Raw genomic sequence first — 72,089 nt, forward strand, 5'->3', positions numbered from 1 at the left:
TCGTAGTTTTGTGTATTTTGAAATTTGAAAGTAGAATTAAGCAGCAACTTGTTAAAGACATATAAATGTCATAAATATTAGTGATATATTGATGTATCGCCGACTTCTTATGATCCTCCAAAATAAAGAAAAATGATCAGTAATATTGCCCTCGGCAAATAAACTCATCACAGATACCAGGCTTAAAATTTTGTATGCCAAACGCGTTTCGTCAAAAAAAAAAGAATCATCAGTGACGCTGGAATAAAAAAAAATTAAAATGACTAAATAAAGTACGAAGTTGACAAATAAGAATCGATAATGCCATTAAAGTCCTAGTCACGTGTGTACTTTGAAATAAGCCTCTGTAAACCTTATACAACTTTTGGTGGAAACAAGAATAAAAACCACTTAAAAGTAATTATCAACGTAACTTCCAACACTAGTTTAAACTTGAAAACGTTTGTAATAATAATATTAAAACATTCCATACCGCAAACCAAGCTATAAAGGCCATGCCATAACAAAAACGTAAAACAATCCAAAAGAAAAAACATAGATTTATTAACAAAATTAATCGGGACTTGTAATGTATTCAAGGTCTATATAATATAAAAACAAGAAGATATGGTATGATTGCCTATGAGACAACTCTCCACAAGAGACCAAATAACACAGAAATTATATCAAGGTCTGTATGGAATTATGTCTCTGAAGTCAATAAAAGAGAGCAATTATGGATATCAGTGGTTTTATAAATAACAATAAGTAATGACTGCCGCCCTGTGCCCTTTTTAAGATGCCCTGCTCTTTTTCGCAAGTCCATGCCTTTAAATTGCCGTATTATTTTGATGAAATACTAGAATTCTATCTGTCTTCATGTTTCTGACAAGTTTATGACACTCAGCTAACTAACCTATACAGCAGGTGTTATAAGTTATGATCACAAGTAATCCGCTTATCGCCATCGGATGGGTCACTAATCCGCTAATCAATAAACCTCATAATTGACCATTAACATCATTTTTCCCAGTAATATCTGTCAGTAGGCATTTCAATTTCAATATTTCTCAAAAGACCACAATTTGCAGTTTGTTTATCCATAGACAATAATAGATGTTTTAGTAGGTTCGCCAATTGAACAAAATTATTTTCCCCCGGACAGTGTGCATTTTAATTTCAAAATTTCACAAACGATCACTGTTTGCAGCTCGTTTCGTCATACAAACGTATTTTCGTCACATTTTATATAACTTTTCATCAAAATCTTTCGATAATTTCGATCATGAAAATGAAACTTTATTCAAAATGTTCAAAAATATTTTCCCGAGTCAAGCAGGTGCTTTCTTTATCAGATCTGCGCATGCGTAAATGTATTCTTATAAATTTAATAGACGCTAAAACGTAAAATATGAAATCATTTAGAATCAAATTAAACGAGGGACAAAAATATATTTCTTACTGAGCAACTCAATTCAAAAATTGATAATTTCCAGCCTTTTTGTTAAACACGAACCAATCCGTAGATGAATCCGGATTCATGCTAAATCTATTATCCTCTTGTCACTTCCTGTTTTCATTTCGTTAAAAAATCAAAAGTAAATGTGATCTATTCTTGATGAATTTAAAATATTCAGTCATTTTTATCGTTCCAAGTTTATAAAAATGATTTCCAAATATTGATTTAAACGTTTTTAAAGGGATAATGATTATGCAGTGAAATAGTTGTTACAATTTCATTTATGCTGTGATTCCTGGTTTTAAAAAAAGAGGAACCAAAATTTTGTTGATCAGGAATGTCCCCTGAAAATAACTGAAGTGAAATTGTGAACTAGGTTTCCGGATTCTTGTTCTAATCTTCATATTTAAGTATCAGATCAGTCAAATCATGCAATAGCTGCCTACATTTGTAGCATGCCTAATAGGCATATGTATAGCTAGTAATATACGTCGTTGGTCCCTTACTGTTACCCAAAATAAGGTTAAATTTCATCTCGCCTAAAGATGACTGAAGCCCTCAAACTCCTAGCTGAAACTCCTGCTGTGTACATAATAAGAAACAATGTTTGACATGCCCGTTTTGAAATATCTATCAGCGGGCTAAAGTGCCCTTTTCATGATTGGCTCCCTGCCCTTTTGAAATCCTAGCTGGAACACTGGCAAATGCTAATGAAAATTCAGAATAAGATATAGCTTTTAAATCCAGTGACAAAGAAAAAAGTTTAACAAGTCAAACACGTGGTTCCATATTTACTTACGCAATCAGCATCCCCCTTTTTAAACGATTACAAAATAAGACGTAAAACAGAACATAATTTCATGCCAAATAACACGAATACAGCAAGTTATCGATAATATCGAATCACTTTACAAGTTTAAAAGTAAATACATGAATATTAGCTGCAACTTGATAATCTGAAGAAATTTTGTATCGTAATTCCGAATTCATTTCGTAGTTTACAATGAAATTTATACATCCAGTTTACATTCAGAATCGAAAGATGCATGTTGCATAGTATATATATAACTATGAAATTTGCAATTTAAAGCCATTAAAACCTTTTAAGTTGTAAACCTTTGCCCTCCAAATCCTTCTTCAACGTTTTACAAAACGGGTATGAAACTTCTTGTTGTTGATGCTGCAAATATTCCATACCGGTTCATGACCTCTGAATTCGACAGTAAAAAAAAGATCCCCCTGATTTTTAAGCCCTAAACCGTCACCAAAATAGCGATATGTCAGCCTGTTCACCATTTCTTACATGGAAATGGAGGAATGATATACTTTTTGTCATGGTGAAAGTTCCTTCATCGATAAATTCTCATCCATGGAGATCCCTGAACAATAATGAATTCCAGATGTTAGATTGTAGTTAATATAACAAATATCTAAAATTTTTACTGTTTAATATCAATGAAAGCAATAATATCTATCAGTTATCATTTTCATATTGAGTTTTTCGGAGTTCTCGGGGAATCGTTGTACCTGACAAATAGGTGCAGTTGGAAAAGCTTTTTTCAGAAGAACCCAAAATCTGTAACTGTTATCAAAATGAGTATTACCAGGGTTCTTGTTAAGGTGCATACATCTGTCCTTGACGCATGGTTTTCTGTCTGGAGGTGTCATTTCATAAACCCGTGCTTCTGGGGGATGGATGCATCCTGATAACACTAGCTGAATCCTGTTATCATCAGAATGATCCCTATCAAAAAGTAGCTGAAAACGTGCTTGTCAATATTTTTACTGGAGATTTACTTTTGTTTTTATTCATTGCTATGCATAATGATAGGCTGAAGAGAGTCAAAAATAATTATGATCACAAGATTGACTCACACTAACTGTATTAAGGCAGAGAAGATCGAAATCTGTTTGCATAAGCATGTTTATTTATTACCAGCAATGCATTTTGTGTAAATGTGTCAAAGAAGCCAAATAATTATTAAATGATTGCAACCCAATAAATGGACAATTAAATTACGAAACACATAAAAAATGGGTGATTAAGGGGATTAGAACTACAGTCAAACCTGTATTAAGCATTCCAATTCTGACATCACCCATGAGTTGGATTTGGGCAAATTGTTTTAGTGTTTTTAATTGGAAGAGTTATGGTTCTTGCGGCAGTAAAATAAAAAAGGTTGATTCGGCGCTGAAAATTTGAAGAAAACATTCAAAATATGTTAACATTTGTGGAAAAGTAAGTCTGTGATAGGGGTTTTAAATCGAAACAGAAAGGAATGGAACACGAGAAATTATTGCCTCCTATTCTTGATCTTGGTAGCAAACGGGTTCAGATTTTTATTTTGACTTCGATACTGAACACGTTATGACATATATGTTTTGTCATGATTATTTTGGTAGTTAAAATGACAATTGTTCAAAGTTGAAACATGCGAAAATTAGGAGACTGCTGACTGCTGTAGCCAAGTGACCACTGGAAAGAATTGAAATTATTTAGAGAAAACGTTTGAGAGGGTTTGAAAGTGGCAGTTAGAGGCAGGTGACTGCTGAATTGAGGTGACGGTTTTGGGCAGGTTTGACTGTAGTTCGACACAATTAGCAGGAAAACATGTTCAATAAGAAAAACAAAGAATTATACTGGCAATGGAGAACCATCTTTTTTTAAGGGTATACATGCATGTACAATGTATATGTATCTTTATAGAGACAAACATTGAATGTCCAATTCCTTACATTTCAGAAAATACATTGATTACTTTATAGATGAGGGTTCAGGTAAAGAATAAAATGAATAGGTCTTACAATATATAAGAATACGAAAAGGAAAAAAATTAAAGATTTGAGAATCATTTGAGAAAAATTAACTAAGAAAACTAGAAATACAACAATGATCAATCAAAGTATAATTGAGTTCTGAATAGACAATCCCTAATTAAGACTTTTATAGACATTTCAGAGGTGGATATCAACTGTTACATGTATGTATTGATATACATTTTGTCAATTGCAGAAAAAGACCCGAGTAGAAAATGAAAAATACCTCAGAGACCACCCAGAAGTAGAATGCTTATTATCAGGATTTCTTGGGTATGTTTGGATGAAGTTATGTTAACGATCTCACCTACTAAGCCACCTACATGTACAATGTACCTGTAATGTGTAATGGATTGGAAATTTTGAATGAAGTTGTGGATATATTTATGTTAACTGATTATTATCTTTTCATTTTCAGCACAATTTTGAAAAGAGAAAATTTCAAATAAATTTTTTTCAAAGGAATTCATTCAAAATTTACTGATGTATATTGAATTAAAATGAAAAATGCCCTTGTTACACATAGTTTGGCAATGAGTATCGATCTATAAGACCCTTATTTAGCACAAATATTATTGCAAATTGAAAAGTCACCATAAATATTCTTAAATTTGTCCTAAATACACTATAAGGTACAAGGAATTCTAAAAATAATACAAATTGCACATTTAAAGAGTTACCATGGCAACAAACCATGACAAAATTGTATATTTGATAAAATTGATTTTCCTTATTTTACATCAACTTTAAAATATATATTGGATTGGAAAAGTATGTGCGCACCCAAGAAACAACTTTAATAATTTTGGCAGTGTAAAATTGCATATCATCATAATTTAACATAAATGTAAGTTTTTCATCATCTTACATATTCATAAAATTATTGTTAAAATGACTAGCATGATTAAAAAGGCTATTATGTAAATCTGCATATATTGGACATTACAATAATACATGCAATAATAATCTGTAAGTAACATGAAACTGTACACTAAATCAAACCAATATACCGGTAAATATTTTCTATGTCTATATATTTGTATTTCAGAGAAGTATTAAAAGAAAGACCTGAAAACATTAGAGATTTTGCTGCAGGTGAGCAAAGTTGATTGTACATTTCGTATATTAAAATCAAACCACTTTTTGTTATTTATATGTTTAAAGTTATTGCTGGATGGTTGTTTTTTATAAAGTTATGTATACATATTATAATTTTTGTTGAGCCTATGACTTTTGTCGCAGAAAGCTCGACATAGGGATAGTGATCCAGCAGTGGCGGCAGCGGTGGCGGCGTTAGCTAAATTCTTAAAAGCTTTATATTTTAGGAGTTGAAAGACCTAGATACTTCATACTTTGTATATAGATGCCTTATGTTACTAAGTTTTCGTCTGTCACATGGCCATTGCCCTTGACCTCATTTTCATGGTTCAGTGACTACTTGAAAAAAAAGTTAAGATTTTTTGTAACGTTAATTTCTCTCTTTTTATGAGTAATAGGATATCTATATTTGGTATGTACGTACCTTGCTAGGTCCTCATGCCCGTCAGACAGTTTTCATTTGACCTTGACCTCATTTCATGGATCAGTGAACAAGGTCAAATTTTGGTTGTCAAGTCCATATCTCAGATACTATAAGCAATAGATCTTGTATATTTGGTGTATGGAAGGATTGTAAGGTATACATGTCCAACTGGCAAGTGTCATCTGACCTTGACTTCATTTTCATGGTTCAGTGGTTATAGTTTAGTTTTTGTGTTTTGGTCTGTTTTTCTTATACTGTATGCAATAGGTCTACTATATTTGGTGTATGGAATGATGGTAAGGTGAACATGTCCAACTGGCAGGTGTCATCTGACCTTGACCTCATTTTCATGGTTCAGTGGTCAAAGTTAAGTTTTTGAGTTTTGGTATTTTTTTTCTAATTCTATATGCAATTAGTCTACTCTATTTGGGGTATGGAAATATTTTATGATGTACATTTCAGTCTCGCATGTTTTATTTGACCTTGACCTCATTTTCACGGTTCATTGTTCAATTGTTAAGATTTTGTGTTTTGGTCTGTTTTTCTTAAACTACAAGCAATAGGTCAACTATATTTGTTGTATGGAAGGATTGTAAGCTGTACATGTCTAGCTGGCATGGTTCATCTGACCGTGACCTTATTTTCATGGTTCATTGGTCAATGTTTAGTTTTCTTGGTTAAGTCTGTTTCTTAGAAACTATAAGCAATAGGTCAACTATATTTAGTGTATTGAATGATTGTAAGGTGTACATGTATTTCTAGTTTGGTTTATATGACCTTGACCTCATTTTCTTAAATCATGTTAAGTTAATGTGATAGTTGTAGTAAAGCTTTATATTTAGGACTATCAACATAATATCAATGGTTAGTAAAGAAGGCGAGACATTTCAGCGTGTGCACTCTTGTGTTCATAACTTAATCATTTCTACCAAAACATCCCAAAAATGTGAAAAACCAAAAAAGAAACAATGTGAAGGCAAGATAGGGTGATTAAAAAGGGATTTTGCAGGGCAGACACACAATAACAAAAAGCTTGTATCTTTTTCATTGAAAATAGTACTTTAGAGTATAATGGCTATATTAATCTTCTGAAACTTTTCAAGTAATAATTTTGATTCATCCAAACCTTTCAACTTGTTATTATGTACGATGTCAGTTGTAAAATTTCTGAAAGTAAATCCAGGTAATTTGTTTAAGCCATTTAGCTTATGATACAGCTACATTGTTTAAGAGAATTGAGAGAAACACTATATTTATACTAACCCAATGTTTAGTCTAATTGACATCCTGTTTTGTTGTTACCCGATTCTTGCCATTTCTTGTAGATGTACCCTTAAAAGAGCTCAATTAAGATATAAGAAAAATTGAAAACAAGAGCACCTTTTTAAGTAGAAATTGTACAAATATTACATTAATATAGTGGTTTTTTTTTTATCCCCCCTGCCCAGTTGTTTTATCGTATTTTGGCAAAAAATTAATAAATGTGGCGATTAAAGATCATGATTGGTGAAAGAAATATAATGGTTCCATCTTATTACTTTTGTTTCAGGTTTCTCAGACTTTTTCAATGATTAGACAATACGAAAATTTCATCTTTAACTCGTCAAACGTTTTGATTTTGACAAAAAAGTCAATAATCAGCTGATTGCATATGATAGCAATCGGCAACAATTGACTAACTTAAAAAGGTGTTAATTATATTCTTTAATGAAAATGTGTGTTAATATGTGTCACATGTCCCCTAAAGAATTGTTTTTTACAATTGGATGAAATTAATTGTGTTGAATTGCATACTTCATGATCTTTTAAGTGGCCCAAATGTTTTAAGCATAGTTTTACATCTCAACTTTTCTTTTTAAAGATTGTTCTCCTCAAAAAACTGTGTTTGAAGAGATTGTTCAAAAGTAAGAAAATCTCAGGTCATATTCTATGTCCTTAAACTAGACAAGAAGAATCCAATAAACTGATTAATGATGAATCCTGGTAAAAGGTGGCGAAAATGAAATTGACCATGGGGAAACCCTATATGGTTGTTAATTATTTAAATGTCATTTTGCAGATTATTTTAATGTTATTTTGCAGATCATTTTTACAAATAAAGAATTACCAGGACAATTACAAAAAACTTTAGAGATTAGACAAGCTAGAATGAAGCATAATAGGATTTTACAGAAAATATAATGGAACTGCTGTTATGTCATATTTATTGTCATTGTGTATAATGTTGAATATTGTATAAAAGATTAAACTGTTTTAAGATATATAAAGAACTAAGTTTGTGTCTGTAAGGAATTACATATTAAAAATAATTAGTGCATTTGATGTGTAAAACCATGACTCATGAGGGGGGTCTGTTTTTCTCTCTAGTTTATGCTTGTTGCCTGGACCAATGATTAATATGTGATAAGTTTACTCCACAATCTGTAAGTGCTTATCCAAAGTCAGGAGCCTTTAATTCAGAGGTTGTTATTGTTTACTGTTTGTCATAATGTTTTTTCGTTCATTGTTTTGTCATAAATTAGGCTGGTTTTTTTATTTTGATTGTTTAAATTTTGTCATGTTATAGGTAACTATACTGTTTAGGTTTTGATCATTTTGAAGGCCATAAGGTTACCTATAGTTGCCTACATCTGTTACTATACTGTTTAGGTTTTGATCATTTTGAAGGCCATACGGTTACTTATAGTTGCCTACATCTGTCATGCGGATCTGGGTATAGAAAGCAGACTGCAGGTACATTTTTTGTCTCGCTGTGACGAAAGTTGCAATATGCAACACACAGGGATTCCTATCCAGAGGCAATTACATAAACTACATATGTATTTATATAAAGCTTTATTTCACCATGAAGAAGACATGAATGCTTCATATCTTGTGTGCAGATGATTTGTAGAACTAAGTTTCCGTCTGTCATATGTCCATTGTCCTTGACCTTATCTTCATGGTTCAGTGACTGCTCTTTTTTTTTTTTGTCATGTGAAATACTCACTTGGTAATAGAATATATATTTTGATACGCCCGTTTATTGGACGTATTATGGTATACCATTGTCCGTCCGTCTGTCAGTCCGTCGTCAACATGTCGGACAATAACTCAAAAACGCTTTTACCAATTTGCATGAAACATATGTGAATTGTTTATAACTATTGACGTGAGCTCCCTTTCGTTTTTTATGAATTTTAGATTTTAAGTGTCCAAGTAATGGGGGTTTTATTCATTAAAAAGGGTTTTTTCTTCCAGTTTTTGGACAAAAACTCTAAAACACATTCACCAATATGCAAGAAACTTTGTTGAATTGTTTATATCTTTTGACATGAGCTCCCTTTCGATTTTGATAAATTTTAAGATTTTACATGTCCGAGTTATGTGGTTTTATTTATTAAAAAAGGGTGATTTTCCAGTTTTCGGACAAAAACTCAAAAAACACTTCCACCAATTTGCAAGAAACTTTGGTGAATTGTTTATATCTATTGACATGAGCTCCCTTTCGATTTTTATAAATTTTCTGATTTTACATTTCCGAGTTATGTGGTTTTATTTATTAAAAAAGGGTGATTTTCGAGTTATGTGGTTTTATTTATTAAAAAAGGGTGATTTTCCAGTTTTCGGACAAAAACTCAATAAACACTTTCACCAATTTGCAAGAAACTTTGATGAATTGTTTATATCTATTGACATGAGCTCCCTTTTGATTTTCATAAATTTTAGATTTTACATTTCCGAGTTTTGGGGTTTTATTTATTATAAAAAGGGTGGTTTTCCAGTTTTCGGACAATAACTCAAAAAATGCTTTCAGCATTATTCATGAAACTGGTGAATTGCTTATATCTATTGACTTAAGCTCTCTTTTGATTATTATAAATTTTAGAGTTTACGTTTCCGAGTTATGGGAGTTAATTCATAAAAAAGGGCTGATTTTCCAGTTTTCGGACAATATCTTTAAAGTGCTTTCATGAAACTTTTGTTTATTGGTATATAGGATCCTTGCAAGATCTACATGTCCGTCAGACAACCTGAGAGTTCACCTGACCTCGACCTCATTTTATGGATCAGTGATCAAGATTAAGTTTTTGTGGTAAAGTCTATATCTCAGATACTATAAACAATAGGTCAACCATATTTGGTCTATGGAATGATTGTAAGTTGTACATATCCGACTGACAGGTTTCATCTTGACCTTGTACTTGTTTCGTTATTCATTAGACAATGTTATATTTTTGTGGTTTGCTCTTTTCTCGGACAATATAAGCAATTGGGCAGCCATATTTGGTGTATGGAAAGATTGCAAGGAGAACGCTTTTGTCTGGGAGGGTTCATCTGACCATGACCTCATTTTCAAGGATCTTTGGTCAATATTAAGTTTTCTTCGTTATGTCTATTTCTCAGATACTATTAACAATATTTCAACCATATTTGGTGTGTTAAATGATTGCATGGAGTACATAATGCCTGTCAGAGTTCGTATAAACTTGACCTCATTTTTATGGTTCAATAGTCAATGTTCAATTTTCGTAATCAGTAGGTCTGTTTATCATATACTTTAAGCAATAGGCTAACTTTAGTGTATGGTAGAATTGTAAAGTGTATATGCCTGTCTGGCAGGTTTTATCCGACTTTGACATCATTTTTATGGATAATTTATGTTAAATTAATGTTATACATATATTAAATCTTCATTGTACAGACTTTCAACATAAATCCAAGCATGATAAGTAAAGCAGTATTGCATCGTGTGCACTCTTGTGTTAATTTATATCCGTTCCAGATTTCTGAAAATTATGATGATCGATCAAAGTCCGTTTTCAGAGACAAAGAAGCTGTGAAATGTCTATCATCTCTTCACGATAAATATGTTGTTGTTCTTGCGGACAAAGCTTCAAATAATATTGTTTTTGTATGTAAATCGTACTTCTATGAGTGTCTTGTAAATGAATTAGGATAAATGAGCACTCCGATAATCCCATATACAAAAACATATCATTTGACAAGGATGAGATTTTGGCAAATCATAAGTCCTTCATGGTTTCAATGAACATTACATTCAACAGCAAATCTGAGGATTTACCCTGTTTGTATTGGATACCTAAGCTTCACAAAATTCCGTACAAACAACGGTACATTGCCAGTTCATCTGTATGTTCTACAAAGGAATTGTCCATTAGATTGACAAAAATTCTGTACGCAGTGAAAGAGGGTCTTCAGAAATACCACAATTCCCCATGTGAAATTGAAAAATCGTCTATGAGAAATAATCCACAATGCTTTTCAATATAAAAATGGTAGCATACGTTATAAATTTATTGCTTTGGATACCATACGGCATATTTTGTTAATAGTGAACAAAAAGGTAAAACATGCATGCTACACAGAGGAACAAGTGATCAGTATGCTTGATTTTCTCATTGATAACATCTTTGTTGAATTTTGAGGTAGACTTTTTCAGCAAGTTGTCGGCATTCCTATGGGAACGAACTGTGCGCCTCTCCTTGCCGACCTCTTCTTATTTTCATTATATGAATTTTTGACGGTTTAACCTATTATGCCTGTTTGTTTTGATCACACATTGTTGTCAATATATTGGAATTCAATGCGACTGTCATACAAGTGAGAGGTTTAGCTAGCTATAAAACCAGATTTAATCCACCATTTTCTACATAAGGAAATGACTGTACAAAGTCAGGAATGTGACAGTTGTTTTCCATTCGCTAGATGTGTTTGAGCTTTTGGTTTTGCCATTTTTTTAAGGACTTTTCCGTTTTGAATTTCCCTTGGAATTCGGTATTTTTGTTATTTTACTTTTTAGCACTTGTGGATACACACAGAAAAGCCCAAAAGAGAGCATTTTTTCGTTGCTTGCCTTTGCAATCATAATAATCAAATTTAAAACATCTCAACTATTTCTTTTCGTCTATTATTATTCCAGAAAACGTCAAAACTCATCATTTTCGTCTTTGTCTACGTTTTTTCAACGATCATCAGGACCAAATCACAAGCAAAGAACATCATTTCGCATATTAACCTTATCCCCCGTGATGTTAAATCATATACGAAGACATGTTTTACATATAACAGCTGCCAGGGTTTACACTGCTGGAACAGTTTTTATACATTTGGTTTCCGGACAATAACTTTAGTATAAGTAAATAGAAATCTATGAAATTTAAACACAAGGTTTATAACCACAAAAGGAAGGTTGGGATTGATTTTGGGGGTTATAGTCCTAACAGTTTAGGAATTAAGGGCCAAAAAGGGGTCCAAATAATCATTTTTCCAGTTTCCAGACAATAACTTGTGGAACGGTGTATGGATCTCTCTGAAATTATACCACAAGTTTCCATACCACAAAGGGATGATTAGGATTGGCTTTGGGGGGTAATGGCTCAAACCGTTTAGGAACTATTGGCAAAAAAGGGGGAAAACAAGGGTTTCCTTGTTAATGGACAATTACTTTTAAGTATAATGTTTTGTGTTTGGATTACCTCCCTAACACTGCTTTTAAATTATGTATAAAGAAATGTTGTATTGTCTTGAGGTGATTAGCTGTCAATTTATTTTTAGAAGTTACTATTAAAAATGCTGATTAAGGAATATTAATTTTAGACATGTTTTGTATGTTATTTTCTATTTTAAGACTTGTATGATGTATTTAAATGGGTAATTATGGTTGCAAACCCCATTGGAAATTTGAGATAATGACCATATCTTGAGGGAAAGAATTTTCTTTTGGAAAAGGGAGGGAGGGGGCATTTTTTTTCTCATTTTAGATTTCAGAAATTAAAAAGAAAATTTCTTCAAATATTATTTTTTTTTGCAAAAACAGGGGGGGGGGGGGGGGGGGGGGGTGAATTTTTTTTTTTTTTTTGGGGGGGCATCAATTTGCAACAGCATAGTGTATTGCATAAAAGCAAAGTATTGAATATAAATTCAAATCATATAACCAATTCTAAGTTCTTTGACTACAGTTATTCTGTGTCAGAAACCTATTAGGTGTCAAATATTTAATTACAATCCCAATTCAGACCTGTATCAAACGAGAATATTGTAATCCAAATTCAGACCCATATCAAGCGCGAATATTGTGTCCATTTTTGCCCCAACTGTTCAGGGTTGGACCTCTGCGGTCGTATCCAGCTGCGCTCGGCGAAGCAATTTATTAGCATCTATGGAGGAACGCTGCTAACCCAAAAGCAGTTTTATGTTAGAACTGGCATTGCCCACTCAAATGTCTTAAATTGTTCGCGTAGGTTTTAAGAGGCAGGTTTAACGATAATAAACCTTTATAACTATTGTAAACACTAATAGGGTAGATTTTTCAACATAATTGATGGATGTTGGACGAATTTTTGCGTTTAAAATTCAAAGAAATTGCTACGTTAAACTGCAAACATTTATTTACTGTTCCGACTGTATATATTTTTTGAAAAACCTCAACAAAGAACCAAAATAATAGAAATTAAAAGCAAATTGGACACATAAATCAAACTACCAGTAAATTTCTCTTTTTGATGATAATCAATTCATAAAGTATATGACCGCATATCAATTATATTGTAAATAAAAACAAATGAGACAGTTTTATTTAGGAAACGTTCTTTGAAGCTAATACAGAAGTTAACATTTAACATTTTTGTTAGGCATTCATCAACGTCAGCAAATTTTGAGTCATTTAATTGTTTGGGAATCTTTTGTAACGCCACGTCTCCTTGCATTCGAGCCTAGTACAAAACGCTTGAAAGAAAAGATGTAATCGTGGTTGTAATAAAAATCCAACACTGATATTGTCTGAACATATAAATTCAAGGATACCACAGTAAACCTATATAAACTCGCAAGTTGGCAATTTCCTGACCATCTACTTCTTTTATCATTAATTCAAAGTAAGTTATTTTCATTATTAGAATAACAAATTATAGAGTAAACAGTTTAGTGTAATGAAAAGAATAACACTTAAAATGTTATTTTTCGACACTCTCCGCAAAAATAGACTGTAGAAGGTTGAAGGTTGGCGCCTATGAAAACGTTTAAACCCGCTGCATTTGTTAGCACCTGTCTTAAGTCAGGAACCTGATGTTCAGTGGTTGTCGTTTGTTGATGTGGTTCATAAGTATTTCTCGTTTCTCGTTTTTTATATAGATTAGACCGTTGGTTTTCCTGTTTGAATGGTTTTGCACTAGTCATTTTTGGGGGCCATTTATAGCTTGATGTTCGGTATGAGCCAAGGCTCCGGTTGAAGGACGTTCTTTGACCTATGATGGTTTACTTTTACAAATTGTGACTTAGATGGAGAGTTGTCTCATTGGCACTCATACCACATCTTCTTATATCTATGTAAACCGTCCGAAAAGTGAAATCTAAAACAAACACAGAATACTAGAACTCCAATCAGCTACGAAGCAAAGAAACGATCTTTGAAACAGTAAGATGTGCGGTAAAAATGAAAACAACACGTTATAAATTTCATGCATCCGAAGCGCTTTTCTAAATTTACCTTCATCAGGAACGCTCAATGCCAAATGTTTGAAAGCCAAGGATGTATAAGAATCGAAACAGTTGAAGAGCTATATACGACTGAAAAGGGCATAAAATAGCCAAATCCATACAAGATTAACTCTGCCTGAGGTAGTTGAAACCTTATTTTCTAAATAATTTCAATATTTATAAACGGACATTTTTAGAAAGGTTTGTTATAAATCATGTCTGTACCGAAGTACGTTTAATTTGTAGGAATATTTGTTTTATCAAAAAATTACTTGCTTATTTCAAATATGCAATCATTTATTTAATGTTCGCGTTGATTGTGTTATTCCAGATCCACGATGAAGTTGCTGATTGTTGTGTTGTTTGTTGCAACCTTTATTACAGGTGAGTAATTTATCCGTATATATTCAGTTATGCAACAATACACAATTGATTGAGGATCTATTAATTCCTCTTTAATATTTTCTGATCCTAATTATGATAATGATAATCATTTTATTCATGATAAAGTATTATTATTATCACGCTACTTATATTTAATTTTCTATGATTTATACTTCAAATTACTTTTCTGACATTCACAGTTGGAAATCGTTATGTACATAAATGCATTCACGAAATTACATCTTTTTTCAACGTCCATACCTCATCCATATCAACAGCAACAACTGCATTCAAAATAATAACAGAAATCATGATAACCATCACTATCGCGGTCACTGCGAACACCTTCATTACCTCCTACCTGTCGTCTTCCTAAAAAATCCTGAAACGCTATCAAATGAAAATAACTCTTTGCAAATTTTTCGATTTATCTTCATCGCACACGCTACGCCAAAAATGTTTAAAAGCGAAGGAGGTAAAAATACACAAACAAGTTAGGAACGATATGACCAAACGGACTTAAAAAGAATATCCAAATTAACCTTAGGTCAAATTTACTTGATAGAGTTTCCAATAAATTTCTTAAAAGAGAAATGAGCTTAACTTCTGTATTTGCTAGTCAATCAAAGAATTAACGCTTTATTTAGATGAAGGTTCATATCAAATTATATTATAATGTACAATAGTTCATTCGACTTTCTTTTGTAAAAGTGTGAGGGGTTTCTACACATACCCTACTGGAGTATTATGATAAACTTTATTGTCTTAAAGTATATAAAATACGGCTTGCGATGAACAAAACACAAATGAAAAAAAAAAACCATATATACAACAAATATTTTAATAGTCAGTAAATCAAGAGTCTCTTGTTTTCAGTTCCATTGACCGTTTTAAAAAGGAACATAGGCTTTGTACCTGTTGAAAACTTGATGGATTCAATATATAATATACAATTGAAATTCAAAAAGTCAGTGTTTTAAGAGTCAATTTCATTAATTCAAGCGACTTTTCTTATATTTTTATTTCTTTCACAATGGAAAAAGAAATGAAATTCATCATCTATATCATTAGTAGAGCAAACATTACATAGTCTTAAGATTTCGAGGTACTTTTTTTTTAATATCAAAGACATATAATACAATACACCAATTTCTACATGAGGAAAATTTAATGTCTGTATGAAGTCAGGAATAAGACAGTTGTTTTCCGTTCGTTTGATGTGTTTGAGCTTTTAATTTTGTCATTTGATATTTTTGTTAATATACTTTTTTCATATAATGTATTATATTATGTCTGTTTATATCTACCCAATTCAAGTTACAAATTATAGTACTTCTGATTGGTTAACCAATTACACAACATATAACTCCACAGATAAGCAGATATGAGTATTTTGTTTCATTGGCTTACCAATCAAAATCATTATCTCCAGATTTAGATTTAAAGATATCCTCACGGCTTACAAAAAGGGAGAAGAGAGTTTAAACAAATTACAAAAAAGCATGAAAATTTTCATTTTATATATTTATCTAATTACTGGCCATACTGCATCTGGAATACAAATGAAAAAAAAAACTTTTGATGTACGCATATTCATATTACACACATAATTAAACTGTGAATATCCACCTTGGATCTGAAATTAATTCTCAAACTATCCTTCACTTTTTCATATAAAAGCATTTTTTCGTAACTTCGTTTGTTCATCGATCACACTAAACAACACTTCCTGACTCAAGAATGTCTCATATTCCGTTAAATTTTCTACGAATCTATAACTGGTCCTTTTTTTCTTGCTATGGAAAACGGATTATTACAGTTTTCTTGCACTTGACTAATTGTTTCGTAAAATAACCTTGTATCATTGCCTCAGAACACTATATTGTTGACAATGTATTAACTCTAACTGGGTGCGTATCTTTATCCAAAGGACTCTTAAAAACGAAATTCCACTCCTTTCAGATATAATATTCAAGGATACGATAAAAATCGTGAACTAACTATGAAATGGTGTTTAATATTCTTCGCCCTCAAAGGTCTCTGATGGAGCCCCACTGAAAAAGTCAAATAAAGATAATTAAAATGCATAAAAGCCGAATCAGTATTTTATACGATACCGTCCTGAACTTCATGAAACCAAACCAAACTTTATAAATATAAGAATCTTAACGTAAGTATGGTATTAATTCCGTGCTAACATTTTTATTCTATTGTCGTTTCTATATGAACGCAGACCTGGACGAAGACGCTTAGATTTTACCAAATGAGCCCTAACAGTACAAACATACATTATGCACTTTTGATTTTTACGACTTTTTAAACAAAAAATTCACTACAATAAAAACAAATAAAGGGAACAAAGCAATAATAAGACGTACCTTTATAGCCTTTGCTATATTTAGCTTTTCTTAAAAACAAGATGATGCGTTTTGAACTTTTCCAATATTCAAATCGTTGATGAAATCGACCCAGTGTGCATGCATAGTCTACCTCACTTTCATACTGGTTAATTCAAGCGATTGCCGCAGGCGATATCAAACCGCAAATTGAAATACTACCGCGGAAAAAAAACTAGTAAATCACGTGCTGAAAGTCATGTTGGATGAACGTTTTTCACATGTGATTACCACATGGCAAACGCATGGTTATGCGTGATACACGATATGAGGAACTAAATTGTACTCGATAGCACAGCTTTCTCGTGTAATTCAGTCCCTCATATCGTGTATCTACATAAAACCAACTGTTTGACATTTTGTAACTAGACCGTACCACATAAGCTAATCAGAGCGTTAAAAACCGACGTAGATACTGCGTACACAGAAATACAAATTACATACATAAGACAGATCATGCACAATACAGATAAACATATACATGTTATACATTTACATGTCAATAGATGCATGTCATACACAAGTTATTTAATACATATTAAAGAGTTCAAAATTAAGCACATATAATAAATGTATTAATAGATATAAGAAGATGTGCTAATGAGACAACTCTCCATCCAAGTCAAAATTTATATAAAAGTAAACCATTATAGGTCAAAGTACGGTCTTCAACACGGAGCCTTGGCTCACACCGAACAGCAAGCTATAAGTGGCCCCAATGTGACCTATCGAATAAGACTTATCACCGGGTTTGTACTTACATGAGCAACACGACCGGTCACAAATGTGGAGCAGGATCTGATCACTAGTACCCTTCCAGAGCACCCGAGATCACCCCGGTTCATGTTGACCCGTCTTTAGTTTTGTATATTGTGTTTTGTATAATATCTTTTGTTATTTTTCTTTTTTGCCATAGCGTTGTCGGTTTATTTTCGTCTTATGAGTTCGAATGTCTCTTTGGTATCTTTGCCTCTTTTCTATCTAAAGCACTAAAATAATGTATTCATTTATTAAGCTAAAGCACCAAAACATTATATGTACGCACTAAGCTAAACCAGTTAAAGAAATCTATTTGTCGTGTCTTAAGCTAAAGCTCTAAAACAGTATAAAAAGCTCAGATAATTGGAGCACACAAAACAATAAAATATTGATTCATGCATCTAGTAGATGAATAAACGACTAGAATATATGGCAAACACAGAAAAGAAAGAGGAAAACCATTAAAGCAACAAAAACAATTATTAAAGCAGTATCAACTCTACTCAACTCATTGCTGCCATAACTTCTTCCTCCTACTTTTATTCTAAAGTAAATCTGAACGAGCCTCAAGGGAGCAAAATGAGCACACCTAGTCGATAAACGAGTAGGACTTTCTGCAGTATCTTTGAAATAACTCATGAAAAAAATGCCTCCATTAACAAAAACATCCACACAACAAATACAGAAAGAAACTGATCCTGACAGTAACATGCCCTGCAGCAATGTCGATGCGCGGAAACATCCAGGCACCCTTAAAGAGTTTTCTTGAAACGATAAAACTTTAGGATTTCTAAACAAATATGAGAGACCTCACAGATGGCATATCCGTTCCAAATATTTTCCCAAAAGTTGAAAAATTCCATTTGAACTTTCTTAACCGCTACGTAGACATCAACGATTGACACGATAAGTCATAAATAACATATCAAGAAAGGAAATATACTTTTGGGTCCGGTTTCAAAAACAAAATGGTGGCTTACATTGACCGACATTTGCACAGGTACCACTCCACAGTTAGAAAAAGGTATTTAAAAGCACTTATAGGTCAATTTTTATGTAAATAGCATACCAAACCTTAGTTTAGAAACTCTCAAATAGGGTATAAATTTCTAACAGTAGTGGAACTTTAGATTTAATTCATGCCAAATTATAAAATCAAATCCTGCTAAAAATGTTTATTTGACTTATTCGCATGCAAAAGTATAAAGCGATATATTCTGAGCTTATTATATAAAGTGCAGTCTTTGGTTACAAGGGTGAAGCTAATGGAGTACAAATTTAAGACCGAACCATGACTTAGTGTCAAAAGAGGGACGAAAGATACCAGAGGAACAGTCAAAATGTTTACATTTGGTTGCTAAGGACAGTAAACAATAAAATTAACATGTATTGCCATCCCTTCAGAACTAAAATAAAATTTATCTTAAAAAGTGCATTTCTTTACTTTCTGATGTGCCATAAGGTAGCACTCCACAGTTAAAATATAAAATTAAAATTGAACCACAAAATGTTTAATCATCTACTATTCCTGGCTTTCTAATACATTAAGCCAACTGTTTATCATGTTTATGTCATACATGTGCATATGTATGTAATCAGTATTTTCCATAGATTTGATTTTCAAAAGAAAAAAATGGTGAAAAATAATTCCTTTTTTGTGTATCCATGGCAACATTCTAGATTCATTTACCATAAAATATTGCAAAAAAGGGACATAAAAATATCACATATTCCCCCAAAATTTGGTTTGAACTAGAATTTCAATGCATTTGGTTGATACTTTTTCTGAAACTGTTGACATTAATATACCAAATGATCAAATAAAAATTGGTAGTCTTTCGCCTCATTTTTTCGTAAAATTTGATCAAAAAATGGGAAAAACATTTCAATGATTTCCGGATCGATGTCTGGTATGGATATGAAAATACGGACTGTCATACAGAAGACAGCTATAATACATACATCACGCAATCTTGCTTGATGTTCCTTTAAACCCACTATGAAGGCTATATTATTCTTCAGCTATCCAAAAATGAATTTAATTTCACACTAGCTCTCATATTTGAAAAATCCACAGGGGCTAAAATGCGAAACTGCACACCCAACTTTGGATAGCTACCACAAAGGCAGTACCGATTGATGACGTCATGATGGTTACCCTCCCGAAAAATGCAATCTCAATTTTGTGCAGTTAGAGAATGCCTTCATGACAAGACTGGTGTCAGAGGCTTTTATATTATAATAATAATACTAATTATCAATATTATTATTATAATCATTATAATCATTATCATTGCTTTATATTAATCACTATTACTTATGTATACATGTTAACATATTGGGCAGAACAATTCTTTCAGTTTTGTAATATGACATTGAATCGTGCTTTCTTCTGACACTAAACGGAGTGTAATAAGGAAAAATTAGCTGATCTGTTTGGTATATCCCGATACGAATTGCGAAATTTCCATTGGCTATTTCTTTGGTCAATGATGGCTTTCAAATGTCACAACGGAAAAGTTTTCCTTCGTGACAATTAAGAAATGTTATTTTTCAATAATATACAAATTCTCACATTGCAACTTAAAGTCTTCTTTTAGTCAAATTTTATTATTGTAAAACGTACAAACCGCTTAATTTTGATGTACCGTGGACACCGGAAAAGGACATTTGCCGTGACCCTGTCCAGGTGCCAAAAAAAAAAGCCAAAGTCTTTCAGAATTTTTAATTCAACTGAAAGAAAAATGCAAACAACTCCAAAGATTTAGATATACCTTGATATCAACTCTCGTTAATAAGTTTTAATAATGATCATAAACTCACTAAAGGCTCTTTTGAAATTAAATAACTCGAGTTGATATCAAGCGATATCAAATTCTCACACGTCAGGAAACCTCCAAATAAACGTTTCTTGGTTCGAATATCAAAATACGGCAAAGTTATTCTTCAATATTTTAGAGAAAATGTTTCGAATGGTGCCATTCATTACACTTAAAATACATAGTAGAATTTCGTTATCTATCTAAGCTCCTGAAACGGAGCCATTAAATTTAATCCTCTTTGTTCATAATTTCATTAATTTTGAATTTGCCTAATTTACAGATTTCTTTTAACGATACGTTAAAACAATTTACTTTGACTATTACCATTCAACAGAAATTTAAGTAACGTTATACTATTAGTGCTTGCAAGTGCGTGATGATCGTGTTTCAATAGTAACATATTTTAAATTTGTTACATGCGTAGACTACTATCATTTTTTTAGTGCTTTTTTAGTTTGCTGATAATAGTTTGTAATTAAGAAAATTACTTCTAATAATGTAAAGACGTCTCAATAATAGTTAAAATAGTAGACACAATGAATAGGCGTTGATTTTGTCAGAAAGGTATTTTCCTCTCATGGTATCTTTTCATCAAACTAATGGTTATCCATTGTATCTCGAGTATTTATACATGTACCGTCGTATATGTACTTTTTATTACATCTAATGATGTGCTAATATGTGGCTCTATTGGTGTTTATTGGATCACGATTGAAATGATTGATATGTTGCGACACAGTTCTGTCCTTTGCTTGTTTTGAACTGTTTTTTTATACACTTTTGAAACTGATAATACTAGTAGTTTGCAACTGAAAGAGACTTAAAGCGCAACTTATAGTAATTCGTTAGTTTGTATAATGAGTATATTTGTTTTGTTTTTTTTTTAGGATTTCAGATCGTTGATTCGAGTCCTGCCCGTAATTCTTGTGGGCCATTTAACTGTTATTATTCTTTTGATTGCGGATTTGGTTATCCAGATTGCGTCAAAAACTGTAGGAAATACAAGGGATGTGCTACAGCAGAATGCATACAAAATTCATGGTGTTGCTGTAAGCAGTGTCCTTGAAAGTACAGAGAATAATTCTTGCATCACTAAAAGACATACGCCTGTTATGTTATGCGTTTTAATATTTTTATATTGATCATTTACATTTCAATAAGTTGCGATGCTCTTACAGACGAAAATACGCCTCTTGACAATAAGAAGGTCTTTCTGTTTATAAGGGTGTTAACACCTTGAACACTGCCATTTTGAAGATAATTGGTTAAAATACATCGGATTATCGTGCATATATAACATTTGAACATTCAGAAATTAAACAAAAGAAATCTTTTTGAAACAAAGCTGGTATTTAGAATTTCAAATGTTGTACCACCCAAGTTCTTTCTATTTAAACAACATTTGAAAGGAACTTACAAGAAACACATAGAAACTGTTATTTTTTTCTTATTTGAAAGTTTATTATACTGTTGTGACCTTGAACACTATCATTTTGAAGACAATTGGTTAAAATACATCGGAATATCATGCATATTAAACATTTGAACATTCAAAAATTAACAAAGAAATCTTTTTAAAACAAAGCTTGTATTTAGAATTCCAAATGTTGCACCACTCAAGTTCTTTCAGCTTAAAACACATTTGAGAGGAATTTACAAGAAACAAAAAGAAAATGTTATTTTTTTCTTATTTGAAAGTGATTTTCGTATAAACAAAACTGATGTTTATCACATTCAATGTACACAATTCAAGAGGGAGGAGGAAGGTACAGGAAACTTTAAATTTATTTGAAATATCATATTTTATGTCATAAATGTAGTTGATACCAATTTGATTACGTTTTGTAATATGTCAATATCTTTTAATCAAAAACATTTTGATTGATTGATAGATAGATGGCGTTTAACACAACTTTCAGCACTATGGGCTATTTCGTGGTGGTAAGTTTTTATTGGCGAAGGAAGCCAGAGTGATCGGAGATAACAATCGAACTTCGGCAGGGAAACTGACAATCCTACTACTGAGATCACTAGGCCGCCAAGGCCCCTCAAGCACAGTTTGAAAAACTACATTTTAAAGTCATACAGCTTTCTTAGTTAGGTATAAATCTGCTGGTCTAAGAATCCTTTGTCTGATCTAAAAATTGTAATCAATCATTTTCTCTGAATCAACTTATATAGTAATACATGTAATGGTTGTATTTATTTTGTCAATAATTGTTAAGTGGACAGAATATAACACTGTAACATACTGTTAAGAACGAACATGTTAATCTTAAAATTACGTTAACATACGTGATATTGTTTGGGTGGTACTGAAAGCAAGAAACAATTTGATTCCAATCATTTGATATAAGGCCTTCATGCAGGTCAGAGGCGAAGTCTCATAAACATTTTATTCATTCAAGTTTTGTGGATATGTTATGTATTTCCTAGGTGGCTTTGAATAAGAGAGGTGAAAAATACCAAAGGAACATTCAAACACAATTGGAAACATTTTCTCTTTAAAATTGAAGAATGTCTTTATTATATTTTGATATTAAAATCAAGAAACAGTTATAGAATATTTCAATTGTATTCTATTTCAAATGAGAGGTGAAAGATACCAAAGAGACATTCAAAAAGTCGAAAATAAACTGACAACCCCATGGCAAAAAAGAAAAAGATCATAAAAGACAACCAACAGTATACAAAACACAACATAGAAAACTAAAGACTGAGCAACACGAACCCCACCAAAAACCCGGAGGTGATCTCAGGTGCTCCGGATAGTAAACAGATCCTGCTCCACATGTGACACCGTCGTGTTGATCATGTAAGTACACATCAGGTGATAAATCTAATTCGGTAGGTCTCATTCGGGGGAAAGGAAGACGGGATTTTGGTTACGACGAACCAGATATTCCATAACGATCAACCAACTTGTGACGGCGTACGTAAAACTTTCGAAGGGATTTCAACTTTACCACTTGAAACTCTTGGTTTATTTGCTTCCTTGTGAGCAGCAACCCTCTATCAAGGAAATCATGATAGGAAACGCAAGCCCTGGGGTATCGTATCAAGTGGGAGATATATACTCCATATGCAGGCGCTGCTAGAATGTTGCTCCATAGAAATGGTAATTTCACAATTGGGAAGCAGAAATCATCTCTTTTGCCGTAAAGTTTTGTTCTCAACCGACCACCATTGTCAATTTCTAGATATAAGTCAAGATATGAGGCAGATTTAACTGCATCTGCTGTATTCCGTATTTCCAGTTCAATATTTGAATTATTTAGTGAGAAGACATCATCTATATAGCGGAAAGCGAAATAACCTTACATGAGATCAGATACAAAGATCAAAATTACTTTATTGACAAAAAAGGATCATCAAAATTGTTCATTAAAGAATACAAATAAATGTATCGTTGTCAGTTTTAATCCAGCTTTGTACAAATTTCTTGATTATTTTTCAAGTTTTACAAAAATTAGCTTGATGAATCATTTTTTTCCCCCCAGGAAGATATATGAAGTAGCGTTAATGAAATTTGTAAGTTTTATAAAATAAAAAATTAAAACATCAATCTAGCAATAAAAGACATGATAGAAAAGATGTATTCGTGGTTGTAATAAAAAGTCAGTAATGAATTGGTCTAAACATGGATTCAAGGTAACCAAACTGAACCTGTTTAAAGTCGCATGTTGGCACTTTTCTGGGCATTCTTTTTGTCATTTAATCAAAGTAAGTTATTTTCCTTTTTTGTATAACAAATTATAGAGTATACACAATTGAAAAAAAATAATGCTTTAAGTTAGACCTTTAAATCTCAGAATTTTGACAATCTTTGCAAGTGTAAACTGTAAACCGTCGGAAAAGGGACATAGAAAAAAAAATACATAGAAAACCATAACTTGGATCAGCAACGAATCATGAAATTTTTTTTAAAGTTAAAGTGCGTGCTTTATCTATTTGGTTGGAATATTCATTTGATCCAAAATTTTACTTGCTGTTTCAAATATATAACGGATTATTTAATTTTCGCCTCGGTCCTGTCATTCTAGATCAACGATGAAGTTGCTATTTGTTGTGTTGTTTGTCGCAACCTTTGTTACGGGTGAGTAATCATATATGTATCGATTAGTCTACGGAAAGGTATATATATATATATTTCCAAAAGACCAAAAAAGTAAAAAGTATATTTTAAAGTATATATTAGGTATGTTTTATAGGGGTCTAAATACAGCGCAAACAACATTTTCCAAAAGACCAAAAAAGTGAAAAAGTATATTTTAAGTATATATTATATATATATACAAGTCTAAATTGAAAACAACATCCAAACCTATGATTGCGTTGGATAAAAACCGCAACTTTTATACGTGTGTATGCAAAACAAATTTCTTGTTAGAGGAGTCTCAATACAGCACAAACAACATTTTCCAAAAGACCAAAAAGTGAAAAATATATTTTAACAAAACGCATTTGACTAACAGGTCGAACAACAGTTGTTCTTAAACCCTGCTGACTGCCATTTGCGTTTGCCAAATAAACGGATCACCGATGTAACAAATGGATCTTAATTATAAATTTAATACTTAACAGAATATATATATATATAAATATATATATACAACTCGTCTAAACATCAGCCCAACAATGTTAGACCTGTAAATTTGCTTTCGCAAATATTTATGTTCTTTCCTTTCCATAGACTACCGTATAGCGGGAAATTTTCGCGGGGTGTTTATTTTCGCTTATTTTGGCGGATGAAGGAAAATAACGAAACTAAATTCCTCAAAATTTATGCATACATTCGGTACTTTCTCATAGCTAAGGCGTTTTGTAAACGATCTATGCGTTTCCGGTCGACGAGTCAATAACTGTTTATGATAGTTTAAACAAAACAAATTCCAAAGTGCATTATTCACATATAATTTATGAAATTGCCGCATGTCAAGTGTTAATTAGTTAATTAGTGTCAAATAATATAAGAGTGTAGGGTACTCTGTCGGGTATTTACCCTTTTTAATTAGTGTCAAATTATGTGAGAGTTGCAAATTACTCGTAATAACTTTATAACCTAATTAGTACATCAAAGGTCAATTTCGTAACTAATCAACCGTAACATTTACAAGACGTTTTTACACTTGTGACAAATACCTAAGTACCGGTATTCTATTCATTAACTGTATCAAAATATAAACAATAGATAAGACGTCATGCAAGTAAAATAATCATTTAACTTTAACAATAGACACTTGTTTGTCTATTTTTACCAATTTTTAAATGTAACTATTTCCGATTCCACCAAAATATTTAATTGGGATTACAGAATCCGCCAAAATAAAAACCGCTAAATTTTTTCGTATAGTTTGTTGACCCTTAATCGCGAAATTTTACACCCGCTTAAATAACCCGCTATACGGTATCCAATTTAGCACAATTCGAGTACTGTAAACCGGGAATTTTACGCGCCGTCTTTATTTCGCGATTTTATACCATAATCTAAATTCGCGCCATTTTGAATTCGCGATTTCCATGTGACGTACATAAATATTTTCATAAATGATTTAGAAAGTGAACACCTTTACATGTTTTGTAAATCAAGTGATAAAATCACTCAGATATCTTTTGTTTTCGGTTCATTAATGTTAAAGGACATTAACAGTTGTGTCATGTTTGCTTGTAAAAACACATAGAAAATGAAAGGATATGGAGTAAATGTACATGGGACAAAAACGCACACAATACATTGAAAGCATAGAAAATTATCAATGACCAGGGCTTTTTTTCTGTTCTTCACTCTTACCATTACAGGATTAATGCTTATTAATCGATCTTTTGATTTGATTAATCTTTGTAGAAGATTCAACGAGGTAGTACTTTTAAAACTGATTGACCGGTGTCATTTACATATTTATATATATATTCATATGAATAGAGTTTCCGTGAAATTTTCGCGGTCCTTTTATTTTCTTGTTTCACTTCTTACCGCGAAAATAGCGAAAATAAAACTGCCGCGAAAATTTCCCTGTTTACAGTAATCTTTTAATTAGTCTATTGATAGTTCATTTTGACCGACTTCTTGTTTCACAGGTTTTTGTAAAACGGAGTTCATTATCGAAGTTTCATGTTTTGTAAAATTTACTCACTAGTATCATATTTGTTCAATTTGTGAAATAATTTTCCAGATCAATAGTTTATAAAATATATGTGATTTTAAAAGGCCCTTGAAGCCAGAATGAAAAGATGGTAACTCCTTGGTGTAAGTATGTTTATTAAGATAAAGAGATGTCTGCGTTTTTTACCAGGTAAAATGAAACAATAAATGTGCCTTTTACATGTTTTGTAAACATTTTTCAATTTCACAGTTAAAATTAAGGAAAACATATAGATAAATATGATCAAAAGATAGTCTAGCCGATAGACATTCAAAAAGCGAATAGCAATAATTCAGTTATAAGATTGCAGGTTTGGTTTTTTATATTTCAAAGTATAAATCAAAAACTTTATCAGAATAAAGATATTGGTGGCATATTTCCTTCAGGCATCACGTTTTTCAATTCATCATGAATTGAAAATCGTAAGAACGTAAAAAAACTGATCATCATCATCATCATCATCATCATCATCATCATCATCATCATCATCATCATCATCATCATCATCATCAAGTTGCTTGAATTTTCCTTCAAAAGGTACATAGTACTTTATATATATATATAAATGAAAGCGGTATTTTTGAAACCAAAATTTTTATAGCAAGATATGTAAAAAAAATTAACTACAGTAGTGTCCGGTAATTCCGCCCGTCCGATAGACCCGCCCACTCCCATTTACTTCCGTAATTGTCACTTCCGTGAGTAATTCGTCTGCTATTTTATTCATACTTCAACTTCAACTGTACTTATCATCACTGCATGACAAATTTTAAACAAAAAATCCTTTATTACGAAAATATCTAGTGATATATATAATACAGTTCCTAAAGCTAACCATAATCATATTATTGCTTACTAAACTTTTTTGGGTTATCTGGAATTCCTTTATAAGTGGTCTATTAATAAAGAGATAACCTTTTCCTTTCGTAAAATATATGATAAACTGGCCCTCAATACATATTTATTTCTCATGGGCGGATTTACCTGACACACACATTTCCGATAAAAACACGGATGATTCACTTGTTTTGTTGATTTTAAAATTCATTTCAGATATTTTTTGGGAAATGAGATAAACTACTCAAAAATGATTTGTCAGTGAATCGATTTATATTAAATTTGATACAATTTGTATATAATTAAGCAGAAATACATACGATCAAAGCCTTATGTGGTCGGATTTATCGGACTGCATCGTACAAACACTTTTTTTTAATTTGGGACACACAATCTTATTCCAAAATAGCCAGTGGCACTTTTTGTTTTTAATACCTTGATTACGATACAATGAAATCTTATCCTAGTGGTCATTCATGCATAGTTTCTTAGTACACGGGAAAAGTATGTGATATGAAAATTAGAAGACAAATTCAAGCGGTATAATTGGACGGGAAGTTGTAAGTATGTGCTAAACTTGTCACATGATCACTTGTGCTTTTATGTTATGAAAATACTCACATGATAAGAGCACGGCCAATTTCTCTTTTGATAATTGCTATGATTTCATTTATAATAACTAGTGTCTTTATTTTCCTACTGTATTATTATAATTACTACCGTTAATATATTAAATTTTCTAGGACCTCAAATTACTTTCCCGTCATTTAAGGTGAGAAATCGTAATGTATATAAATGCATTCGTGAAATTACGTCTTTTTTGTAAACTTAAAAAATGGAATCAGTAATTTGTATAAGAAATCACCGCCACTACCGCAACCACAGTTCTTACAACATCAGCCATTATTTCTTTCAAAGCAAAAGCAGAAATCACTAAAGCAATCAATACCGCCGCCACTGCCAACACTTTCATTACCTCCTCGATTCCTCCTTCTTTCTAAAAAATCATGAAAAGTCTAAAGAATGAAATGAACAAAATACTTTGATGCGTTACGACTCGAACAGATGATAATCGTAGTGAAGCAAACTCAGAAAAGAAATAGGGAAATTCTTAAAGAAACAGCCACACAAACTAAATTAGCATCAAGTCTCGAAACAACCATTTTCACAACCATTGCTACCACAACTTTCTGTTCCTCCTAACCATGAAGAAAACCTTTAAAAGTATCATTAGAGCAAAATGAGCACACTTAGTAGATATGTATGGGTAAAATATTCTGCAGTATCTTCGAAATAACTCACAAAACAAAACAAAGGCCTCCAAAACAGAAGCAACCACACAACACATACAAAAGTAACTGACATAGTTACTTTCCCCGAAGAATTGAAAATACGTGGCATATACTCAGAACTCTTTGAGAGTTAATCATACAACTAACGATACACCTCTAGGATTTCCAAAGATGTATAAAAGATCTCACAGATAGCACCCATACCCGGAATTTGAACATATGCGTTCCAAATGTTTTTATCTCTATCGATTTATGAGTTTCGAACAGCGGTATACTACTGTTGCCTTTATTTAACGCCATGTTGGATAACCTCGTAAAATAACAGAATGGACTCGAGACAGTTGTCATTATCATTATTACTAATGTAAACATGTGATCATGTAAGGGAGCAGAAATCTTTCAGTTTTATAGTTATACATTAAAATGTTTTTACTTCTGATATCTATTTTATTTATATTCATATGATGATTTTGTTTGATGAATTCCAATTTACGTCGTCAGCCAACACTTTTTCCAAACAAAAATTGATAAAAAAAAACACCGGTACAGTGAACGAATTCACTACTGGACGAAAAAACAACTGTCCATACCAGTAACAGTGGTTCTAAGACTGATAATGTTTGTTAAAGTTGTAACAGTTGTTAAATTTCACTGTTGCAGTTATTTTGTAACTGTCCCAACTTTAAAAGTGTTTGTCTATAACATAAATCGACTGCAACAACGCTAGAAATAACTGTCACAGTCATTAAAGGACTGATACAACTATTTCAAAGTTGTAACAGTTGATTTACAATTGTCCCAACTCGAAAAACGTTGTAACAGTCATAAATAAACTGATTAAACGCCTAAAAGGTTGTCACAGTCATAATAAGACTGCTGCAACCATTTGAAAATTGTAACAGTTATTTAATAACTGTCCCAACACGGAAAACGTTGAAACAGTCATAAATAAACTGTTTAAACGTTGAAAAGATTGTAACAGTAAATATATGATTGCTACAACCATTACATAGTCATAGCTAATTTATAAGTGCAATTTCACACAGGACGGTTTTATTCGCATTTAAAACTACTAACAGATAAATCGAAAAAGTGTACCCAATATATTTGTAACCAAATGTATCTTTACCGGTATTTACAATTGACAATTTTCAATATTATCTAAATAAAAACTTTTTTTATTTTTTTAAATTAGTTAGGTGTGAAATCATTCATGAATACAAGGTTGTCTTCAATACCCGTAGTTTTACGAATCACATTACTTCATAATAACGGTTAATATACATGATATACTGTAAACCTAGCGGGGAACTCCGAATATACACACTTGTCAAACTTATCCCCATATTAAACTGCTTAATTTTTTCCCGAGGGCTTATTTTACACACTTATTTTGAGCTTTTATTTGGGGCTACATTTTTTTTCTTGCAAAATTATAAATATTTCCGTTACGGTATTAACCATTTTGATTTCTATACATATAAAAAAAAATCAAAGCTATGATGAACATTTAACGCATCTTTTGCAGCTATGGAAAAACAAAAATACTCTTAAATCTATCTAAATTTAATTTATTTTACTATATTTCATTTTTGAATAATTCAATATTGACTGGACTTTGTACTGTATATTGTAACGAGTGGTCTATTTGAAGTTCAAATGTCCTTGATAAATAGCACTTCGGCATTCATTCATGATTGATTGAGGTAAAAATATTATCACTCGAGATCATTCATATTTTCGCCGGATTTTTTTCTCAACCAATTTACCAAAAGTATTTATGAATAGATGGACGTACTATACAAGACCGACAAGATAACTAGCGCCAGTGAAAGTTGAAATGTTCAAAACAAGAAAACTCGCATTGTTTCAGACAAGGAAATCAAATCTTCTTTTATTTATTCACATAACGGTTTAGAACTTGTTGTATTCTTTAGACTCTGGTCTTGTTAAATTCTAGAGACTGACGTCAGATTCTCTTTTGTGGTTTCAGTTGATCAGATGTCGCACTAACCATGCTAACGTTTATCCAAAATATTTTCCTATTTCCATTTTTTAAATTCAATTTATTTAATCATATAAATACTTGTATATATATTATTCAACCAGTAAAGAAAAACAATTTTACTAGATGTAATGGAAATTTTAAAATGGTCACATTTATAAATTAGGCAAATGGGTCCATTATTCTAATTATATTCATCTTCAATCAGTGATGAAAACAGTACATATGTATTACCAGCAGAACTTATTTGGGCACCCCTTAGAAAAAAAAATCATTGATTATTTAAATCATACATTTTTTTTACTCAGTTTAAAAGAAGGGTGGACTGAAAATAAGTATTCTGGCCCTGGTCTGAGTGGAAATATATAATCTGGCTGCCTATATGTTGGAAATTAATATTCTGACCTTATCAAATTTGCCAATTCAGTTGCTAACTTCTATGTCATTGGGTTTTCGGTGAAAAATTGTCTAATTTGTAAACAAGTACCACATCATTTTATTTATTAAATAATGATCTTATTAACAAAATTGCAGTTCTATTTAACATTGTTGTTTCGATATTTTAAGTAATTATGATTTCAGCCCTGTATCACCATCAATGATCACTTGTTCTCCAATGGATGAATCTGTCGTAAAGTTTTCACGTGTTTAGACATATAGATATATGTTGACCTCTAGATTGATATTTAGTTGTTGTTGGGTTGATGTCATATAGTAGCAGTTTACTCAATTTCACCAGTTTATTATCATATTTTTTAGTCTATTTGTCATGTTTGTATTAGATAGGCTTTTCACACCATGCTATATATATGTATAATGTACAATCATAGTCGATACATTAATTCTAATTGTACAGCCACAAAAAAATGTCCAATTCTCATCCCTTTCTTGAAACCACTTTTGTATATTTTTTTTTTCATTTCAGGTTGGTTTTTTTCTTTTGCTAGAAGTTTTAAAATCATAGCAAATTAAAACCCCCAAAATATGCTTCCACACATAAATATTATAATTAAATCATAACAAACCTGACAAACAGCTCACTACTAGTGCATAATACATGTATGCCTTTGTAATGCATATTGTGTATATTGAAAATGTTGCTAAACATCTTGGGATATATATTTAGAAGGCATTTATTCAAAAGCCGATAAAATGGATTTGTAGAAAAACATGAATAACATGAATAAGGGCAGAAGCCTGTTAATATTGGATCACCTATAAGTCTTTGGTAAACCATAATACATTTGTCATCACTCATGTTTCAAAGGGGTCTGTAAACATGATAAAATGGGAGGCATCAGAAATGATCATCCAGGAACAATTTTTTCAAATTCTAAACATGCTTAACTGTAATTTTGAGGCCCTATATAGCTTGCTGTTCGGTGTGAGCCAATGCTATGTGTTGAAGACTGTACTTTGACCTATAATGGTTTACTTTTTCAAAATTTTTTACTTGGATGGAAAGTTGTCTCATTGGCAATCATACCACATCTTCTTATAAAATTGAGAATGGAAATGGGGAATGTGTCAAAGAGACAACAACCCGACCATGGAGCAGACAAGATTTTTTATATCTATTAACTGACCCAATTTTATTGCCAACTGATTGTTTTTTGCTTTTGTATATACTGTAAATTCAAAAATTATTGCGTGCATTTATTATTGCGATTTTGACATTTTAGACTAAAATGCGATTTTAATTTTTGCGATATCGAGAAAAATCCTGTTTAACTCATATAGAAAATTTCAAAATGCGAGTTTTAATTATTGCGATTATAACCCGGTCGCATTTTTCGCAATACTAAAAACATCGCAATAATTTCTGAATTTACAGTAAATCAAACTTGGGTTTCTCATCTAAACTTGTTTACATTGTGTTACATCATCCAATATGGCTAGGCCTGTTATAGATTTTTCATTATCATGATTATGTGGTACTGATTTTGCTCATTGTTGAAGGATGTTTTGTTACTAACAATTACATCACTTGGTCTACCGTTGATGGTTGTCTCATTGAAAATCATACCACATCTCCTTATTCTGGTTATTGTACATTCATGACATTATACATTTTATACAAGACTATAATATTATCAAATGAATTATAACAATTGTTAATAGTTGTCCGACTTTTGTTAACAAAAAGCAGCTATAATCAACATGGAAGACATGATCAATGGTGATGTAACAAGAGTGACTGTGCACACGCTGAAATGTCATATCTGCTTTGCCTACATGTAAAATTGAATTCATGTTGAATGTAAAAAATGTAATACATGTATGAAGGTTTTACTACATGTACAAGTATCACATAAACTTTCCATTATCAATTACCTTTAAAAATGAAGTCATGGTCAAATTAACCATGCCAGACAGATGATGTACAACCTACAAACTGACATTCCATACCCAAAATTAAGTGGTTTATAGTATCTGTGAAATAGACTTAACATCCAAACCATGAAAATTAAACATTGCCCAATGATTATGAAACATGAAAATGAGGTCATGGTCAGATTTAAAACCTCCCAATCAAACTTGTACAACTTACGAAAATATCCAATACGCCAAAAATAGTGATCCTATACATGTCATGCATGTACATGTACATGTAGTTTATAGCATCTGAGAAACATTGGGGAAATAGACCAAACCACAAAAACTAAACATTGTTCAATGAACCATGACATTTTCATTGAGGTCAAAGTCTGATGCAAGTCTTGCAGTTAGATATATTCACCTTACAACCATTTCATACACCAAATATAGTTGACCTACCATTCCTACTGCTTTTAGTATCTGAGAAACAAACTTGACAAAGTAACTGAAATAACCTTATAAATCACTGATCCATGAAATGAAGTCAAGGTCAGGTTAACCTTGCCTGACAGACAACGAGACATGTAGACCTTTCATGATACCTATATATATATACCATATAAATTTATCCAATTACTCATTACACATGCTATACATGTACATGTAAGAGAGTATTTCACTGTATGACTGTTCAAACAGTAATATTTTTTTCAAACAGTCAGTGAACCATGAAAACAAGGTAAAGTGTAACGGACAAGTTACTAACAGAAACTTCATAACATAAAGAAGTATCCAGGTCTTTAAGCTTCTAAAATGTACCTAGTGAAGCTTTATACAAATAGGTTACGCTGTAGCCGCTGCCAGATTGTAATACCTATTTCTTGCATACTTCAACTTTTGTTGCAGGCGGGACAATAAAATTATACTTTGAAGTACATGGTTTATTTGTTTAATATGCTTAAAATAAAATTGAGAATGGAAATGGGGAATGTGTCAAAGAGACAACAACCCGACCATAGAGCAGACAACAGCCGAAGGCCACCAATGGGTCTTCAATGCAGGGAGAAACTCCCGCACCCGGAGGCGTCCTTCAGCTGGCCCCCAAACAAACATGTATACCAGTTCAGTGATAATGGACGTCATACTAAACTCCAAATTATACACAAGAAACTAAAATTAATTAGTGCATTTTGGCACTAATTTAGATTTTTATTTAATTCTAATTCAGACTTAAAGTACAGAAAGCAGTCATTTGACACTTAACAATTGTGACGGACTACGAGAGACCCTCATTGGTGGTTAAGGTCTTTTAACACACCCTGGTGCTAGTTAACAATTGTAAAGCCAACATAAACTTCAGATTCGATATACATGCACTGTTTTGTAAATTTCTCTGAAACTAGAAATTCACATTATCCAAATTGTTATTATATTAAAATGACTGATTATCCACTAAAGTACTCATGAACTCAGATATGATGCACTATTATTATTAATATTCACTGAAACTATGAATTTTCATTATTCCAAATGGCTATTTCAAATGAATAATTATCAAAGGTATTCATGGAATTCAGATACAATGTGTGATTGCACTATTAATATGCACTGAAACTATGAAATCTTGTTATTCCAATTTCATTATTGATATACCAAATGAATAATTATCATGATTATCCAAGTTATTTAGTCATCCAGTACTGTGGTCCTCCTTTAATACAATTTGTAAGTTTCCTATTTGTAAAATGCACAATTTTTTTCTTGTCCAATTTAATCCTAACATCACAAGTCATCATCATCATGGAATAATGCTGCAAGTGCTATTCATTATTTCCAAAAACAATAAATAACTAGCACAAAATAATGAATTAATCCACTGTTTCACAATTTGCAGCTATTAGAGTGACTCAGTGACATCTATATGCACTTCCTATGCATCAAAGTGCACATGTAGTAGGCTTCATATTCTAAGTGGGAATCATGCTCAAGCCAATATGAATCTACAAAAAAATATATACATTGAGACTAAAGTACAGTAAAATTTTAACTAACATAATACTATATACATTGTACGGTACTTAGAAGAAGTCAATTACAATAACTGTATTTACCTAGATGAAAACTAGCATTCCTCATTTGATTGACAAAAAACTTCTAGGACTTATACAATTATATTTTTAAGTCCCAATTTTAAACAAGAAGAATAAATCTTTTTAGGGGGTCTAAATTCTATATATGGTGTTGTCTTTTTTCCTACATTAATGATTTTGTGACTGTGTACTTTCATTGAAGGGTTACTGTCTTATTGAGGCTCACACCATACTTTATTTCATCAATTCTTTAAAGTCAGACATCATGGACATAGTTATTCCTCTCTAAAACACAACAGGTTATTGCTTTTGTTCATGTTAATATGAAATAGATTGATACTACAGAGAAAAGTTTAAAGAATGAAAAAAATAATTAAATAAATAAATGCACTGTTACTATATAGATGCTATTGACTTTCCCTTTGTCAAGTGCATATAATGAATAAACCTTTGTGATGTAAATGTAGAATCTTTGTCCTGAGGTTAATCAGGATAATATATATACTGTTCCAAGGCTTAACCCTCCCTGTTAATGTTTTAAATCCTTGAGTTTAATTTTACATCTTTTGTGTTACTGGTATACTTTTTACTTATTACAGCTTGCATTAAATAATGCTTTGCAGCTCAGACAACACTTTCTTTATTTTATTTTAGTTATTTACCCAATTTTATTTTGATAAATCAATACTCAGATAACTTTTAAAATTTGCATTTTTTTTGTATCCAAAATAATTTTATATCCTGCTATTTCATATTTTTCTTAAATTATAATTTATTTTGAAAAATTTATCAAAATTTTGAAGAGGACAATTATAATTTGTGAACATCATTATACAATCATCTTCAATATATACCCATCACAGTTTAAAATTCCTCCCCAAGGCAATAAACTATTGTGTGTCTTAATCTGTATATTAGCTATAGCATGTATATAAGAATTCCTGATTATCACCTATCCAGTGTTAACATCCTGATTATTACCTATTTTAACATTGTTTAATGTCACATTTGTTTGGTCATGAATTCATGTTCAGTAAATACATATATTTTAATTATTTATTTTGAATTTGAATAAAAGGTTTTTTTAAACTAAATTATTAAACATACAATGCAGTTAACACAGTAAATTTTATGACAACTTACTTGATAATACAATATCTATAAAAAATATTTTGAGCTTCATAAAATATTTTAAAAAAGTTTATACCTTGTTTAGATAAAAAAAAAATATGCTTACAGATAGATTTTTTTGTTATGTTTTCCCCACATAGTGAATGTTAAACATAAAATTATGTAGAAAAGGCAAAAAATCTGCAGTCAGATGTGAATGCACATGATGAAAGGAGATGTGGGATATAATTAAATATCAATGATGCATCAACCCAACAGTAAGGCAACAACAAAGTAACCAAAACACAATTTAACACACAAATTTGACTCATGAATAGAAAGTCCAGTCCTTTAATCATTTTAATGGTGGAATAAATAGAAGACCCTTGAATGTTACTACTAGACAACATTTATGGCATAAATGAATTTTGACTAACCATGCTAAAGGGCACAATTTATATAAAAATTTCATATGAAAATATATAGTTTAGGTTCAAAGTATTTACAAATGTATAGTGATTTAATATTCTATGTTAAATCTAAAAAGAATATAATTATGATGCTAACTTTGCTCTTTTAATATGTTTTTTATTTCTTTTTAACTTAAAACCATGTACATGTAGCAATTAACATGATGAAATATTTATAGATATTTTATTCATTGTAATTATTCATTTTGAGAAAAGATGCAACAACCTCCACAACCCTTGTTCAATATGAATCCTTAAGTACATGATGAAACATTTACTAATTGAATTAGCACATTTTGTTTAATCAACTGTTTAAGGTAGCACTACAGTCAGAATTTTCTGACTCCAACCAACAGTCTTTAAAGATTAATTTCTCCAAAACTACTCGATGGATTTTTAAAATCTTTAACTCATTTTAAAGCTGAAATATAACTCTTTCTAAATCTATAGATAAATTTATTTTTGGTATGATTAATCTCAAAATATAGCTCATTAATTGCCAAAAAAGTGGTCTTCCAACTTGGATGAAAATGGCACATTCAGGTCAAATGGTAGTAAAAATTTGTTTTCATCCCTTTAATCAACCATTCACAATCTACAAAACCGTGTCTCAGATTTTTGATATATGCCTCCAGTAATAAGATATATTATTTTTACTGCTGGATGCCAAACCTCATTTCACCTTTCATCTTTGGAGACCTATAAATTCACTTAGAAACAAATTATCCAAAAACTGGGACACGGTATTGTAGAAAATACTCCCTTCAATCACATATATTAAGGTCAAGCCAAAGGGGGTACCCATAAAGTTCTATTTTCATTTTTTCCTTACAATTCTCATGAAAAAATTGTTCTGAGAAATGACCTTAAAACTGAATTTCCTCTTAAGAACCCCTATAAATGCCACATATATACAAAAATTCCACTGGGAACACCCCAGGAGTGTTCTGACACCATTACTTTATCAATAGAACCACACACATTGTGTCTTTGATGCTCTAATGCTGTAAAATTTGCATTTTGTGTGCACTGTATAACACTAACTTGGCATTTGGCGGGAGTTTGACGTCACAGATTTGACCAACATCTGTGATGTAGTAATTAAATAAAGACAAAGCTCCGCCTCTGTCCAGACAGTCTAAGATAAGAGAATAACAGGATTGGCCAGCTGCATCATAATTAATATTTAACATCATTATTCTCACTATAAAGAATAATTTTCATTTGAATTTTAAAAAGAAATATAATATGACCATGATGACTGAAATTAGCTAAAATATTAAAATTAAAATACATGTCCATAAAAAGATCAAGACCATCCCCTTCTTGAAAATAGACTGTCCAACATGATTTATGAGTTTCATGGAATTAAAAAATTTCACATAAACTTAAAATTAGTTAAAATGCCTAAAATTATTTTTAAATGTAGAAGACCAAAGACGAGAAATTTATACAGGCAGTCAGAGGCTTTCAAAGATACTTTCACACCTTTTCCATAGTTTTTTTTCATTTTGGTAGATTTTTTCCTTTCAAATTTTTTCCTATTCATATCTTTTTCTTTTTCTCTGTTCTAAACTTCAATGTTTTATAAATTAGTTTTGTTGCAATGCAATGAGATATTTTTATCTTGTGGTCAGGGATTAACAGCTGGACACTGGTATCAACAGATGATTGACATATTAGCCCCTCCCAAATGCCTATATATTTAGATTAATTACATGTGCTTTTATTTACATAAGTTCATTATCAATTTACTCCCTGTTGTGATATGATAATGACCTTGGGATTTTTACAAACTGTGCAGAATAATACTTACTTCAAAATTATGTGATAAAAAAAATATCTTCAAAAAATCATTGTTAGACTGTAGTGCTACCTTAAATGGCAACTGTATGACTCTGTGCATGGTTTCAGGAACATTTATTTAATAATATTGTTTTATTTTGATGATTAATGTTATTTTGAACCATCTAATACATATTCACTTTCAATGCCTAATATATTATCAAATGTATTCATGTTTTGTTGTTCATGATTTGGGAAATATTTAGAAATTGAATGAAAATGCATACTTGCTAAATAAGTCACTAAAATTAATAATTTTCATAAAATTTTATGGTCATATCATATGTTTTCGTACACCGTCATATTAATTCATTTTGTACTACATGTATGCATGTTTTTTCAATGGAAATTGTGACGTCACAATGCATTCTTAATAGAATGAAAACTATCAGCCAATAAAGCAAAACCAGGGAAATACTTGTAATCCAGCTTTAGTAACACAATTATATGGATATGTACATGTAACTATTGGTTGGTTGTTGGTTATAAAAAGTCCAGTGACAAGTATCTCATGCAAATTTAAGACCAGAGAGTTAACAATACATTAACATACAATATGTACATGATGTATACATAGGTCCTGTAAAAGGCCATCCCACACAACAAAAGTTAGCCAATGCCCCACATGTTAGAGTTTAACAGTAAGACGAAAAAGATCAAGAGTAACATTTTTTTATTCCTTTGACCTTGTCACCCTTGGTGTGATGTATTCAAAGTAAATAATGGATTAAATGACATACACATGATAAAAGTTGGAGGGGGAATGGTGTCATACATGAATTTCAATGATGCACAACTTTTCCAAGCCCAAATCCTAACTTTGCCTTGGAACATGCAACTATGCACGAGTGTGGTGATATAGATCGTCGATTCATAGCCTGTCTGTAGTGTAGGAAGAACAAATGTGCACATTTTCCCTTCAAAATCTTGGATCCATGATTATTCGATAGACATGCTTTAAAATATTGTTCATTTCTACTCACCGATTGTAATTTCCAGCTCAGGTTATATTGTACATGTGGTCTAACATCTGTAGTTTCCTGTGTAAAATATAGTTTGCCGACCTGCAGGTCCAACTTGCCGACAAGAAAATAAAGAGGGTAAATCGTTCACGGTGAACAATTGTTTTCCGTTTTTAATGAAACTTGACAGATTTAATTAATTTTTTTTTATCATCGGAAATATCCCTCACGGGGAGTAATTCAAATTAAACTGTACAATATTGGTAACTTAGTCATATTCTTTAAATTTACTTCAGGTACACCGACGGTACATTTTCTATTCCTCAGAATTTATCAAAACTTTTTCAAATATAAGTTTGAATGAATTCATTAGCATCTTCTTCAATAATATTAAAACTCCATTTTTAAACGAAGGCTTCTGGTATGTAAAACCAGTTATGAACGAATCTGAATAGATAAATTAAAAAGTACAGATACCTAAAGGAAAGTCAAACGCACATGTCAAAAATGAACGGACAATGCTATGGCAATAAACGGAAAACGACAAAAGACAAACAACGATCGCAAAATAAATAAATAAAAAACAAAACAAGTCAACAACCGCACAATAGATAATAATAGTATAAATTATGGGCTATTTCACAACTATATAAAATCTTGAGAGCCGGGTGAAACGTAATTTCTTTTTTACACTGAGTTGCTTGCTACCGTGACGCTAAAATATTTGTCGACTGCAACAACCTATGAAATGTTTGTTTTAAACATTTAACGACTGTAGCAACCTTTTACAATTTGTAATAAACATTTTATGACTGTAACAACCTTTAAAAAGTTGTAACAAACATTTTACAACTGTCCCAACTCTAAAAACGTTGTAACAAACATTTTTTGACTACATCAACGTCTGAAAAGTTGACACAAACAAATTTCAACTGTCCCAACTATTAAAAGGTTGGGACAAACATTATACAACTGCCACAACTTTTGGAAAGACTGTAATAAATAGTATTTGACTGTGACAACCCCGTAAACCACTGCAACAGTCCTTAAATTACTGTTGATAACATTTTTTGATTTTCACAACCCATAAAAGTGTTGGGACAGACATTAATCAACTGTATCAGTTTCTTTGACAGTCATCTTCAGTCTTCCACAGACTAAGACAGTCGTACAACGACTGTTACTGGTATGGACAGTTGTTTTTTCGTCCAGTAGTGGAATAGGTCTAGTACCTTTGTATATGAAAAAAGGATGTTCGTATACTTTTAGTTGGTAGGCGCGAGGTTGAGACAATTTTAAAGTCAGAGTTGGGAGTAAAATTGTAGTTTCTCTAAGTCTAAGCATATGTTTGATTCAAAATATGTTTGAATATGTCTTATTTACCAAATGACGGATATATTCCTAAACATAATCAAAATAAATATTAGTACAATTATATTAATAGCGTTTGCCAGTGCGTATGATTTTGTTTTACTATTTTTCATGATTTAAATTTTATCGATTGTGTCATTTTGACTGAGTGTAGATTCGCATGGCTGCTGATGTATGCGTATCAAGAGAAGCATACACTGCTAACGCAAACGGTCAGGGTGCAATTCCCTCAGTTTTTGTTTGTTACCTTAATTTGTCTTCTAAATTGATAGATGAGCTTCGAACATCAGTCAACTACTTTTGCCATAATTCATATGCTACTGTCTGATGGTTTTTGTTAGAGCATCATTGATGAAAAATATGTGGTTTATTTTGTACTGTTAATTGTGTTCGCTGTTAATTGTTTTTATTTAAGGAAACAAAATATATTTGTGAAAAGACATCTCGACAAAATTTAATGGAAAACATAAAGGATAAGCCGTTAGAAAGGAACCATTCGTCCTAAGCGCTCAATATTATCTAGTTGTCGAACCAACGCTTATCCATTGTATCTCCCATTTTTATACATGAGTACTTTTTTCATCAGGTCTACTGTTTTATTTTCTTTTGCGTTGATAATTTGTTCTTTATCAGATCATATGTAAATGAGTTACATGGTGTGACACAATTATGATAATCACATAATACATATAATGAGCATTTATATTTTTTTTCTTCAGGATTTCAGAACGTTTATTCGAGTTTTGGCATTCGCCATTGCGGGCCATTCAACTGTTATTATTTTCTTGATTGCGGAATCGCTCCTCAAGATTGCGTCAACAACTGTAGGAGATTCAAGGGATTTTTACAGGAGAATGCATACAAAATTTATGGTGTTGCTGTAAGAAATGTCCTTGAAAGTACAGAAATTAGTTCTTTCGTCAATAAAAGACACATTCAACGCCTGTTATAAGTTTCAATCTTTACAGAAAAAGTGAAGAAAAAAATTAGTATCTTTGATTTACAAACGCATCGACTGCAATTCGTTTACAGACGAAAATACCTCTCTTGACAATAAGGTTTTTTCGTTGATAAGTGACTGAGGATTAGAAATATGGTCACTTTGGTCTTCTTTCTATCAGCAGTAAACCCTTATCACAGTGGGGCGTCCGTTTGGCTGTGCGGGATAAACAATAACGCTGACACGTCCGATCAGAATGAGGACGTTAAATTCGATGCCTTGTATAAAGTGCCATGCTGTCTGCATGTAAAAAAACCCTTATAAACAATTACGCTTTTAATTTATTCTCGTCATGAACATGCATGCAATATTTTGCACTGGACGTTAAGCAACCAAAAAATCAATCAATCATTTAAGTCATCTAACTGTGTCAACATACAGTAAAATATCAATATGAAGCAGGCCTTCTAGTTTTGGTAGTATCCTTTATTTCAAGTTCATCTAGATATATGAGATGTAAGCACTCATTCAAATGTTGATTATTGAGTGACAGGACATCAGCAATATATCTAAAAGTGAAATTAAAGAATTTTGCACGATGCACTTTTTTCTATAAAAGGTTTTGTATGAATTCTGCTTCATTTAAAAGCAAAAATAAGACGACCAGTAGGGTGCACATATGTACCATTGGAATACCGACTGTCTTTTTAAATATCAATCCACCAAACTCAACAAATATATATGTTGTTGATATTCAAATTTTGATTGTTGGAATTAGTGTGGTTCTTCACAAAGAATTTTTTCTTGACATAAATTAAGGCTACAGTTGTTTACCGTTGTTAAAAATATCGAGGTAATCAGATGAACTTCCCATGGACCGAGAACGGGTGCGTCGACAGGATAAACATCTCCTTGCGCTAAGCATGCATCATCCGCCATGCAAATCCACACAAAGATAAAATGCTATAATCGGGAATTGGACACAATAGATAAAACACGATTATACTGGTATTTAAAGATCTAAGACTGCGAGTGAGTTAGGACACCGGTACATTGTATCAGTCTAAAACGTTTGTGATGGTGACCATAAAACTGATGAAGTTTCGATTTCAATCGTTCTCCCTCAAAACTCGGTTTGAGCAGTTTATGGGTAACGAGCACATAAAACAAAGGATTTGCATGTACGATTCTATTTTTTTCTATTAAAAAGCCCTGGTAAATGAGTCGATGTAGTCGATCTTTCAATTTAGCATAGAGGATAGTAGTGTAGAGCGTTGTTCGGTTGACCGGGACTCCAAAATGTTGAATTATGGTATATTTTGACGCCCATCTCCACTCAGTTTCATGAACATCATCTATTCCATCCAACCAATAGTCCCCTTGAAAAATATTTTCGAAACAAATGCATTTACTATAATATACTTTATAGAGCTAATGTTATAAAGCATTATCACAAATTATCACAAATCAAAACATCTACTTACTCAAAGCAGTCACGAATAAGACTAGTTAGTATGGAGAACTAGATGAAAAAAAAACATAATTTTTGGTTGGAATACAACCAATACACATACAGCAGTATATATAAAGAGTCCGTAGAATTAAAATTTAGAAGCAAAATCAAAATTAAGCTTCCATACTCAGTAAAATTCCACTGTCAACCAATTACCACGTTTCCCCAGGTCTAATACTAATGGGAAAACGTGGTAATTGGTTGTCAGTGGAATTTTACTGAGTATAGAAGTTTAATTTGATATTGGTCCTAAATTTCAATTCTGTGGACTCGTTGTCTACATTTAATAGTGTACTGATAATATTTAAAAAATATAGATATGATCCGGGTACACCGACTTATCTTTAAATAAAACTTGTTTTCAAAGGTAACCAATTTAACACTGTTATTAGATCTTTGAATATTGATTTTGTTATCAATGATTTAAAACCCAACTAAATGTTATTGCCTTACACATTTGATCATTCACGGTCTCGCATTCTGTGAACACCTATAATTTGGCATAAAACAATATCATGTTTTTCTAAGAATGGAGGTTGGATTTGTGAGATAAAAAAACCAAAATCTATTACTATTGATATATGAATCAAGTTTTTTTTTCAGAAAGAGAAACAACAATATGTTAATTAATAATAAGGTTAGCATCTGATATTACTATTATTAACCATTTTATATGATATACATCCCTTTTATTAACAATGTTTACATTTAAAAGTGAATTCATATTAAGGTTTGATTAATTAATAACGATGTGAAAAGATATTGCAAGGTGTGAAAATGTTTTAAATTGGTCAAACAGTACTTGGTAATATTTTACGAACATTTAGAACCCTCGTATACGCCTCGGGCTTTGAATTATCATAAAACATGACACAGTATTGTCTAACCTATAAATAGAACATGACCAAGTATTTGTCTGACCAATTAAGAAGATATGCCTTTACCATGTCAGAAATATGGCAGAAGTTTTTAACTTGTTCCGTTGATTGATAGTGTTTGGTAAGTTTTTATGGACTTCCCCTTTTTTAATTTGCTTTGGAGTTTTGTATTTTTGTTAACTTTTATCATATTTTCGAGTGACATTACAAAACTATCCTTTCCCATTGTAATAATCAAACATTAATATTAGTTCACTTTAAGTGTTAAAATGGTTAATAAAAGGAATGTAAATCATATTTAATGGTAATTTCAACAGATAAATGAAATAGCACTGAAATAGTTGGACAAAAAGGATAAAAGATTCAAAATGGACTGCTGTGGCGTCAAGGTAGAATTTAATACTTATATTTCTCAAATTCCTTCATTTTAGAAAGCACACAATGTTATATAATCAGCTTTCATGAAATTTTATATTTGAAATGATGACACACCTTAATCAATAAATATTAAAACCGCGATCGTTTCAACATCAGACACTTTCTTTTTTGTGGATGAATGTGAAGCATTGCTTTTTTTCTCCGAAGTTTTCTGTGCTTTAAATATCAACAGTCATTGTTTCTTAAAAAAAACACTGACTCTAAGGTCTTGTATAAAAATTAGTTTAAATATCATTCTACCCACACTAGTGCCCCCTTCAAGTTTTGTTTTGTTTTTGTTCCATATATGTACCATTATACATAATATAACGTTTGCAGTCTTCAAAACTTAACGTTAAAAGTTTTTAAATAGTCGTCGTCCGTCGTCGTCGTTTTTTAACTTTTACAAAAATCTTCTCCTCTGAAACTACTGGGTCAAATCTAAGCAAATTTGGCCAAAATCTTTATTTTGGTATCTAGTTTTAAAAAATGTATCCGATGATCCCACCTGCCAAATAACATGGCTGACATGGCTAAAAATATTACATAGGGGTAAAATGCAAGTTTTATCTATCATCTTGAAAAACACTATGAAAAGAGAAAATCTGACAAGGGCAGAAATGTTCAGAATGTTGCGATCTACCTACTGTATATTACTTTAAAACTGTCAGACGACTTCTTATAGGAGTTATTGTCATTAAATGTCATATTTTATCGTTTTATTTTTTATTTTTGCCTATTATTTTGAAAACTATATTAGATATAGAGAAACTTTAATTTTGAAAAATGATCAGCAAGACAAGCTCTACAAATAAGTCAAAATGTCCGAAATCGTTTCCAATTTCAGAAAAATCAGACGGCCCATTTAGGAGTTATTGCCTTTGAAATGTCAATGTTTGAGGTTTTTGGCTATTTCCATAAATATTAAGAGTAGATAGATGAAGAGTATTGGTGCAAAAATGGTCAGCAGGACAAAACCTATCTTCCCTTGAAATCTCTGGGAAAATTTAAAGACTCTTTTAGGAGTCAATCGCCCTGAAATTGAAAATCTATTTCTCCTTGCACATTTTTTTCCAATAAGGCAACACGCCTAGATTTTCAGGTGAGCGATTCAGGCTCCTTTGAGTGAAATAAAATACAGTCTGGTCTTTATTGTGTTTTTGCAGTCTCCGTTTTATAATTGATTATTTGTTTCACTTTTGATTTGAATAAAACATATATTTTATTTCTGATTTGAGTTTTTCATTTCGAGTAAACTGGTATGTTTGTTCTAAAATTAAACAACTAAACATATTTGTTTGTTTTAATTTGAAAATTGTTTCACAAGAAGTGTTTAAATTGTTGCCGGTTGAAGAAAAACTTAATTTGCCAATTTGACAACTAGTACTTAAACACTGCCATAAGTGAAATCGTCAGTCACAAGGAAGGAATTAAGTCCGGTGCATTATCTACATGCTTTGTCAATTATATGATGTAGAGTCCATTATATTACAATGTTGACTGCTGTACCCTAATTTTTTACTTTTATACCTATTATGTTTGTTTGTTTTGCTCACACATTGTTGTCAATATAATTGAATTATATGCGACTGTCATACAAGTGAGAGGTTTTGCTAGCTATAAAACCAGGTTTAATCTACATAAGGAAATGCTTGTACAAAGTCAGGAATATGACAGTTGTTTTCTATTCGTTTGATGTGTTTGAGTGTTTGATTTGGCCATTTGATAGGGGACTTTCCGTTTTAAATTTTCCTTGGAGTTTGGTATTTTTGTTGTTTTACTTTTTATCCACAGATATATAAATTTTGTCTTTTTTATATATGAAATTAATGATACAAATACAACTTTTTAATATTGATGAGTATGCAATTGTTTATCTGTGTAATAATTTACATACTTTGTTTACTGGTACTGATAGATTTGAACATGTTATCTTCATCTTTATAAATTTATATATTATTAAGAAACCAAGGATTCAATTCCCGCAAGCAAAATTGACCTTAGATAGATTTGGCTATTACTTTTATGTACTTTTTGGTCATTAAGCTCTTCGACTATTCTTATGCATCCTTGGTTTTAAATATTCTGCTTTGATCTTTCCTGCTGAAGGTAAATCAAGGAAAGCATGAAATTTATAAATTGTTTCATACCTGCCAACTTTTCAAAATCTCCATGGGGTATTTAAGCGCAACAGGACCTAATACTCCTCTTAAATTGCCACAAGTGTTTTTAATCTACTACTATATTGATTGAATGAGTATTATGTGCCTGAATACCCTTTCAACTCATTTGAATGACTGTTTTGAGGTGTTCAGTTCATATAATACAAAATTTCAAAATTCAGGCCAACACCTCTCATGGGGATATCCTCAATCAATCGGGATAGTTGACAGGTTTGCTGTTGTTTTTATATTTTAGCAAATGATTTGTTGTTATTGTGTGTACTTTGTTTCTGAAATCATTGCTTCCTAAATTTTTTAAATCTATTTACAGTAAATAAAAACACAGTTAAAACATTTTACTAATGCATTTGTTTTTAATCCAATTTTTTTGAAATATATTTACTCAGCTTATTATATAAAAGCTTGTTTTCTGACTGTTGTTGTATGAAATTAACTCGAATGTCTAGCCGCCGATTTTTGTTATCTACAGTTTAAATACTGTGTACAATGAAATGATCTTTTATTTTGATATATTTGAAATCAATTGATTAAAAAATAAATGTGTAAGCATTGTTCATTTCAATATGAAAAAGAGACAAACGCGGAAACAATACTACCAGCTCTTCATATCTAGGATCTGCTTAACCTTATGGAGAACCTGATATCCCCCCGGTTTTATTGGGGTTCATGTACCTCATTCTTCAGTGTTCCATGTTGTATTTTGTTAAATATTGTTTATTGTTTGGTATTTTTCTGTTGTTGTCAGTACGTTGTCAGTTTATTTTCGACTTTTTAATCTGTTAAATTGACAGTGCATCATTCGAAGTGTGCAACATCAGCGTACTAATATCTGCCTTAGACTCTTTATTTGTGCAAAATAACGTTGTCAAAAACTTTACTTTTGTTTTTAAAAAGCACATTTTCCTAATACCGGATGTTGACTTGACAATTATAAAACATGGACCAGAGACGGATACGTAAAATCCGTGTACGTTAACAAAGCATGATTGAGTTTAAGTTGCTCTTTCCACGTTATTTCTTCAAGAAAATACTCGAAATGAACGTTAGATAAAAGTATCAATGATAATTTAAACATTTTTGAAGAATTGGGATGCATAATTAAATTTCCCACCTGCGCACATGCGCACTAGTTCAAACAACGTGGTTCTGAGATTTTTCATTTAAAACCTTTTTAAATTTTTCATCAAATCATATTTATAAACGTATTCTGATAATTTCAATCTTTTTGACTAAATTATTTAGATGCAGACCGCTGAAATGTAAGAAAAATAACTTTGAATAGACCGACTAAAAACGGTACAAATAAAGGCAACATTAGTATACCGCTGTTCGAAACTGATAAATCGATAGAGATAAAAATAAATCCGGGTTACAAACTAAAACTGAGGGAAACGCATCAAATATAAGAGGAGAACAACGACACAACAAAAACACAACATTAAAATGTTACACACAAAATAGTTAACCTGTCGCCTGAACAGGTAAATTTCAGCTGTCTGACAAATAATTTACTTTGATTAAAATGAGAAGGTATTAAATTTGGGTTTGTTTTGATAGTACTTATTCATCATGTCACTTTTATGACCGGAAATGTGTGGCTGATAAAAGGCAAACGGTCGCATAAACTTTTTAAATTATGTTAAAATGTATTGACCGTCTCTTACGAAAACGTTGAAAACTAAAAGTAGATGTCCGTTTCATGCGTTTCCCAGACGCACAATGTCCGGTAAATTTATAAATGTCCAAAATATATGACCATTTTGGAAGCCATGGTCTGAATGTCGCTTTGGTATCATTCGCCTCTCTTTTGTTCTCTTTTATCTTACAAACTTTTATTTGTTATTATGATGTGTTTTTTTTAAAACGCTTTTCTCACCAAAACTTCTATTTTTTGTCGTTAATAGAACTTTGTTATTGAAAAAATGATACATTTGAACTCCAAAAAGTTCTTCTTCAGCATGTGAGATATACTAAATGATTAAGTCAAAATGGTTCTTTCATTAATGATCGGACGATATTTCTATTATTTAATAGAAATAAGAAGATGTGGTATGAGTGCCAATGAGACAACTCTCCATCCAAGTTTCAATGTGTAAAGTAAACAATTATAGGGTAAAGTACGGCCTTCAACACGGAGCCTTGGCTCACACCGAACAGCAAGGTATAAAGGGCCCCAAAATGACTAGTGTAAACAAAATCAAACAGGAAAACTAACGGTCTAATCTATATAAAAAACGAGAAACGAGAAAAATTAAGAACCACTTCAACAATGCCTATTTCATATAAGAATTCCCATTACGTTGGAGAACTGCTTACAAGGAATCCATTGAAGCAAGGGTTGTTAAGGGTAGAGTTGAAGCCGTCCCTTTTAAGTTTAACTAGCGTCATCATTAATTGAATATATGTGTTACAAATGAACAAGTATATGTTCCACTCATCATAGCTACAATCCCGTCCCGCTTTTCTCGTTTACATCTAAGAAAGGCATAGAAATTTGAAGTTGAAAAATAAAAACTTTTAAGCTGATACATGTGATAACCGTAGCATTTTTGGTTAAGTTAGTCCAGATTAATATTATCAGAGACAGATGAATTTCGTTGTTTAAAAGTAAAGTATTTTACAAATATTATACAACGATTGTTCTTTGCTTTACGTTTATGAATATGAAGAAAGGAGTACATCTCAATAAGACGTCTCACTAAAATTTTAAATGCTTTGATAAAATTATATACGAGTCTAAATCAAATGTGAATGAACTCAACATAATTAGGCATAGAAAAAATACAATGACAAACAATGACGAGATTACTAATTCGAAAAGTTAATATCCTATTTTCTCAATCATAAAGAAAAAACAATTAATTAAGAAGTACACATTAAGCATATAAGTTTTAAATCTTTCATGTATCTGTACAATTAAAAAAGTAGACGTGTGCATCACATGGACGAAGAGTTGAAGGAATTACATAACTCTTTAAAACAAATTAGAGTGACAGTATGAACTTGAAAGTCGTTTTTTTTCAGCTGGGGAAATAAAAGAGGTTGAAAATAAAACGTATTCAGACCCCTACGTTATGCATTTTTGTTTCATCCGTACTGTAAAAATTTAATTTTCTCATACTGAGTTTCAATCGATTTTTTCAATTTCGGTAATATTTCAAGCAGACCTCGGTTTTTTTAACAACAAAACTTATACGATCTGTTGCTGGTTTTTTTTTTAAATTCCGGACATTTTTAATAATTCAGCTTTCGGAGGAAGTGTAAAATGACTGAAATATCCCAGAGAAAAATTGTATCGCTACTTTTTCTGGTAAAATGGTGGTTGAAAACAAGATTATTCCACATGTTGAAGGTATAAGAAGGTCAAATCACCTTATACCCAATTTGAGAGTAATTTACAAGAAACACATAAATACTGTTTTATTCGTTATTTATTTGTAAGTGATTTCTCACACAAACAAAACTGGTGTTTATCACACTCATCGTCATTCCATCGACCATGATCGCCAGTTCTTACTTCCAAACAATCTTCATTGTCATTTAAATTGTCTGGTTGGCCGGGATGCCAAAACGTTGGATCGATTATGCTATATGTCGATGCCCACCTCCAGTCAGATTCATGAACATCATCTATTCCATCCAACCAGAAGTCTCCTTACAAAATATTATGTGAAATATATTAAACACATTCGAAAATAATGCAATTACTACAATGTTATTCAGCGAAACTTATTGATGTTAAAGTGAAAATGTTAGTTGTACTAAGGTTTGTAATATTTTGCATCAAAGGACATCAATAATTAAAATGGAATAATTTGTATCTGAAAGACAATATGTAAAATTAATTCTAATAAAATTTTAGCTCTGGTTAAGAATGCCCTTCTCATTCACTTTCTGTATATTTACTAAAGTTTGCAAAAATAGGTCAAAATGACATTTTCGGGCCATCATTAGACATTTATCATTCAATTTTATTGAATCTAGGATACTGTAAATTTCAGTAAAGATTGAGATAATGAACCTGGTGTGTTAAATTCAGGGGAAACCTCTTTATAACAGTTTATATATTGCCTCAATATGCGAATGATTTGGACTATGTAGAGACTTCTTATGGTAGAATACCTAATATATGAATACACAATATATGTAATCTCACAATCGAACTCTTGTTTCCAATTTTTTTTTTACTTTGTGTCGTTGACAATCATTCGCCACGTTTCTCTTTGTTTATATGATCTATAAATTAGTTTGTAATCTAAAATCATTACCATGGTGTTAATATCAGTTAAGATGATACTGATAATTTTTGACTAAAATTGACAGTGTATGAATTATGTGATTGTACCAAAAACTATGTAAACAAATGTTGACTCTATGCATAATGAAAAACTTATCAAAAACAGTAACTTGGTCATAGCTCGATACATTTTTCGATTTCTTTGAACAAGACATGGCATATGGTACTCATCAAGTATACTAGGCTTATAATTTGGTGTGGAAAACGTACGTAAAGTCTGCATAAGACTCATCAGTGGCGCTTGAATCAAATCATCTTGAGGGCCAATCAAATACAATTTGAAAAGCTTAATCGGAATATGTATATATAAATCAGAAGTTGCCTACATTGTCATCATATTTTATGTAACAATTTCGTAGAATCGTAATTTCCGGTTATCGTATATTTTTTTTATTATTTTTCATGAAAAGATTGAAAGTGGTAGTTGATATTCTAAAATTATATTTTTGAACAATCTACAACCTTTTATATAAAAATACAGCAATTCAAATATGGAGTTTGTTTCATCAATGATAAAGAGTAAAATGAAAGCCCTATAATTTTTTTTTAAATTTAAATATAAAAGAAGTAAGATTAATTTCGTTTAGAAACATAATGTTCCGTTTTTTTTATATTTATCTTCTTTCAATTCATGATTGCATATTTCATACTTTTTAAAATTTTAACGTTGCACACGAACTATGCTTTGGTATCTCATTGGCACTCATACCACATCTTTTTATATCTATTAATTGCTTCAATATATGTTCCCTTTTCAGAATTTATTTTAACATACCAGCTGAGTGGTACTTTGAAAATTCATGAATTTCATCTTTTTCTTGTTTAGATTCCACTGTAGCAAGATGTCCTCCCACTGATCGACAGTAGTGCTGAAAGTTTTATACAGATATTTACAGGTAATATATAGAGATCTGGGGCTCTTTTCACAAAATATCTTACGACTAAAATTGATCGTAAGTTATACTGAAATGTTCATGACTTACGAGTATTTTCACTCGTAAGATTTTTTGTGAAATGAGTCGCAGGGGTATAACTTGACAAAAACCCTAAATACACCTAGTGGTCAATTTATATAGATTATAGGGTTTTCTGTATATTGATTTCGTTAAATACCAGTCGTGAACCTTTTTGGTGAGTGAACACAGCGTACAAGCTGTGTATATCTCTCTCATGCAAAGCTGTGGTTATTTGTCCGGACTTGGCTATACTTTAGGTCCTTTTTGGTTTGATGTGTACTTCAACATTTTAATTAGATTTGGATATTCAAATTTGCTTTATGCCTTATCAGATTCAGGCTATCTGGATTATATGTTTATTGTTTATTGTCTGTATGTACGTCTATTATTTTCTGAGGAGTGGGACGTTGGTGACATGTTTAGTCTGTTGTACTCTCCAATTTTTTTCGGTAATTCATGCCTTCTGACTGACTAACTTTAAACTACTTCTTTTAAACTGAGTTTTACTGTGCGTATTGCTATGTGTTTCTTTATTCTACATTGGCTAGAGGTATAGGGGGAGGGTTGAGATCTCACATAACATGTTTAACCCCGCCACATTTTTGCGCCTGTCCCAAGTCAGGAATCTCCGGCCTTTGTTAGTCTAGTATGTTTTTTTAATTTTAGTTCATTTATATGTTTTGGAGTTTAGTGTGACGTCCATTTTCACTGAACTAGCACACAATTTTAGTTAGAGGCCAGCTGAGGACCACTTCCGGGTGCGGGATTTTCTCGCTGCATTGAAGACCCATTGGTGGCCTTCGGCTTTTGTCCGCTCTTTGGTCGGGTTGTTGTCTCTTTGACATATTCCCCATTTCCATTCTCAATTTTATTTAAGAATTAGCACAGGTCAAAATTGCAATTAACTTCATTTGTTTTGTTCGATTTATAATGCCTGTTAAGACATCGCGCTTCACTATAAAATTGCATCAGTTTGAAATTATAACATATAACCTCAATTCATTCAAAACTTGACTACAGCCGGTATGTCTATACCAGCAAAATAAACCTACTGATGCTACTGTCCATGACAATTTTTCATGATGAAATAGGTAACATGAAGTATTACCTACTACCCAACCAACTGGACATTCTGAGTGTACAACATCTGAAATATAAGACCGTTAATTGAAAAAAGATAAACAATATCAAACCCTTATGACATTTTGTGGTGAAGAGTAAAATTAAAAGTTGAATTTCATAAAAAAAAGAACATTATATGCAAGTACATTCAAATATACAAAAAAATCACATACAATCACGGAAATGTAGGTCCGAGTTGACATACAATTTGGAAATTGTTGGTAATCAAGTCTCCCAATGTTATGATTGATCACCCCAGACGAGTCGTGTGTAGATGTTATATAAATAATTGTTATAATTGTGCCATCATTGACTTTTTCAACCATTGCGTTGACATGAAATGTCTTTGATGCGATTATTTTCGGTAAATAAACTATTCGTAGAATTTTTAAATCATTCGAAACGTTTTTCTGCATATATGGTCAAAGTCAGATTTGGCACAATTTTTTTTATATTTGATTGACCAAAAACTCATTAATTGTTTTTGCATCAGATTAGTGTGTTTACAAAAATGGGTCTAGCTAACTAAAATTATCAGCTGGTTCATGTATAGTGATGACTTTTTGGTTGACATGAATAGAAAACAAAAACAAAATTTGCACAATCAATGTGTATGAAGTTCCACATTTATTCATTACATAAGTCATGTACAACTCCTCAATCTAGCATTGCAGGTTATTAGGTGCATCATATACAATACTGCAGGTTAAAAAATGATGTCATTGATCAGAATGCAGAAAATCCCCTTTTCTGGTTTTAGACAATAAAAAATGCAAAAGGAGTCAAATTATTGATATAACAAAGTCATTATGTAATTTCTTATTTAAAATTCTAAATAAAAAATATGTTATGGGTGTAAAGTCGTGTCGATACTCATAAGAACAAAGTTGAAGACAAGGAAACCAAAAAAAAAAAAGTGAGACGATACCTAGGCGATAACAAAAAAAGTCAGAAAAAGACGAACAATACCATGACAAAAATAAAACAATAAGACAAAAGAGTCCACAAAACGTACACGTTGAGCAACACACACACCTACAAAAGACGGGAGGGTTAACTCAGTTGCTCCGGAATGGTAACCAGTTTCTGCTTTACTACTGAAATGTTGCTCATGCCTTATAAAAATCCGTTGAGAATTAGATATAAGAAGATGTGGTATGAGTGCCAATGAGACAACTCTCCATCCAAGTCAAAATTTATAAAAGTAAACCATTATATGTCACAGTAAGTCTCTTTGTGGTTACTACAAAGGGGACATAGTTTGGGGTCATCTGTGACACAGATATTCTATAAAGATCAACCAAATTGTGATGGCGGTCGTTAAAATCTAGGGAAATGACTTTAACTTGACCTTTAAGAACACTTTCAATACCTTATTTTTAAGCAACTGTTTCAACCCTCTGTCAATGAATTCCTGAGAGAAAACGCAAGGAAGCACAAACCTTGGAATAATTCAAATGATATTTCTAATCACAATATCCCGTACTCTTGATTTTAATCTACAAAATGTAGTATTAGAGAATTTTCAATCAAAATTATCAAGAAAATGCTTGGAGCTAAACAACCAATCCAATGTTACGTAACACCGGGAAAAGTTTTAATGATTTTAAATCATGGCTTAAAAAGATTAATGCGTTAACCTGAGATGCAGCATAGAACATATTAGCATAAAACATGGTTATGCTTATTTTTTAAAACTTGTATCACTTATACGTGATTAGTGATAATGTTGTAAACAACAGAAGGTTCTTTTGTCTGATTTTTAATTGTGTTATTTTGATCAAATTTAATTTCGCCGCATCATAACCCATGCGTTTTGATGCGACGTTAACATGAAGAACTGTCACTAAATTAATATCTAATGTTTTTTGGTAAAACCAGGTAAAAAAAATGCCCAGAGGTAATTGAAATTAAATTTACTTACAAATACACGTCAGTGCAAGAAGATATGTAAGAATCATTCTTTTAAATGTTGAGAGACGTCTGATCAAAATTGAGTGTTAACTAAATATATACCTTTAAATTATCTTTACATATTATGTAATTGAAAGATTTAATAAATGGGACGGTCGTACTATTGTGTGGTATTTAATTTTGGTGGAATAAGGAAAATCTATCTGGAAATATTATGCAATCTTCTATTTTGATTCTAATGTTCAAAATGCAAACAGATGAATTCTAAACTTAAAGATTTCTGCAGTGAAAGAAAGATGCTTTAAATTCGAGGATGATGTCAACAATTTCGATTTCCTATTAAAGCAATATGTATGCTTTACATATTATACAAGGCACCAAAAAGGGCTATAACTAACATAATTTTTATCATGATACTTTAAATCACCTGCATCAGAAGCTTGTAAATTGGTCTGAATAAATTTTCTGCATCATCAAGCTTGCTTGTTAATACTCGTCGGTACTACTCGACTTCTTTGTAGGATTCCCTTACTCATCATTATGACATAATTATACGCTAACAAATCCTTAATAAAAAGCATTATAAAATTTGATAGCTTCCTCAATTATATAATGTTTGAACTTATTATTCTTATAAAAAGGAAAAATATTAACACGTTACAACCTTTAATCACAATGGAACCAGCTATATCAAACAATGTTTGAATTGCAATCTTATAAAGGTGTTAAAGAAACTTATATTTTTTGTATTTTTCTGTTATTGGTGATTCTACGGTATGTCTTGTACAAATAGGTATAAATGAGAGTTCATTGATCGGTCTGAATTATATTGTGATTCATCGATTTGCCTAGAACATGTATGGATACAGTCACTTTTAACAACTCTAGTTATAAGTCAAAATAAAAGTTATTGTATTGTAATATTTATGTTTGTTCTTAAGGTCTTACTTCTTCCACTATTATTGTATTTGCCTAGATCATGTAAGGGTACAGTTACTTTTAAAAACTAAAGTTTATAGTCAAAACATAATAACACTAACTGTACCAAATTGTATTGCACCAGATGCATTTCGACAATTAATGTCTGATCAGTGGTGCTCGAATTCAAAATATTTAAAAATCAAAAACCTAATACAAACGTCAAATAGCTAATAACAACAAAAAGAATATAGTGTATATAATCAGACACGGAATCAGAGTTCTACATACTGGAGATATATTCTTTACTTTAAAATGTTTTTTCAAAATTTTATAACACTTACTTTCAAGCCAACGATATCGGTATTTACATGTCCAGTACAGAAGTACTGGCTACTGGTGAGTTTCTTTTCCTAAAATTAATCAATACCAAAGAAAAAAAACAAAAAAAAAAACGTATGATACTTTTTTTTATGATTTCGTAAGCTCGACACATGTTTCTGGACTAACCTCCAATCTGTCCGCTTGAGGCAATAGTTTTGGAAAGCTAAAATATTAAAAGTTTCATAGCATGAAAACGAAAAAGGTCTTAATATCTTATTTGATTTGAATAAGATTTTGAAATAATTAAAAGCTTTTGAATGGATCGGAAAGTAAAGAACGGGAATGTATATATTTTTGACAGAGTCCTTTGACATTGTAACATTACATGTCATGGCATGCATAAATAGTCCCAAAACGGCATCAAGAACTAAAATTAAAGGACTCAGATACAAGTTGGGTAGGAGCGAGAAATTAAGACTACAACTAGAAAAGGAAGGTATGTTGGACGGTATCATAAGATTTGATTATCAACATAGCATCAATAGGCCATCAATAGGACGAGAACCCAGCCATCAATAAACCCATCAAAGAGCTGTTGCGAAGGATTTTTAACTTACAGAGAAAATGACATTCTATCTACATGAGGCATCGTATCAAACATTCACAAAATGTCACAATTTTGTATCACAATGCAGGATAGGCCAACCAATTTGCATTTTTCTTTCGTATCACACCGTTCATTGTGATACGATGGATGGATGGCTGTTAAGTAGCAAATTAAATGCACATTAATGACGAGAACATGATAATGTGATATGAATATAAACCCAGCTTTGTACTATATATTTTATCGAATATGGTGTCAATGTCTGATCTTTGATTAGGGATTCCACAAAAAATAGATTGATTACCAAATCATGAGACATATGATCCAGATATTCAGGCTATCTGGACCATTCGTTGATTGTTTATTGTCTTTGTGTGTATTTCTATTATTTTCTGCGGAGTCAGACGTTGGTGATAAGTGTGGTCTGCTGTACTCTACAATATTTTGGGTAATTCCTGTTTTACAAATAACTTTAAGAAACAGTGCTGGCGCATGATCGAAATTGCAGTTTATTTGAAATAAAAAAACAAACAATATTAAATGCTTATAATATTTTGTTGCAAAGTGTAAAATTGAAAATAAATTCATTTAAAACAAAGATTATTATGTAAGTTCATTACAATATTCAAATATTCTGCAGTTGTGTTTAATCATGGAAGTTGTATACCGAATCGACACCACTTTTAGATTTTTTTGGTTTTCAAAGCTCTTCAATTCGTTATTGATTTAGTCATCCCAATGTTTTGATTTGATCATCCCAGATGAGTCGTGTGTAGAGCAACTCGTGGCTTGCATTATATAATTATAAGCATGGTACCTTCGTTGACTCTTGACTTTGATGCAGTCATTTTCTAAAAATCAACTAGAATTTTATAGTCGTTTTTTTCTTTTCCCAGGCATTGTTGGTCTCAGTCAGATCTGGCAGAATTTTTGAAAAGTTCAACTTATTGATTAATTTGGCCTTCCAACTATTTTGATTCAGTGCATTGGTACGGAAGCGTATTAGCGCCACACAACTTTTCTTTTAATATTTCTTCCTATGTATAACGCAAACCTTTGCGAAATAACGCAAACCTTTGCGTTATAACGCAAACATTTGCGATATAACGAAAACCTTTGCGTTATAACGCAAACCTTTGCGATATAAAGCAAACATTTGTTTTATCTTATTTCTTATTTAAGATTCAAAGGAAGCAACAGTTATTAATGGAGGAGGCTGCATATATTAAAATTTATCTTCTTTGTACTCATTGCAAAGTGAAATGCTTTACTATTTAACTGATAATGAGCAGGATAATAGATATAACAAGATGTGGTATGAGTGCCGATGAGAAAACTCTCCATCTAAGTCATAATTGGTAAAAGTAAACCATTATAGGTCAAAGTACGGTCTTCAACAGGGAGCATTGGCTCACACCGAACATCAAGCTATAAAGTGCCCCCAAAATGATATACATGATAATACATGTACATATATTACAATGAAAATTGAGTAAATTAAAGTTATACAGAAGAAAAAAAAAACAACCCTGCTAATATAGCTATAGCCGAATATAAATATATTTCCAAAATAAGCTCTCGTTTGAGGATTGTGTAAGGTTGGTTAACTACCCTTTTGCAATAAATGAATAAAATGAAGATGTTTTATTAATAAAATTATGTTCTCTCCATTTAAATTGCTACCAAGTTACCGCACTGGATTGAAAATTTCATGACTTTTTATCAAAGAATCTTTATCATATTCTGAGATTTTAAAAAACGATTTCTTACATCAAAATTTAAAAAAAAATTCTTTTCTTAATAATTCATTTTACAGCATAAAGATATTTTTTTCTATTTGACTTGACAGTTTTACAATTGTATGACATTATTTTTGCTCTTATCTATTTAATCAAAATTTTGAAAATGTTGACCTTTCAAATAAAATATGCCTATAACATTTCTATTTTCTTGTTAAATTATATACTTTTCGGATTCCTATGCATATTTATTATAATGAATTTGCCTTGTATTTATGGTTCTTTTCCTAACTAAATCACAACAGAAATTTAATGACAGACGGATATATATACAAAACTTAATGAATAATTGAAATCAAGATGTTTGCGTTATAACGCAAAGGTTTGCGTTATTTCGCAAAGGTTTGCGTTATTTCACAAATGTTTGCGTTATAACGCAAAGGTTTGAGTTATTTCGCAAAGGTTTGCGTTATAACGCAAAGGTTTGCGTTATAACGCAAAGGTTTGCGTTATTTCGCAAAGGTTTGCGTTATATCGCAAAGGTTTGCGTTATTTCGCAAAGGTTTGCGTTATAACGCAAAGGTTTGCGTTATTTCGCAAAGGTTTGCGTTATAACGCAAAGGTTTGCGTTATAACGCAAAGGTTTGCGTTATTTCGCAAAGGTTTGCGTTATATCGCAAAGATAGGAAGAAAATTATAAAAAAAAATTGTGTGGCGCTAATACGCTTCCGTATATTGGATGAGTCTTGTCCATACAAAACAATATCTAGCTAACAATAACTATCAGCCTGGTTTGTGTATTTTGATGACTTTTTTGTTGACATGAATAGAAAAAAATAACTTCTGCGTTACAAGTATCTGTGAAGGTCTATATTTATTCATTACATTAGTCACGTAGATCTATAGTCTAGCATTGCAGGTTACTGTGTGTATCATATACAATACTGTAGATCTAAGTTCAAAAATTATGACATGATCAGAATACAGATAATATTTTTTCTGGCTTTCAGAATTTAAGATAAGAATTGCATGATGACTTTGTAATATTGATGAATTTTCGACTTCTGCATTCATGATGATTGCCTAATCATAAATGCAAAAGTAGAAAATGCATCGGAAATATCTAATCACCGCTTCAGAGAAAATAACGTGCATATCAAATTAAAAGTTTGAATTTATTAAAAAAAATAAAACAATCATGTCAATTCTTTTATGAAAAATATTGGCAAAGTTTACAAAACGTTTTACAAAACAAGAAGACAAAATATGTAAAGAACTGAGCACTAAAATAGAAAATTGATTCATTTATAGTTTACTAGCTACCTTTAAAACCAGGTTTAATCAAACATTTTCTACATAAGAAAATGCCTGTACCAAGTCAGGAATATGACAGTTGTTTTCCATTCGTTTGATGTGTTAGAGCTTTTGATTTTGCCAATTGTTAAGGGACTTTCCGTCTTTTCCTTGGAGTTCGGTATTTTTGTTGTTTTACTTTTTACCCTTTTGTTGTACTAAAACAACAAATTAAGTATGCTCCATTTTAAAAAAATTGCATAGAAATGTTACAAATGCAATATTGCAGAAAAGTGGGTTAAAACAAACCACAACCAATTTATGTAGTTTCTGTAATGAAGCTCAGGAAACTATATGCATTTTTTGGGAATGTACTCGAGTTAGAAATTTATGTATAGAAATTGTCAGCACTTTTTCAACATAAATGTATTTGACTTATATATTAGATGCAAAACAATATTGCTTTTTGGTAAGAGACGTGGGATGAATTTATTCGCTGTCAAGGTTAAGTGTTACATTTATACATGTCGTTAAAATGCTTCATTACCAGCTCTCACATGTGCGATAAATATGATTTAAAAAAAATATCTAACTTTATTTACAGATCACCAAAAGCAAGAGAAAAATTTGAGAGTAAATGGAAATAAAGAGCTACGCCATGAGGCCATGCTACGCTCCTCGCCCTTTTAGTTTTTGTGATTTTGCAACGAATAAAGATCCATAACTCCGCAATGTCATATCAGAAATTTATATATATATATATAAAAAACAAAACAAAAAATTAAAACTGCATAAATTGTTTTTGAGTTATTTTCCGAAAACTGGAAATTATCCCCTTTCTTATGAATAAAAAAATGCATTAAAGTAGGTATTCAACATTTTAGCTTTATACTGCTATAAAAAAAAATTTAATAGTTATAGTATAGATGATGTTTATATCTTTTTATCTCAATTTTTGATCTTTTAGATAAAATAAAATTGCAAAACAATTGGTGAAAGAAAGACGTACAACAGCATGACCAAAAGAAAACGTACAGGAAAACAGTTCACAAAACGTAAACGTTGAGCAAAACACATCCCTGCGAAAACCGAGAGGAGAACTATGGTGCTCTGGCAGGGTAAATATTCCTACTCCACTTCATTTATGTTCCTCATGCCTTATACAAATCTGTTTATAAGTCTCTTTGTGGTTAGGACAAAGGGGGCATAATTTGGAGTCATCTATGACACAGTTATTTTTAAAGAGCTTCCAAATCGTGATGGTTGTCGTAAACATTTTGAGAAATGATTGGACTTAACCACTAAGAAAACTTGATTCAATAGCAAGTGAGAGGTTTAGCTAGCTATACAACCAGGTTTAAAGCACCATTTTCTTCGGAAAAAGCCTGTACCAAGTCGAGAATATGACAGTTGTTTTTCACTTGTTCCGTTGATTGATAGAGTTTGATTTTGTCAGTTTTTATGGACTTCCTCTTTTTGAATTTTCCTTGGAGTTCCGTATTTTTGTTATACTTTTTCTACTTGAAAACAACTGTTACAACTTTCTATCAATCAATTACTGAGAGAAAACCTTGGAATATTTTTGATGATATTCTAAATGCTACATATTGTACTCTAGTATTGAACATAGTTTTAGGGAATGTTTTAATTTACGGGAAAAAGCATGGAGTAAACAAACCGATGCCAAGGTACATAGTATTGTGCCAAATATCAGGAAACAGTTTAATGATTTGAATGTTGCAAAGATCAATGTGTTAATATTTGATATTGCATTGGACATACAGTAGCATAAGTCATGGAAATCCTTATTTTTTACCAGTGTCATTTATACGTGACCAGTGATATTGTTTGGAAAAATATTTCATCTATATATAATTATATATGAAATTTTTTCTTTTATAAAACTGTTTATTTTGAAAAGTTGTTTTCGCCACAACATAGCTAATGTGTGCTGACGCGGCATTAACCTTGACCACCGTCGATCGATCTATAGTTTTATTCAGTCAGGTGAAGAAAAAAATGTCCGGTTTAATTTAATATATATACCTTATCTTCGTTTCATAATATGCAAATGGCTGTTTTCCTGATAGGTGGAACGGTCGTAACATTGTGTGATGTTTAGCACTGCCTTTTCTTTAAACCTTTGATTAATTGTATTCAGATAAAACATTTCACCATACCAGAATAAATGTTATGAAGTCGTTATCAGAATGAAATACAACAATAAAGAACTTTTCTTAGAACAGCCGTCATATTTGAGGGGTAAAATATCAAAAATAAAAAAAAACAAAAACAAAAACAACCTTAAAGACAGAAAACAGCAACCAAATAATTCGGTTCGAATGGTCTTTTGTCAATGGTTGTTGAACCGATGTTTAAATCACCCGAAGACAGTCCTCTAGTGACAATTGGCTAAGAAGACTTCATCAATCTTAAGTTCATAAAAATGCGATCAGATAGAAATAAAATTGAAATCTTGGTCCTTTTTGCTGTAGGGGAATTCATAGATACACAGTCACATACGGAGGGAATGTGAACTTTAAATGTGTGCCTCCATTTGCAAAAACGTCATTCTTTCTGTAAATTAACGTTTCCTTACAACTTTTTAAGGGGTCCATAGGTGGTGCGTTTCAAGGCAAAATGTAATTCCCTATCTACCATCTCCTTATTTTCTAGAGGCAATCCAAATTTCCAACCCTTTAGTTAGATCTAGTTTGCAGTGCTTATCTATTAGATTCATTGCTCATATGGTATCGTCCTGAATATGCATAAATTACTTGTCACTGGACGTTATGCAAACGACGATCATTTTAAAAAGAGTTTGAAAAAGATAGACACTAATAAGTTTTAAGTTTAGTCTCCTTTTGAAAACTTTAACATGCACACATTTACATCTTAAAGCTTTTAATCTGTATAGTCACCTGTTTTTATTGTACAATTGCAGGCATAATGGTTTTTAACCTTAACATTGAGGAACTAACGTTACAAAAGAGAGGCGAAAGATACCAAAGGGACATTCAAACTCATAAGTTGAAAATAAACTAACAACGTCATGGCTAAGAAAGAAAAAGACCAACAGACAAACAATAGTACACAAAACACAACATAGTCGTGTTGCTCATGTTGCGTTGTGATAGGATAAATAAATTAGATTGACAACTAACTTTGAAAGATAAAGACACTAAGATATGGCATGTGACTATGATTGCGCATTGAGAACATGTAGGTGTTAGATTTTTAAGATTTGACACTGTATAACCTGGTAATAGTTTACTGGCTCCTATAATCATTTATACAATACAATTATGTCGCTGCTTTCAATTGGACTTTTATTCGTATATTTTAGTAAGTTTATATTACATTGAAAAATAACAGTCTATCCTTTTTTATTTAATTCATTTTGACCTTTTTATTGCGCTTTTTATCTCATCTTGCCTAAAAGGCCATGATAGCTTTTGCCATCATTTGCGTCCGTCGTCTGTAAACTTTAAATTCTTCTCATCAAAAACTGATATAAGAATTGAAACCAAAGTGTGTCAGCTTCATCTATAGTATGTCTCCTATGAAATTTATAATTTTTGTCTTTCTAATATTGCAACCGTGGCTAACATAGAACATAGGGGTTAAACAGCAGTTGACACCAATATCTCGAAAAAATAATAGCAATTAGAGAAAAATCAACAGGATGAAAATGGTAAGCACAACAAGCTCTATCTTACCTGGATTTTTTTTCAAAAATATGTTGACCTGTTTCGAAGTTGTTACCAATTGGTAGACCCTATATTGCGTTATTGTCCCTGAAATGCTATTTTTGTTTACCAATTTGCACAGTTTTTGACATCTTCTCTAGCCAAGGGTTACGATTCAGTCCCAACCCTTGGCTAGCGAAGATGAGTTTTTGACTGTGTTATCATTAAAAGTATAGGAGCTTGGTTTAAAATGTTTATTGCAAAAAATAGTTTAGAACGACAATATGTATGTACCATGAAAATCGGATAGAAATGCAACTTCCTGTTTTGGAGTTATTGCTGCTGACATATTGTTTTTCCTCACCAATTTTCACTGTTTTTTTTTGCTGTTATCGTGACAACTATAGGAGCTAGGGTAAAATGTGAACTTAAAAAATTATCAACCCGACAAAATCGATCTACCGGGAAAAGAATCTGTCAACCTGTTTTTGGAGATGAGATATTCCCGTTGAAATATCCAGTTTTTCCCATTTTCGGTTTTGCTGATATCTCTTATAACTATAGGAGCTAGGTTTCAAGTGTAAATTGCAATAGTGATCAGCATGTCAATAACAATTTGCTCTGAAAATTTCAGAAAATCTGACAATCTGTTGTTGTTGCTTCTCAGATGTTGAAGTTTTTTTCTGTTTTTTGTTGTTGCTGCAGTTATGGCTGTTTTCCCAAAAACTATAGGAGCTAAATAAAACATCCTAATTGAAAAATGTTAAGCAATAAAATGAATAACTAGTTTGTGAATATAAAAGATCTTGTGAGCAGACTTGCAGTTTTTTACCAGATGAGCGACACAGTCACAGGTGGGCTCTTGTTTCCTTTTTAAAATATCTAAAAGAGAGGCAATGGACATCAAAGGGACATTCAACCTTACCTAAGTTAAAATAATAATCTTTAAGCTTAGGATCCTGTTGAAAACTTTAAAATGAATGCACACAATTACATCTTAAAGCTTATAATCTGTATAGTCACCTGATTTTTTACTGTAAAGTAGCAGACATGATTGTTTTAAACCTTAACAATGAAGATGGCGTAATAATAATAACGTAATAACACATTACCTGAGATGAGGACGTTAGTTTTGATTTATGATTTTAGCTTCAAAAGAGACATCTCTTTACAACAATTAAGTGTCTATATCACTCGTTGTTAGGACATGCATTGATATAATTTTAAGATTAATAAAATGCATTTCTTCATTTCAAGGGTACAGTCTGAATTAAAGTTATGTGAATTCTAATATTTTCTATTTAGATTGTATAAGTGCTGATTGTCCACCTGGCTGGATTGTGGGAACAACTAGTAATTCATGTTACCTTTTCAATCAAAAATCTTTAAACTGGCTTTATGCATCGGTAAGGTTAAACTGTAGATACAAACAAAAAGTGTGACAAATTTTAGAAAAAAATTCAAAAACTGTTCATATATAATTCTATCCATGTATTGCAAAATTATTTTTAGCTTGATCATCTTGTTATCATCCCCGATTGACAAAACACGTTAATGCATCGTTTCTAGTTAGAAATTCGGGAATATCATGTGCTGTTTGCATAGCTGGTTTTTATATATCATTTAGTTTTACAACATGCAATACAAAATTCATTAAGATCATTGGCAGTAATTTGTATTTCAAGTGTTGGTGTATATGCATTTAAATTTTCTTTTGTTTCCTATTCTGACATCGGACTCGGACTTCTCTTCAACTGAGTTTTACTGTGCGTACTGTTGTGCGTTTGTTTTTTCTACATTGGCTAGAGGTATAGGGGGAGGGTTGAGATCTCAAAAAACATGTTTAACCCCGCCGCATTTTTGCGCCTGTCCCAAGTCAGGAGCCTCTGGCCTTTGTTAGTCTTGTATCATTTTTAATTTTAGTTTCTTGTGTATAATTTGGAGTTTAGTATGACGTCCATTATCACTGAACTAGTATACATATTTGTTTAGGGGCCAGCTGAAGGACGCCTCCGGGTGCGGGAGTTTCTCGCTGCATTGAAGACCCATTGGTGGTCTTCGGCTGTTGTCTGCTCTATGGTCGGGTTGTTGTCTCTTTGACACATTCCCCATTTCCATTCTCAATTTTATTTAAAGTCAGCTGATAATTTGTATTTCTAGTGTTAGTGTATATGCATTTATAGTCAGATGATAATTTGTATTTCAAGTGTTGGTGTATATGCATATTATATGCCTACTTATTTTCTGAGTGATTATTCTAGCCTGATGATTACTCAAAAACTTTGCTATATATATGGGTTTTAAGGATACAAATTAATCAATTTTGATAAACAACGTCCGTCGATGCAAATTTTTACACATGACGTAATACATTCTCTTTCGTCACGACTAAGAAGTATTATAGAATATCTATACGCAGAAAAGCAGATAATCTGTTTGTCGTTCTTCACTGGTCTTTTATCCTTCCCTTAGACAGTTTTACGCTTGGCAAAAGTAAGCTTGATAACGTCTCCCCACACATTATGACTTCGCTGATAACTTTTCCTCAGATATTGTGACGTCGCTGAAAATGTCTATTCACGTCCCAATATCGTGATACGAGAATGACGGAACGACCAAGCAGGGTGATATAGGCGAAAGGAAGGTCGATGAAAAACGCATTTTACACGAGTAGCATGCTATGAAAAAATATCACAAAAAACAAACGATCAAAACAAATTTTAGGAAATAGCCATGATATGGAAATAAATAAAATCATTTTGATAGTCTGGAAATATTTAAAATTGTAGAATTTGTTTTGTGTGTATAAAACGAATTCCTTAATATAAAAATTCCAGTAGATTTAAACAACTTACTGCTTTATTTTACCAAGTGAGTGAAACAAATTTACTAGTTTTGAAAGTTTTTCTTCTTTCTGTGGTCGGAGTTTCTCTCTGGCCATGGTACTAAGTCTTTCTCTAACAATAAAAACTGGTGCCATGATGTAGCCAAGAGTTCTGAAAGTGGCGTCAAATACAACCAATTCGTAATATTATTATTTTATTACGACTAGTACAAATCTGCATCATTTCAATACCCGATTCACTTACTATATTTTTTAGTTTCTATATCATGTAAAAACACCTTCTGAATTCAAATATTTGGAAAAAGTAGAAATTGGTTTGTGTTTGATATAGTCAAATCATATGCTAATAAGTTCAACACCTTTTGAAAGATTTCAAGCATTTTTCTTCACAACAAGACATTATTTATAAAAGGATCGTTGTAATCTTATTTTTTTTTATTTAGCAAATTGAACATACTGCATTACCTGTTTGTCTGATTATAAACGGATCTAAATAAATGAGAGTCATACTTTTTATTATATTTCTGAAAACCCAGAAAACAAAATGATATTTTTGAGAAAAAAAAAAAAGGTAAAAGCTACATTTTGGCCAAGTATAAGAAAATTCAAAGGTTTTTAACAGTAGTATTATTGAAATGAAAATAACACCTACATAAGACGTCACCTGTGGAACAGAACTACTTACCCTTCCTGAGGAAATGAGATCATTAACGATTTTTGATGAGGTTCATGCTGCAAAATCTTGAGTTTTCTGGACTCTTGTTGATCTCTCTGCATTTTTATTTTACAATATTGTTGGTGTACTTCTGTCTTTTTTCGACTTATCTTATAGTTGTTGCTGGATTGGTTCCTTTTCCCTTTTTAACTCTATATCTAGCTGTGTATAGTGTAAAATAAGTATTAAAATGTGTCACAACAGTATTCTATATTGCAATGACTTTAATAAACAAATAAATGGTTACAGGCAACTGTTATTGACAATTTTAAGATTATTTTGATTTATTTATAAAGGATTTTATGCTGATTTATGTGTTTTTTTTCGATTTTACGCCAAATATGCAATACTCAAGGAAATATTTGCTTGAGCATTTAACCATACGCCTACAAATTAGTATTCTTCGACCTGTTTGTTTTATTGCAACAAACTTTGTGATTCAAAGTGGACTCCATAATATACCTGAATATAAATTGTTGTTAAAATCGATGCAAATCATAATTGGTAATTTCTAAAGAAAACCTAAGTTTTTACCACATTTTCACATGACGCAAATTTGAAATCCTCGGAATCAATTATCATTTAACATTGAAATTTTACCCCAAAAGATATTTCTCAAAATTTAAGTACTTTTAACCAAAAAAGTACATGTATGACTTTTCACAAAATTGTTCCCCCCTTTTTTTTTATTAAAAAAAAATCGACGAGGATCTTCCTTTTATAGATATTAATGATATACATAAACATTATAGATACCAGATTAGGCATTCTTGACTTATAATAACGACATAAAAATGTGTTGACGGACGGATATACACACTTTAGGGCACCACGGACTAGTCGACATGGTCTTATTAAAAATAACCCAGACCTAAGGCATTGAACAATCATTGCCTAGCAGTTTATTCCCTGACAAAAAGTCAACCGGAGAAAGTCATGGAAGTCCAGTCTTTTCCTGTACCGATTAAATTTTCATTTAAAATTGCAAAATGATTTGAACACTTTCAAAAATTAGTTCAATGACAAATAAGCGACACCGTATCTTTCATGATTCTTTTCACGGTCTCAAAATCAGTGGTACAGATCTTTCACGAACATAGAAATAACATTCATACAAATATTCCAATTTTGACCCACTTTCTGATTAAGCTACTTCAAAATAATTTTGAGAGCCATTTGAAACATCATAATAGAACGACATTGTTCACAGAATAGTGATTAAGTCATTCATATAATATAAAAAAAAACATTTTGTTTACATTTTTTATGTTATTGAAATGTTGAAGAGCAATCTTCCTTTTTTATTTTTTTTAAACGGTGATATTTTTATCTCTAATTATCTAAGATACCTCTCATAATGTTGAACCATTTTGACAGACAGTTTTATTTTTTATTCAAAATTTGTCCTTTAATAAAATTCAATAAATTAGAGTATTTATTGACCTTGCATGTGTCTTCTGGATAAGATTTTACTAGCGAGTAGTTAAATAAAATTTTATTTACAATGCCATAGGTTGCAATAAGATAATGAATCACTTATGTTATTACAGAACCCTTCTATTGATTTAAATAAACAAATAATCAACAAAAGAAAGACAACAAATATTTGAATCTATCTATAAATTAAAGAAAAAAGAAATGTCTAATACTGAGCCACAAAAATGCTACATATCCATTATACAACTTTTCCTTCTTACTTTCATAGTAGATTAGTAAGTTATGCATCAGTACAGCTTATTTAGATTAAGGCGACAGTAGTGTACCGATGTTCAGATTTCGTAAATCGATTAGGAAGAAACGAATCATCGTAACAAACAGAAATTGGGGGAATCCCATGAACTGCTTTAAAATGTGTCACATCAGCATTGTATGTTTCAATGACTTTGATAAATGAAAGAATGGTTACAAGCAACTATTGTTGACTTGTGTTTTTTTTTAGAATAGAAGATTCAAAAGTAACACCATTTAACGTATTTTCAACACTACTGTCGGTCAGAGGGGGCACATTTAGCCAGGGTAGAAACTGAAGAAGAAAAGAATTTTATCAAGAAAGAAATGGACGTTTTGCCAGGTATTGGAATTTTAGTTTAATAAAATACTCTGTTTTGGTGTAATGTTCAAAGCAGTGAAAAGACGATTTAATTTTGCAACCAATCAAAGTCAACGAAAAGCCATTACAGTAAAGGGTTAGCAACATCAGCTGAGTATTCATGTCATCAAATATATAATACATTTCTTACTTTGCGAGTAGAAAATCTAATTCTGACGAAAGATAGTCTGAATCCAACATTTTAAGTTGGCTCTTTAAGTATTGATTTTATTATTATGGCACCCTCAACGGAGTTGGGGTGACATATTGTTATTCTACGTTTCTTTTTATTTTTTTTATTATTATTTTTATTATTATTTTTTTCCACACTTTTTGTCAACTCTGGTTCTCGGAATTGAATAGACATAAGGTGTTAGAACTATAAAATAATGTTAACCATCATGTGAAGATTTGGAATTTGGGGTTGGCACTTTCAAGATGGCCGCCGTTACAATGAAAACAGCAAAAATGTCAAAAAAATTAAAATGCTCAAAAATTATCGAAACTTCACACAAATATTGACTGGCTTATGCAGATATGACAATTGACTTTGGAATTTCCAAAATGGCCGCTGTTACTATGGAAACCAGCAAAATTTTCAAAATTTTCAAAATGTTCCAAACTTAAAGAAACTTTACAAAAATGTTTATTTGCATGTGTGGATGCGCTCTTTGACTTTGGCTGCCGTTACCCTGACAATGGGGGAAGGGTGCCATCCGTTATTGCTGGCAATTACAAATCTAGTTATGATTACCATTAGTAGAACTTTATAACTCCCTCCGGCAAAGTTGACCTTAGACGGATTTTGGCTATTTCATGTTCTTTTTGGTCATTTAGCTCTTCAAATGTTTCGGTTCTTATACATTTTTGACTTTCAAATATTCGGTTTTGAGCGTTCCTGATGAAGGTAAATCCAGAAAAGCGCTTCAGACGCATGAAATTTATAACGTGTCGTTTTCATTCGTATTGATAAGTCTTTAGTTTTCTATGTTGTGTTTTGTGATTATTGTTTGTCTCTGGGTCTTTTTCTTTTTTAGCCATGACGTTGTCCGTTTATTTTCGACTTATGAGTTTGAATGTACCTTTGGTATCTTTCGCCTCTCTTTTATGAAACTATCATGTAGTATTCTTACTTTCTTTTCTTTTCTACACTAACTATAAAAGTGAATACACAGTTTGTTTTTGTAATCAAATTTTCACGGCAATATTTAACAGATTTATGTCGTTTAATATTAAACAAGATCAAGAATAATATATTAATGTATCAAAAAAACTCATGCAGGTCAATATTGGTTAGATGGTGTAGACGATGTTCACGAGGCGGATTGGCGATGGTCGTCAACTTTCAGCAAGATTGAATCGTCATTTTGGTATCCTGGAGAACCGAACCAGAATTCAAACGGTGAAGACTGTATGGAAACTTCTAGTAGCTACCATGGTCTTTGGAATGATGAAGAATACAATGAGCATCAATATAGCATATGTGAAAAAGAAATCTTGTCGTAATAATTGATGAATGGTCTATTTTTCTTCATGAATAGTAATTTGCTATCTAAGTTTTAATTTTTGTCCTTCTCTCAGTGGGATTTGAATCAATGCTGCTTTGACATCAAGGTACCTCCGCCTGCACTGTATATAGCGCTCTAGATCATTCTATAATTTCATCATGCTATTTAAAATATATAGCTTTTGTTAGTCGAGTGGTACCTTTCCTCGTCTGCATGAACGGTCTACAGAAAGCGTCATTGGTTTGCAATTCATGTATTGAATCATCTGTTAATCCTTTTTCTCGAAAATGTAGATGTCAATTTATATACAGTCGAAGCACTATCAATATCAGAAACGATTAGTAACAGAGTTTCGTTCTTAGGAAGAAGGACGGACTGAATGATGGACGGACAAAGCAGTCTCTGTATGCTACCGAATTTTTATTCGGGTAGCATTAAGACTTGTAATGTATTCTAGATCTGTCTAATTTACAGGATAATCAGTAATTATTGAAGTTTGTATTTACCTTTAATTAGACACTGTGTATTTTTTACATGCAATTCGATCTTAAATATGACTTCAAGGATTCTTCCGTTTGCCTAGAACATGCATTCAGTCAATTTAATAACTCTATAGCTAGTATGTGGTCAAAAAAAGAGTTGAAATGGCTATTATTTTTGATAACAATATGTGTTCATAAAGTCTAGCTTCTTCCAGGATTGCTTCTTGACTGATTGTTGCCTCGTCCGAATTCTTTTGAGATAATGGCAACCGAACATTGACAAAATGTGCTGATTGTACACACTGCTTGCAGTTTAGTGTATTTTGAAATTTGAAAGTAGAATTAAGCAGCAACTTGTTAAAGACATATAAATCTCGTAATTATAAGTGATATATTGATGTATCGCCGACTCCTTATGATCCTCTCAAATGAGGATAATGATCAATTATATTGCCCTCGGCAAATAAACTCATCACAGATACCAGGCTTAAAATTTTGTATGTCAAACGCGTTTCGTCCAAAAAAAGAAAGAATCATCAGTGACGCTCGAACATAAAAAGTTGAAATGGCTAAATAAAATACGAAGTTGACAAGTAAGAA

The 72,089-nt window shown here is 31.6% G+C and overlaps 1 protein-coding gene and 2 long non-coding RNA genes across 4 annotated transcripts; 1 reads left to right on the plus strand and 2 right to left on the minus strand.

Annotated features, from left to right (window-relative positions):
* The first annotated feature begins 13,491 nt into the window (after positions 1-13,491).
* On the plus strand, positions 13,492-41,898 carry LOC127735063 (uncharacterized). 2 transcript variants are annotated; one of them, XR_007998001.1, is made up of 3 exons: positions 13,492-13,654; positions 14,587-14,639; positions 21,504-22,511. It is a non-coding gene; the product is annotated as an uncharacterized LOC127735063 (long non-coding RNA). The 2 variants fall into 2 exon arrangements; XR_007998000.1 differs by lacking the exon at positions 21,504-22,511 and adding an exon at positions 41,780-41,898 and having other exon boundaries at positions 13,494-13,654.
* Positions 34,384-39,827, minus strand: LOC127735067 (uncharacterized). The gene is made up of 2 exons (XR_007998007.1): positions 39,711-39,827; positions 34,384-35,212 (listed from the first exon to the last, which is right to left on the minus strand). It is a non-coding gene; the product is annotated as an uncharacterized LOC127735067 (long non-coding RNA).
* Positions 41,899-50,418: 8,520 nt separating the features above from the next.
* On the minus strand, positions 50,419-55,346 carry LOC127733640 (perlucin-like protein). The gene is made up of 4 exons (XM_052242957.1): positions 55,291-55,346; positions 53,297-53,391; positions 52,064-52,157; positions 50,419-50,645 (listed from the first exon to the last, which is right to left on the minus strand). Exons 1-4 carry the CDS (start codon positions 55,325-55,327, stop codon positions 50,419-50,421), a joined length of 453 nt encoding a protein of 150 aa, XP_052098917.1. The 5' UTR covers positions 55,328-55,346.
* Between the last annotated feature and the right edge of the window lie 16,743 nt (positions 55,347-72,089).

Source organism: Mytilus californianus, unplaced genomic scaffold, assembly GCF_021869535.1.
Source record: "Mytilus californianus isolate M0D057914Y unplaced genomic scaffold, xbMytCali1.0.p SCAF_3, whole genome shotgun sequence".
Lineage (NCBI taxonomy): Eukaryota > Metazoa > Mollusca > Bivalvia > Mytilida > Mytilidae > Mytilus > Mytilus californianus.

Excerpts from the sequence above, each read along its gene's own strand:
- LOC127733640 (XM_052242957.1), bottom strand. The coding sequence starts at position 55,327 with ATGATTCTTACATATCTTCTTGCACTGACGTGTATTT. Across the intron at positions 52,158-53,296 it reads TGTCATGGACAGTAGCATCA|CACTACTGTCGATCAGTGGG; the intron begins GTAGGTTTATTT and ends TAAAACTTTCAG. Across the intron at positions 50,646-52,063 it reads TTCAAAGTACCACTCAGCTG|GAGACTTCTGGTTGGATGGA; the intron begins GTATGTTAAAAT and ends ATATTTTGTAAG.